At 39.7% G+C, this 72,089-nt stretch overlaps 2 protein-coding genes across 2 annotated transcripts; one reads left to right on the top strand and one right to left on the bottom strand.

Annotated features, from left to right (window-relative positions):
• The first annotated feature begins 3,155 nt into the window (after positions 1-3,155).
• Positions 3,156-5,302, top strand: LOC146610606 (uncharacterized). Its single transcript, XM_085345548.1, has 4 exons — positions 3,156-3,479; positions 4,365-4,517; positions 4,756-4,851; positions 4,985-5,302. Exons 1-4 carry the CDS (start codon positions 3,156-3,158, stop codon positions 5,300-5,302), a joined length of 891 nt encoding a protein of 296 aa, XP_085201674.1.
• A 46,319-nt stretch (positions 5,303-51,621) lies between these two features.
• Positions 51,622-53,616, bottom strand: LOC146610605 (zinc finger MYM-type protein 1-like). The gene has a single exon (XM_085344770.1). The coding sequence runs from the start codon at positions 53,538-53,540 to the stop codon at positions 51,693-51,695; it is 1,848 nt and encodes a 615-aa protein (XP_085200896.1). The 5' UTR covers positions 53,541-53,616; the 3' UTR covers positions 51,622-51,692.
• Between the last annotated feature and the right edge of the window lie 18,473 nt (positions 53,617-72,089).

Here is a 72,089-nt window from a genome sequence, read left to right as displayed (position 1 = left end):
CAGCTTGCAAATAGACCAGTCAGTCATTGAAGAACTTGCATCTGCACTGTGTACATCTAATCCTGTGTATAAATCAGTAGGTAAAGGTTGTCCCCTGGCAACATCCTTTAAGCGCAAAAATTTCTACAAGGAAAATTTTAAAGTTGTAGAGCCTGTAGAGTATGTGTTGGATGAAAAAAATAAAAGAACATTTCAGTATGTTCCAGTTTTAAAGGTTTTACAGCAGCTTTTCAGTGATTGCCACCTTCTTGCTAAGGTTTTGGATGGTAGTCGCATAACAGAACAAAGTGGGGAAGAAGTGATTTACAGGTCTTATAGGGAGGGGTTGTTTTTCAAAGAAAACAGTTTTTTATCAGCAGGTGAATTGCGAGTTTTACTGAATTTGTATATTGACGATTTTGAGATTTGCAATCCACTTGGCACTTCCCGTAAAAAGCACAAAATCTGTGCCATATATTGGACTCTTAGCAATTTACCACCTGCTTGCCATTCATCACTGACTTCCATTTATCTGGCTTTACTCTGCAAGTCTGAAGATGTAAAGACATATGGATATGAAAAGATTCTAGAGCCGTTGTTGAGTGATCTTGTTACTTTGGAAAGTCAAGGGATTTTTATTGCACATCTTGGAGAATTTGTCAGGGGCACAATACAGTGTGTCATAGCAGATAATTTAGGAGCACACAGTATTTCTGGATTTATTGAGAGTTTTTCAGGTGAATACTTTTGCAGATGTTGTGAGGCCAAAAGATCTGATATTCAAGAAACAGAGGTTAGTTCAGGTGTGTTTACTCTGAGAAGCAAAGAGACACATGAAATGCATGTAAGTTCTGCACAGAGTAATGCAAAACCATGTCACGGTGTTAAAAGACGGTGTGTTTTCTCTGCACATCTCTCCCATTTCAGTGTTTGCAGTGGATATCCTCCAGATATTGCACATGACATATTTGAGGGCATATTACCAGTTGAGTTGGCATACTGCCTGAATATCTTAATTTTGAAAAAATATTTTACACTTGACAGCCTCAATGAGTCCATTCTGACATTTCCCTACAAATGGGCAGACAAGAGTAATCGCCCTCATGCTATTCCCAGGACTTTCATGCAGAACAAAAGCATTGGAGGAAATGCTCATGAAAATTGGAGTCTCTTACGATTCCTTCCATTGTTGGTAGGACACTTGGTACCTCCAGATGAAACGGCTTGGCAGGTAATTTTGGACCTAAAGGACATTGTTGAACTAGTTGTTGCACCAGTACACACAGAACAATCAATTGCTTTCCTTGAGTCTAGAGTCTCTGACCACAGATGTAGGTTGAAAGAGCTGTTTCCAGGACTGAAGCTGTTACCAAAACATCATTTTGTGGAGCATTATCCACAGATGATTAAATTCTTTGGGCCACTTGTTGGCATGTGGACCATGAGGTTCGAGGCAAAGCACAGTTTTTTCAAACAGGTTGTTCGTCACACACGGTGCTTTAAAAATGTGCTACTGTCACTGGCAGTGAAACATCAGTTCATGATGGCATACCACTTGGAGTCTGTCACAACTGTAAGGCCGAGCCTAACTGTCTCAGCTGTTTCTACTGTCTCTGTTGACATTCTGCATCATGATGTACAGCGAGACTTGAGGATTAAATTCCCTGATATTACCCATATTCAGCTCACAAAGAATGCTTCTGTAAATGGAACAAACTACAGGCCTGGCATGATTGTAGTTTATGGCTGCTCTGCTGGATTGCCTGAATTTGCAGAAGTTGTCCAAATGGTTGTTGTGGAGGAAAACCTGAGCTTCATTGTCAAAGAGATGGGTGCCTGGTATAGGGAGCATTTTAGAGGTTTTGAACTTTTTCCCACATCACACATCTCCCTCGTTGATCTTGGTGCCTTGGTAGACCAGTACCCCTTGGCAGATTACAGGATTGGAGGCCGGCGAATGGTCATACTTAAAAGATTCATTCATATAGAAGGTAGTAAATGTTGTCTTCAATTGCATGTGTTCAGTTGCATGTGTTAGTTGCAGTTATCTTCATGGCAACAGGAGGGGTACCACAAATGTTTAGCTTATTTTTAATAAAGATTGGATACTTCCCACAAGGGTAATATTTTTTTTTTCCATTACATTTGAGTTCTTTTGGCCAAACATGCCTCATGTTGTCATGTGTCTTAAAAAAAACATCATTGATGATGCTCAAAACATTTTGATAAAGGATGAATTGCAACACATACCACTAAAAGCAAAGTGACACTTTTTGAGGATTCTGGCTGACGTATGCAAAAAAAACCCCAGTATGAAGCTATAGAATAAAATTAAATAAACTGCTTTTTACCCGTAAAACCTGTGTTGCAGTTCTGCACTCTTGTGCTCCCTAATAAAATTATTCAATGCAAAGTATTTTAACTTTTTTTTTTTCTTCTAATGTCTTTAAAAATCAGATTGAAGAATGGCAGAGCAGCTGAAGCTGAGAGTCATCGTGGCAGATGATGATTTTAGGAGACTTGACGTTCCATCTGGGATGCCAAGAACTTTGACTGATCTTCAGAGCACAATTTGCCAAGCATTTGGAATTGAAAGAGACTTTCGTATTCAATTCATGGATCCTGACTTCAATAATGAGTTTATGAACATAACATCAATGCAAGACATTCAAGACCGAAGTACAATCAAACTTGTGTACATGGCAAATCTGGATACAAGTGCAACTTTGTCAAAGCAGTATCCCACATGCAGTCTTGACTCCTCTGCAAGTCCAGAAAGCATTCAAAGAAACTCCAGTCTCTCATCGTCTTCATCCAACTCAGACAGCACCATAATTCTACCACAGTCAGACAGTGAGCTGAGATCATGTGCATGGCCTCGCGAGTTTACTATTCCTCGATTTTCATTCAATGTAGAGGTGCAACTTCAGCGTGGAAATGAGACCTTCAGAGAAACTGGAACTCGGCTCAAGATTACTCCAGGTGTTAAATCTGACATCTTAGAGAAGCTAGCTGAGGCGATTTTTCAGTTTACTGCTTATCCTCAAAATTACCAAATAGATGAAGTTGCAGGGGCACTGATCAAAAAATTCCCTTGTCTGCGAGAGCCATCTGCCACAGGTTACTATGGCTGGATGATTAGCCTGAAATATAAGATGGCTAATTACAGGACAAAGATGCGCAACATTGACTGTCCTGAAGTGACTATAAATGCTTTGAAAAACAAATCCAGTGATGATTGCCTCCCAGCCAAAAATGTTAAGAAACCTAAAAAGGCTGAGGTCAATTTTTGTCCATTACACCCAGCTGGCGAAACGGATGACAGTCTAGAAAACATCAGGGTTGAGCTTTTGACCGACGTCAGACGAAGAAACAGTGCCTCAGATGTAAGACAGAAGATGTCAAGAACATTTTCCTACCGTAGACAAGAGGTGGTGCAGGGAAGTCCAACCGCTGGGGAGTTTAAAGCTAGGTGGCCTGCACTTTTCCAGATTAATGAGGTAAAGGCATGCTTTTTTTTTTGCTGAGTTTGCTTTTCAGTAATTCCTTATGTTATACATTAATTAATCTGGGCCACTTGGATTAAGACGATCCCAAATATAGGTATAAAGAGGCTGGCATTTATAGTGATTGACCTGTGTACCGTACAGAGTATTTATTTGAGCAGCACTTAAAATACAAGTTGTGTATGAAAAACATAAGTGACTTAAAGTGTAGAAACATGAATAAAATAAATTTTTGATTTTTCTTATAAATAAAAAATATTTGATTGTTTAAGTAAGTTTGCACTACATATAACCAACTACATATACCCAAACTATTTTATCGTGAGTTTGATTATTGAAATGATTGATTAATCATCTCAATAATTAATAGAGTGAAATCAGATTATCAATTGTGAATTAACCTAAAACCTTTTATTTAGCTATTAGTTTTTAGTTAGCCTCAGATTGTTAAAAGCATGTGCTAAACAAATCTAAATTAAAAATGTGATGAACAAACTTTGTTGCTCATAAGATTAAAAAAAATAAATGGGTCAAGTTAAAACCCCTAAGACCTCTCACCACCAAGAGGTGCTGACCTCACAGGCGAGACACTCCCACCAGCGGACAAAGAGCACAGGAAAATGTGTTGCCAACCACCTGAAACAGACAAATATCTGCTTTTTAAAACCCTTTAAACCCGCTAAATGGACTGATGCCATTCATTTCTTCTTTGATTAACAGTAGTAACATCCTTCATGCACTGTATACTAACCCATATGCTAATTATGCTTTATGAAGTGATGGCAATTGCATTGTAGCATTTAATGAAGAAATAACAAAATAATCATACCAATGATTAAGCACCAGTCTTCTTTTTTTCTCTCTGTGTGTGTGATACAGGTAAATGCTGAATTCCAGCGTATTACAACACTTCAACTGGAGACGACCTTTGCGGCACAGTTAGACAGAATTACACCTCAGCTGATGACAGTTTTCCAGAAGGGCGGTGTTTCTGGGCAGAAACTTGCCCACCACTTGCAGATCATGCAAGAGGTAAATCTGAATATTGCAAATTCTATTTGGATTTAATTTGTCTTAAGTGGCAGGTCACTGGTGAGTCAAATAAGCCATTTTAGGTGACCAGCCAAGCAATCTAAATTTTGAAATTTCATATATAAATTTTATTTACTATGTTTGAACTGACTTATGATAAAATTTACTTATTGCGAATGTCAGACATTGTTGTTGTTTTTTTTCCAAATTGGTTTAATCAGCAACTCTCTTTAAACAGGCTGAAAGTGATGTTAAAGTGAAAAGGCAAGCAGTTCTCAGGGCACTTTGCCTCTACCTTGGTGAAGAGGACGGAAGCCTTATTCGGGAGTACTTGGTAAGTCATTGTTAGCAAGTCATCTATACACACACTTCTTAGATAGATATTTACACACACACACAAACGACTAGATTGGAATTTAATTGTAGAGTTAATTGTTTTTCTTTTACCTTTTTTATTAAATGTTTAGGACATTGAAGGAGATGACATCCAGAGAGGCCTAAAGAAGCACACCATGGGCATTTATGTCATCAACAAGGAGGATGGACAAAATGGACATTATGATGACATTGGAATATTTGTTGAAGGGGAGATAGTCATGGACAACATTGGATCTCCGGCCCAAGCTTGTGCATTGATGCTTGGAGTAATCTATGCACTAAACCTAGCCTACCCCAAGGAATTGAGGCACTATTATGAATTCATTCAGAAAGTGTTGATGGGATTGGATGGGGAAAAGCTCTCCCCCAAAGTCCTTGGGCTGAAGAACAAAATTGCTACTGGATAGGAAGATTTCTAAAACCACACATCCATTTACATTTTGTTATGTAAATTACCAATGACTGGTGCTCTTGTGAATAGGAGTGAAACATTTGTATAACCATCATTCGTTCTCACGTTCTGTGTTATGTTTTGATTGAACATTTTAACTTTCAATAATGACTGTTTCGCGTTTGGTACATTTGAGTAGCTTGAAGAGCAACTTTGTAATTATTCAGTTTACTGAAGCAATTTTTCTTTATTCCGGTCCTTGATAGCTGCTGACCTATAATCAGTGTTAACTCACCAGAACAGCAAGTCTGAAACTTTGGTTATTTTGTGGATGCATCAGTTTCTAATTGTGATACTTTATACCGCTGGCAGTGTTTTATTCTTTGTTAGAGGAAGAGAAACATTGGTTAACATTTCTCTTGTCTGTTGTTCCTGTTTTATTTGAATAGAGCTTTTTAAAGCTATTAGTTCATAGACAAAAGTTTTGTAATTTGCATTATACAAATTACAGCAATTTCCCTTACATGTGGATTCTTATTCTGTTTGCAACAAATTTTGCATTAATAAATGATGTGAAAGAATTTTGTTGTTTTCATTATTGGCGTTATTAAAAACTACAAATCAGGGTAAGCAATATTTTTTTTTAAGTAAAATTTACTTAATTGAAATAGAGAGAAATTAACAATTTTATTGATTTGAATATAACTTTGGGACATAAGTTTAAAGGAAACAAATTATTCTGGTACACTTAACACAACCTTAGTTGGAATTACTAATATTATTTGACTAAGTCGTATCCACAACAGTTAAGTTAAAGTAGCTTAAAAATATATGTTGGCTTTACTCGCTTAAATTAAATTCTGTGTACTTAAAAAATATTTCTGGATTCAAACAAATTTATTTCGTGCAACCACTTGTCATAAAAAAATTTAGTAAATTGAACAAAACATTTTTTTCAGTGTAGGTTAACTGTTTTCCTCTCAAACCTCTCTCTTTGCTGATGGCATTGTCTTTTATTGTAACGCCTTTTGAGATCCAAAAATAACTTTGACTCATTAATGAATCAGCACGATATTATTGCAATGATCATCAGCTTCACATGTGAATACAGAGTGAAGATGCATGTTTATACATATGCAGTCCTGTGAAAAACTAAGTACACCCCTATTGCCCGTAAGCTCACAGGTGCTGCTAGTCAGCTGCACTTGATCAAAGGATCATCGGCGAGTGTGAGCACTTCTATAAAAGCTGACGTTTTGGAAGTTTGCTGGACTAGAGCATTCAGGTGTACACAATATCACAATTTTCCCACTAACCCCAAGGTCAGACCGAGCAATGCTCACAGAAACTGCAAAAAAGCCAACAGCTACATCTCAGTCTCGACAGGCCTCAGTTGGCATGTTAAATGTTAAAGTTCAAGACTGAACAAAACGTATTCGGAAGTGTTGCCAGCTGAAAGTTTCTTCTTGCTAAAATCAACGTGGCAGGATGGCTTAAGTTTGCAAAGTTTTGTCTGAATAAAGCACAAGACTTCTTGAGCAGTGTCTTGTTGAAAAAATGAGACCATTATTTTTCTCCCATCTTATCCTTCTGAGTCAACCCTTTTCTTTTTGTCTCTAGTGTCTCATGTTTAGTTTATTTCCCTTCCTCTCTCATTGTCTTTGATTATTGTCACCTATGTCTCGTTACCTCTCTGTGTCCACTTCCGCTAACAACCTTGTGTGTATTTAAGTCCTGATTTTCCTTTTCCCCAGTGTCTGTTGCACTCACCTCTCAGTGTTTCGAGACAGTGGTGGCTTCCATTTGCTTTTCTGATGGACTTTTCACCCGCCAAAATCCAAAGCTTGCTTTTTGTTTAGATTGCCTGTCTCCTTGTGTCTGGATGTGGGTCCTAAACTCTAATTTATGATGATAAACATTTTTAAGCTAATAAAGGTATTATATGTATAGAGCAGCAGAAAAGCCAAAAGGAATAGTAGCATGCATACTGATACCATGTCATAACTATTGTTATTATAAATGTCCCTTTTTGCTTTCCCCATTGCCTAAACTAAAAAAATATTCTAAAAAAATCAATTCTGTATTATTGACAGAGAAAAGTAAAGTTAGTGAATCACTACATTATTTCAATCTTCCAAAATCTCAACCTATCTTTTCAAGGTTGAAATTTAAACTATATAGCTATAACCATGTTACCACAGGTCATTCAAATACAGCTAATCCACAGCAGTCAACATCAATAGCTTTTTTCTTTAAGAGCAACAAAAAAAAAAAGAAGTTACTTTTAATTTAACTTTTTCTTGGTGCTTATATACACAGACACATATGCTAGCATAGAAAATGAAGGCTTTTAATAGAATAACAATAGAATTTATTTTATCATAATCTGTTCCCAGTATAAACCAATTAATTAGCTTAAACCTGTTTATTTTGAAAAACCGCTAATGCTCTGCCCAGTGTTGGGACTAACTCGTTATTAAGTAACACGTTACAGTAACTACGTTATTATTGTGGTAACGAGCATGGTAACTAGTTATTATGCCAAAACCAGGAACTCGTTATTCGTTACTTCGTGTGGTGGCTATCGCTTCTACAGATTCAATAACATTAGCAAGTGGTGGAGGCCAGCAGGTGGATGAGGGAAAGGGGAGGCAAGAGGAGAGACCCGAAGCGGCCGCCCGTCCGAGTATCAGGTGAACTGAACTTCAGGTAAGAAGACCTGTAGTCTATCTGGGTCAGATACCAAGTTTAGGTGTAGTTTATTTTCGTTATGCTGACTTTTTCCGTACTGCGTGCTAGCTAGCATAACAGAGTTTCTATACAGCTGGGTGGGTGCTATGATGTTACTGATGTTGAACTTTATTTTGTTCATAAGGTTAATTATTAGAGTTGCCAACCATCCCGTAAAAAACGGAATCGTCTCGTATTCAGAGAAAATATTGCGCGTTTTCGTATTGAGGTGAAAAGAAACACAGTTTCATTCTCCCCCCTCCCTCTCCTGTTTCTACTTCAATCATGAAACTGATCAATGATCAGCTGATCGGCTTTTCTCTCTTGTTTGTTTATCGCCCACTTTGCGCCAGAAAGAGGAAACCAGCGGAGGTCGCGCTAAACAACAGCAGCACCTTTAAGCTTGATCAGCTGTTGTTAGAATTTACTTTCTAGTATCAGCTGGTGTTTGCTGGAGCCACAGCTGTGAAAGCTGCTGGTCATGATGTCGGTTTGGTTATCTGATGAGAGGGAAACATGAAGATGAAACCAGGAGATGTCCTTACTGAATCATCAGAGCTGATGGAGAAACAGGTTTACCTTTTAGGTGACATGAATGAGTTGAAGGGAAGTTATGAACTGTTTCTGAGAGATAAATAACACCAGGATGTATGCTGTATGCAGCTCATCTGCAGTCTGGTGTTACCTACATCTTCCTATTCAGAAGGCGGAATTTCCGAGTCCTGAGTACAATCGAAACCACCACGACTGCAGTTTTTGTGTTGGATGTAAAAAGCAGGCTAGAATCATGGCGGCGGTCAACGATCCAGGCGTGGGATTTCTCTTGTGGAAATATGCACATTATCTTTTCCTTTCTATTGATAGGTGGCACAGTGCACTTGTGGCAAGTAAGCAAGCTAGAAGACTGGCAATCTTGCTGGGTATCCAGTTACGGAAGCAACACATTAACAAGAGAATTCTGAGTAAAACCAAAGTTACTTTCCCTAGTAACTAGTTACTTTGAAAGTAACGAGTAACTTGAAGTAACTGAGTTACTTTTGATAGAAGTAACTAGAAATGTATCTAAGTTACTAATTTAAAGTAACTTACCCAACACTAGCTCTGACAGAAAACGTTAGAAAATGTAGTTTTTTGGTCACTGTCTGTAATAACAGTGATTGAGTAATATTCCTCTCTATGTCACCATGACTGGTTGCATTGTTTTTTTACAATTTCATTTGGAAGATTATTATGATTACCCAATTGTGGCATCTTTAACAAGCAAGTTAAGACTAAGTTAAAAATCAGCAACTCGTTAGCTGAAAGTTTTAAGCTTGTTTTAAACACACCAGAAGAGGTCATTTAATAAATATGAGGTCTTTGAGATGGTTGAACTACAAACCAGTGCTTGGCCAGACTCATGAAATCTTCCTGCCAATCCTTTAGCACACTGAAACCAATCAATCAATCAATCAATCAATCAATCAATCAACACCTATTGTCATGGAAATGTTAACATCCACTGAGGTAATCTGGGAAATGATTTGAGCTGGTGTTATTACCCCCATCCTTTTCCTCACCATGAAGCTTTAAATTTGATTACTGCAAATGTAATTAACAACAAACTCTGTGTTGACCTCAGAGATTAACTTTTGTGTAATATTTCATTAACTCTGTCAAAAGGCTGCGAGGGTTCTGTCACCCATGGAGCAGTGTCAATGTACAGCGTGCCACTCACTGAGGATTATGATTTTGGTCATGCAGTATTTTTGTCTGTACTCCTTTTTTTGGTCATTATCTAAAGACCACTGGCCTGATAATGTCCACATAACATTGCAAATCAGAGTGAGAGTCTGGCTGTTACAGTACTCTAAATCTAATCCTTTTTTTTCTGCCATTTTCTTGTGTATGTAAGCCTCAAAGACCATAAAATCAGAGACTTCATTGCTAGGCAACTAGTCTCTGCACAGAGATGGGGAGGGTTTTCTGTGTTTACTGCCAGAGATCTGCTGCTAGTGGGAGTTTCAGCCTCTCCAAAAGAGAATACATAAAGCAGATACCGGTGATTTATGAAGACTTTAAATAGTTCCAAGTAATTGCAGCATCCCACAGGAACATGTATAACTTGACCATATTAGAGGTGTGTCGTAGCCCATATTGTTTGACTCGGGCTCAAAAATGGCAAATGCAAGTCTTGTGGTTAGAGACGGCCTTTTGTATTACCATGCTGTAAATACTGGGCAGAGTATAGAGGGAGTGGAAGCTCTCTGGAGAATGGGAATGATGAGGTAATCATTCACCCTGATCTGAATTAATAAGGCCTCATTAGGCAGTCGGAGACACACTGCGGCGCTGAAAAGAACCACAGTGTGGATTTACCCTATCATCTCCTCCTGTTGGATTTGGCTTCTGCAGCCCGTCGGCGCACAGCGTGTTCGTTGGAGAGCGCCGCGTCTCATTCGCACTTGTGCATTAGCCTAATCTAAGATACATGGGAGTTGTATGTCTGCTGCACGGACAGCCATGTGTTACATACTTGTGCTTTGTCACAAGATAAAGCACTTGCACACCGGTCTTTCAAGTGAAATAAAGATGAGAGATCATTAGACTCAATTTTGCTACCGGTGCTGATTACATTACATATTCCATTCTGTTGTCCCGGTATTAGAATAGCCGGTCAGTAAGTCTTTGCTTTGAGTTTGCCAATGCAAGTGGCGGGTCAGTGTGAGAAGGCCCGGAATCTCCAAATTCCCAAAAGGCAACTTCAGCTGTCAGCAGTCTTTCAGGATATGAACCCCTTTGAAGTGAGCCTAAATGTGCAGACAAGCCCACAGACAATCACGCGGGGAGGGGGATAGATTAAATGGCCAAAGACCCCGTCGCAATCTAGATTTCATTACCCGGAATAAACACGTTGCATCAGGGCCTCAGCTTTTGTCTCTCTGCCAGTCTGTTTTGAAATTCAATAGATTGTAGTGGAAGATCTCTGAGGAGTGGCAGCGAGAATTGTTTCATGGAGTGGAAGCCTGTGGTTTTGGTTTTATTCCCAGGGAGTACTTGGTTGAGCAGACTGAAGGGCACTTTGGTTCAGAAAGCACCCCACCTCACCTCTGTCTAAGTGGATGTGACAGGTAGTCATGAAAAGAAAAAAAACAAAAAGATCGCAACAAAGACACAACAATGAAATTACTGACATAAAAACCCCTGACTGTCCTGGCGTTTTAAAGCTGAGCTTTTCTCTCTCCCTCTCTCTGCATTACACGTACATGCCAGGCATTTATAGCACAAGCAACCAGGAGAACCACGTGAGAGTGAAAATATGCAGTCGATTCATATAAAACGTGGCCAATCCATAAAACAAAATATTGGAAAAATGTATATTTCCTAAGAGTATCACAGACACTGCTTTTTTTCAAAGAAGCAGAAAGAAACTTGGGGGTAAATTATTGACGATTTAGTCATTAGCCTACTTCTGCTGTTTAGACAAAATTAGCCACAACTAAGAATAAAGCAAGAAATTAGGGCCAGACACTTGGAGACATGACTGAAATAAGCACATTGTGTTCAAATTTTATCCGTTACTTATGACAGGTGGCTAACAATAGCATTACAGACAATATGAACTGTGTCACTGATATGACGCCACATCACATAATACTGTTTACAACATAACACAATAATGTGGCCGTACCTGGCAGGTTCTTACTTGTACAACTGCGAAAAGACGACGAAATTCTCAGTAGAGGGGTGATTTATAGGACAGAGCCACACTGTCTTTCAGGGCAAGATTTACATCGCTGAGCACACTGAGAAGATGAATGCAGAGTCACAGAGAGGCCAAAAATGAATCTCTTTAAGATCGAACATTGAGTCAGCTGACACAAAGATGCCAGAATGGAGGCTAAAGCGAAGGAGGACAGAATGAAGGCACAACGGTGTGTTTTGATAGAATCTGGAATCAATATAAACTACTATAATCATGTTAGGCTTCCTGTACTGAAGTCTTTTAATGACAGTAATCACACATTGATCCAGAATATAGCATGTCACAAAGTGCCTAGAGACTCCTTTCACCCGGTTTCCTGGTGCAGTATCTATTGATTGCTTTCATATTGTGTCATCCTTCAGGCCATGTTTAAAAATATCGGAAATGGGAATGTATCACACTTGACTGAACTCACAAGATAAAAATGATTAGTGTTTCTTACACTCATGCTGACCCCATTTTTCACTTCTTTAAATGAAAACATTGTCGGCACTGTCATATTTATCTCTCTTAAAGCGAGCAGCCAATTAGCTTAGCTTAGCACAAACCTGGGGAAAAAACGGGGCACATCTATCATACCTGAGTTAAAATTTGACATATTAGGGTATTATGTGCCTAATTTCTGCTCAAGGACCTGTGACTTCCTGGAGTCTTGCCAGAATGGCTGGCCTTTAATGCATCAAAACCTGCACTTCAGTTCTTTAAATTGTGCTAGTAAAATGTGGAATAGCAAGCAACTGAAACATTTTCAAGTGCACATGGAAATACACAGAGTTTGTACAATTTTAACAAGCTTGAAAGTCGATATTAGCTACAAACACCTTTATTCTTTGATACAGCCTGAACTCTCTTCTTCTAACTTCTTTCAGTAGTCTTCAGGAATAGTTCTCCAAGCTTCTTGAAAGACATTCAAAGCTCTTCTTTGGATGTTGGCTGCCTTTTGTTCTGTTCTCTGTCGAGATGACCCCACACTGCTTCATTAATGTTGAGGTCTGGGCTCTGGGCAGGCCAATCCATGACTGATAGTGTCCCATTCAGTATGTTCTTCTATCCAGGTATGCTTTTACTGCACTGGCAGTGTCTGTGAAATCATTGTGATGCTGAAAAGTGAAACTGCTGAAATGCTTTCCAGATGGCAGATCAAAATCTGATGATGGTTATCTGCGCTCATGCTTCCATCAGTTTTGACAATATTCCCAACACCACTGGCTCAAATGCACTCTCAAATCATGGCCTCCACTGTGTTTTACAGATGGCTGTATCTCTTACTGTATTTCTGTCTTAAGGCCATTTCCAATTCTTCTTTCTGAATCTGTTTGGTTAGGCATTCATTTTTGACACTCACCAATTGATGGCAAATCTAATGAGTTAAGAAACATTTTTATATCTTCTGTATTGGCTTGTGCAGGTTTTGTGTATAGCATTTTGTAATAGGTTTGGAATGCCAAGTCAATTCCCTCCAGGTCACTTTGTAATTCCCAGTTTGGGGATCAAGGACTGAGCATAAAGAATGCGTCATTTGCTTTTTACGAAGTTTTCTAGCAAGTAATTTTGTTGCCCTTGGCCCCGTTTCATAATATGATTGTCTCAAAAATTTGTATTTTTTTCTCTTCTTCTTCCTGATATATATCAAGAATTTGTTTTTTAATTTTCTGAATTTGTTTCAAGGTCTGGTCAGATTGAGTCTTTTTGTGTCTGTTTTCTAAATCTTTTAGTGTATTTTCAAGTCCATTTAGCTGATTCTCTTTAGCTTTCTTCAGAGCTGCACTTAGTGATATAAATTCAAATCATAATTTGGTTGTAGGTAGACTGAAAGAAGAGTTACCATTTTGCCCTCTATTTTACCTTGAATTAACACATATCTGTCTTCATTATCCTTTACTTGTCTGGTAAGTTCCAAATGTAGGGAGTTGTGTAACAATACCGCAACTCCTCTTTTGTTACCTGTTTTAAAAGAGCTGTAAAATGTATTTGTGAATCCAAACTTCTTTAACTTCTCATGCTCTGTTTGAGATAAATGATAAATGAATACACAATCTGTATTTTTTCCCGCTTTATCTTAGACATGACTTCACTCCTCTTAACAGGGTTGTTAAGTCCGTTTACATTCCATGAAGCTGCTCTACAGTCACAGTTACTCATACCGGTATTTCCAACCAATTACGTCGACGCTCCGAACATAGAACTATAAGAACAAAATAACCACAAAAACTGAACATATGTTACCTTGACTTCCACTCCTGGGGCTTTATAGTGCCCTGTCATTCTATAGTGTCCATTCGTACAATATTGGAGAAAAAATCCTACCATATGTAGGAGCTCCATCGCTGCATCCAGCAGCTTTCTCTTGTCTCTGAACATTTTAAGTATCTCTCTCGGTCCTGATCAACATAGTCTGTTTTACATGACACAGGTCTAACACAAAAAATGGTATAAAGTAAAATCGTTACGGGAGCAATGCGTACAATGCCAGCATATGGTAGAGGCATTTCTTTATAAATCTTAAATAAGACGCAATAGAAGGGCTAAACACCTCTTCCTCTATTATAATAAACTGAGATTAGGAAACAGTACTTACAGAGCAAAAACATGTATTTTAGCCGCTTAGTCCAGTGAGGCTTAACACAAGATAGTTTATACTTGTTGTCTGAGAAATCCACGAAGCCTTCCAAGGACACGTTCGGAGTGTGAGCTATCCGTTTTCTCCCAGTGTGCGCTTCGGGTGAGAACCTGTTCCCAGTTGACGTCCCCGCAGTGTGGCAGCTCCACAGCGTAACCCTGCTTCTTCATATCCTCTGCCACTTCTGATGCACTCTTGTACAGGCGTGGACTGCTCTCCCAATAAATTCTCATTTTAGCTGGGTATGGTGTCTGGAAACGTATTTTTTGTTCTTTGAGGATCTTATATTCTTTGAGGTAAGTCGTGTGTAAATGTGATAGTTTTGCCCTCATAAGAAATTTTCTTAGCCCAAGCTGCTCTCAGGATTTTGTCTTTTATGTCACACACTTAGCATGTAGCTAAGTGTGAATGCTTACATGAAGTGAATTACAACTTCATATAACTACTAGCATGGCTGAAATCTCTGAGACATGAGCTGTAAAATGACCCCTCATAAGCTGTGCACGCTATAGATATCATTTAAGCTAACTGTTTACCAAAGGGACAACCACATAGTTTCACCTTTTTCTCAAAGATTAATCTTGATTAAGTCTGAAAGATTTATTACCAGGTGAAGTCTACTCTCAAAGGGCTAGTACAAGTTTAATAAAATGATTTATCAGTTGATTAAATTAAGAATGTGAGAAACAGTCACTTATTTAAATGAGAATATTTTTCTTTCTAGCTTTCTGTGAGAATTAGTATACCCTGAGGGGATTACTGTGGCTAAAACTGACTTTGATGAACTTCTTAAAGGAAGTACTATTTTATGGATTAATATATAAAAATTACCCCCAAGAAGTGTCATTTCTGATCATGAAGAAAACAGTGAAATTGCTTTTTTTTTCATTTAGTTTCAAAAGTCATCAATAGGGAAATAAAACTTTAATTGATGTCATTTCTTGCCTGGTGTGAAAATTAGAATTCATCCCAGGGGAGATGCATTTTGGGGCAAAACAAATTTTGTCAAAGCACTGTGAAAGAGCTATTAGGCGCCAAGTGTTCAGCACATGAAGTGTTGAAAGTTTTATTAACTATGTGTGTTGTTTGGGAGGTTGGACTTTTCTTAGTATGTGCCTGAATGGTCTCAGGAGAGGAATAAGAAAACAAAGCAGCTGAGCATTAAAGCTGCAGGCGGTGAGAATGAACAGTGCGCAGAGTAGGACGGCATCACGGCAGCCCTTTCAGGCCCACACAGTCTACACAGGAGGGATAGCACTTAAGCAAAAAGCCATTTATCTGTTAAACACACCCTCTGGATTATTTATCGCTGTCGTACAAGGCACCCATCCGCTGAAATCTCAATGTCCTCCCAGCTGCCGGCTCTGCTCAGGTAAATCAAAGTGACTTTTTCACTGAATGAGGTATGTAAAACCATTAGGACAAATTGCAGGAACCCATAGGACCTGCCGTTTTCCCCACATTCTGCTGAGAAGCGGTGGGCGTTGTGTATCACAAGAGACACATCAGCTTTGAAGGGGGAGTTCATGCTGTTGCGGTCGCTTGTCACATAGGCTGCTTTATATTTAAGTGAGAATTCTCAAGAGAGGCCTGACTAATGGCTCTATATCAATGCGCATCCACGTGCTTTGTCTCTCTGTGACCTTTCAGCATTATTGCTATATGCGTTGGCTGCTGGAGCATTATGCATACTTAACTGTTTTTTTTAAGAAGTGCCGGGGTCGTGGGTTTGACAGAAATGTTCATCATTGCCAGTGACTAAAGCTTTACCTGCCAACACGCTACTCAAGTTGATGTCCTTGTTTTGAAGTGATTTTTTTTTCTGTACAGGCAAAAAGATGCTGGGCAGATGCAAATCAGTAGGCTCCCTTAATTGACACAACATTACTCTAGGCTGGTACTGAGCGTGGGTCAGATGAATTAGAAAGAAGGAAGAGAGGTGTAAGAAGTCTGCACGTGTAGGAGCATATATGAATAGCAAATTGATGTTTTCTGCTGTTTCTGTAAGAAAGTGAAACAAGAGTTTAATAAGAATATCCAAAAACAGTTGTTCAGCTGGTTTACTTACTATTGAATGTAAAAGGTAGATGTCAGTTTGTGGACTGCTGTCTTGAAGACTCTAGTTGTGATATTAGCTACCAACTAATGCTAGCACTGGCTAGCTTGTTTGGTTAGCAAGGGTCATCTGTGATTTACAATGATATTAGCTGTGTCCAAATTCAGGGGCCGTATCGTTCGGAAGACCTGGCATTCACGGTCTACGTGGGAGATTAATAAACTCAGCCATCTGCTCCTTGCTATCTAAAATATAACACGACATTGGCATAAGTTCTTGACCATCTCACACTTCTGTTTAATCCGTTTTCTGTTTGACGTGTATTTAGCTGTGTGAAAACTATAACTTTAATCTCAGCCAAACAGAAAAAAGTCAAAGAATAACATTTTTAAGTTATGTAAGTGACTTATATATCATGTTTAACTTGAGTAGCAAAAGACCACGGTAGGGTTGAAAACACCAGCTCTAGAGAGCCTTGACCTCCCAGTCAGCTATTGAGCTGTTGGGTAACACGTCTCCAAAAACATCGGAGCACTATTGCAAATATGTGATTTCATGATAAATCGAGCAGATATTTGAAGTTTACAGAGCTACATTCTCGCCTGAAAATATGTTAAAACTTTATTTTGTGACCCAGAAAGAGTAATATTAAAACTACGTAGCTGCCGCCATTTTTGGAAACTGGAATTGGTTGGCCTGCGCTATAAATTCTGGGATAGGTTGGGCCACGAAGGATGCACCTGACCCATCCTTCAAATCTAGGGAAAAGGAGGACGCATTTGTCAGCCGCATTTGAAGGAGTCTACAAATTTGGACAGCCTTCGGCGCGTCGCTGTGACATAATCGGCATATAAATGCAGCCTCCAAAGGATGCGGCCCGTGGATTTGGACACAGCTACTAACTGCGACACTGACTGACCAATTACTTTATAGTAGTGTAAAACCTAATGCTGGAAAAGACCACTAGCACCTAGCTGTCACTCAAAAGGCCCACGTCCCTGAGTATAATGTTAGGCCTTGGGTTAAATAAAAATTCACTGTACTGAGCATCTTGGCCTTGGAAATTTGATGTTTCGGACGTGACAAGCGAGGAGCAGATCTGACTGAGGAATCAAGGTAACAAGGAAGGTCTGCCCCAAAGCATCCTCTTCTTTATCATCCTTTTTTGTTTTTATGTGGACCATCGTTTAGAAAATGAACATCATGTTTTATTCTAGCTGGTTCTCATCCCAGGGTGTCAAATCTGCTTGGCTCATTATGCGAAAGGTGTCCTTCAGCTGCTTATCTTGACTCACAGAGTTATGTTATTGGTGAGGCAACCCCCTAACAATTCCAACCTTGTTGTTTTTTCAATGAGTAGGGTTACTGTTGTGAAAGGATTTTTTTTATTTTATTTTTTTACACCACAACCATTTTCAAGAGCGAGTGAAAATGCAGTGAACCAACACCAAACAACATATTGTATGTAGCCAAACACACTTGCTTGCCATTAGAAATAAAGACATTGTCATGCATTTCTGCATTTACTTGCATTTACTTTTATTTTCAAACTCAAAAGCCATGTCCATCTTTTATATACAGTCTACTTACAGAGCTAGCCTTCTCTGGCCATTCCAGGAACTTATGTTTTTTGCATTTTTGCATATTATTGTGCTTTTCCAATGCCTTTTTTTCTTTGTTTCTTTTCTTTTCTTTATTGCTCTTCTATTTGGGAAAAAAAAGGAGCTGTCCCAGTAGATACATACACTACATGCCCTGCTGGTTCAGCCAAGCTACAATGCAAAATTATGCACCTTATTAAAATTAAATTTATGAAAGAAAGAATTCATGGCTTTATTCTGGAGCTGCATGTCTTTAATAGTGCCCTATTCACCTCCATGGTTTTCAAGTCCTCAGAGCATAGAGTGTAGCTATTCCAAGGTCTGCTTGCTGAAAAACTACAGATGGATGGCAAATTAGAATAAAACATGAATTAATTAGTGGAGAAACACAGGCCCAATAAGTGCTACCATAGAGGAAACAAGGGTTCCCTGTAGAGTTTGATGAGTATGCAAGTGACGTGAATCATATCTGATGGCCTTCACAGTCACCAGATCTCAGCTAAACAGTCATGAACAAGTGGTTTAGAAGCATTTGTTAAAATAACCAAAGGATCTAATGTCAGTCTGGCTGTGCCGCTTCTTTTTACCCCATATTTTTATTTCACCCTCCCCTTGATTTCTCTTTGTTTTCTTTGTACGTCTTGCTGCCTTTGTGTGTTCGTGGTCGATGTGGCACTTCTTCTTCTCCTGCTCTATCAACGCTATTCCAACAAATGTGAGCATCTGTGGCTCATCAGCTCATCATCCTGCAGTGCATGTGGACTGGCCCTCCAGTTATCTCCACCAGGTCATTCTGCTATCTATTGTCGTAGTTGAGCCAAGGCCTTGTGCTCGGCTTAGTTTTAATTTGCTCCTCGTGTCTATTGCTCTGAACTAATTTTTCTCTTTTCTGTTTAAACCGGCCAACTCATCACCTGCTGCAGCCAAGCTTCTACTCTCCAGCACCTCTTCAGTAACATTTACCTGCCTGCCCCGCCACACTCTCTCTCTGCCTCCACCATCAGCTGCATGCCAGCTCTGATCATCCTGCTCTGGTTTTCCCTGCCTTCTTATCCTGCATGCTCCATCTCGAAAGACTCGTCACATCCAAACCCGACTACTTGAGTGTTCACAATAACGGCCTTTCTGAATCATTGCCAGCCTGATTGTGCGTGCTCTGGCTTTGCCAGAAATTTTATTTATTTTCAACAGCCAACCCCAAATTGAGTGATTTTGTTTGTATCTTCTCAGTGAAATTACAGTTTGTTTTTTCTGGGAGCTGCTGTTATGTATTAATAACTTTCACTGGAAAGCCAATCAAAAACCACCATGCTGTCAGCGTCACAATGTTAGCAAGAAGCCAGAGCCAATCATTCACCTCACGGTTCATTAACAGACTGATGAGACTGGGAGCTATGACCTAGCGGGAAGTAAAGACTGAAAGTACAAAACAATGAGTGTAGCTGGGGCTGAGAGCAAGAAAGTGGGATCAGCCAATGGCCCAGTTGGAGCCTGCATGCTGTGACGTCATGGTGAGCAAACTGCTGGCAGTTAGTATTAAAGTGACATAAAAAAAAGAAAAGAATGTTTAAACTGAACCGAAATGCAGCGCTCCCTCTGTCAAGTGAACGATTACTACAAACAGAAAACCTGTATGAGATTTGTATACAAGTACTAGACTCTAAAAGCACCAGGGGGTTAGATTTTTTAGAAAATCATTTTTCCATGTAGTATAAAAAAGTACAGATGACTAATGGCCAAGCCCTTACTACATGTTAACATTTTCCCCCAAAATGATATCTACAAAACAGCAACAACAGGAAATTGAGAAGGGAAAGATAAAGGAAGAAATGGCAGGCCTTAAAGAAGAAGAAATATCTACAATAGATCAACAGTATGTGAAGAGATTTCCTTAAGAAATGGAAAAACAACTAGCGCAGATGTGACACAGGACCCGATTTGTACATGTGACCCATCTACTGTTCAAAGAAATCTCATCAGAAAAAGTCTCAGCATAAGGATGGCTGTCAAGAAGCCATTCTTAATAAAGGAATACAGGGAGGAAGGCTGAGATATTTACACAAGAACTGCACTTACATCAGTGGCAACGGGTCTCATGGAGCGATTAATCCAAATTTTACATTTTTGTATCAAATCATCTTCAGTATATACAGAGGGCATTAAAGAAACTAAAAAATAACAAAACTCCAGGTACAGATGGCCTGCCGGCTGAGTGGTATAAGGCATTTGAGGTGGAGGTGCTTTCAGTTTTGCTAAGGTCATTTAACTGGACATTAGAGAATATGTCCACCCCCCCATCATGGTCTGAGACAATCATAACAATTATACCTAAAGACGGTAAGAACAAAATGCTGTGCAGCTCATATAGGCCGATATCAGTCCTAAACCAAGATTATAAGCTTTACGCCTCAATTATATCTAATAGGCTAAACTCGTTCATCCCAGATTTGATTGATGAAGATCAAACTGGATTTGTTGGGGGCCGGCAAACCCAAGACAACATAAGACCCTCTCTCCACATAATAATATAAGAGAAAATAATCATAAAGCGGTACTAATCAGTCTGGATGCCGAAAAGGGCTTTGATTGCGTCAGCTGGACGTATTTGTTTTTGGTCCTAGAAAGATTTGGTTTTGCTGAAAACTCCATTAACAGTATTAAGACATTATATTCAATGCCTACCGCGAGAGTCTAGATAAATGGATGAGTCACGGACCGTATAAAGTTGGAAAGATCGTCCCTTGTCTCCAACTCTTTTCGCTCTTTACATTGAACCTTTAGCACAGGCAATAAGAGAAAATATTAGTATTCATAAAATGATGCTGATGATGTCCTTTTGTACTTGTCGAATCCAGACCAGTCCATCCGGACCCTTTTAGATTTGCTGGGAAGGTTTGGGATGTATTCTGGTTACAAACTCAACATGGGAAAAACACAAATTTTAAGTTTTAACTATAGCCCGTTGAGTGAGGTTAAAAAAATAATTCTGTTGATTGGTCTCTGAAAGCAATTAGATATTTATGAGTATGGCTGACTAAATCGTTAGATGACTTGTATAAAAAAACCTTTGAGCCCGTGAACCAAAAGATTAAAGAGGACCTCACTCAATGGTCAACACTTGTTTTTGATTTTAGTGCGAGAATGGAGGTCATTAAAATGTCAGTCCTACCCAGACTACTGTATCTGTTTATGTCTCTGCCTATCAAAATCCCCAAATCTCAGTTTCATGACTGGGACAAACAAATATCTCGATTTATTTGGAGGGGGCCGAAATCTAGAATTAATAGCACATTATTAATCCATAAAGATAAAGGCGGCTTCTCCCTCCCAAGTCTCTGAGATTACTACCTTGCTGCTCAACTCAAAATAATTATACAATGGTGTGATGACACTTATGGGGCCCGATGGAAAGACATTGAGAATATGTGTGGGGTCATTCCAATTCAGGCCTTGATAGGAGATCAGAAGCTGGCCTACCAGAAAGAACTGAACCCTTTCGCATCTTTTACATTGCTTATCTGGTTTGAGTTAGTGAAAGAACTAAATCTAAGGAACCACATTCAAGTACTTAAATGGGTGGCTTATGACTCTGAGTTTAAACCAAACCAATTGGATTTACAATTTAAGAACTGGTCACATAAAGGCATTAATGTGTACTGTAAAATACTGGATAAGAATGGCCTGCAAAGTTTTCAAACATTACAAGAAAAATATGAGCTAGGAAAAAGTGATTTTTTCAGATACCTACAATTACGGCAATATTCGTCCTCAAAAGTGACTAAAGAAATTAATACACAACCCAATGAAATAATTAATCTGATTTCACAAACATACTTTAAGGGATGTAAGTCAGTTATCTCTAAACTCTACCAGGGCATATTGAAAAGTAGGGGAACCTCAACAGCTTATATAAAGGAAAGATGGGGGAGAGAGTTGTCCTCAGTTATAACTTCTGAGCAATGGGACAATATGTGTGAGACTGCTATTTCAACCTCATCCTCTGCATACTGGCGAGAATTTCGTTGGAAAAACTTGGTACGATTTTTCATAACACCAAAACAACAAACACTGGGAAATTCTGTGAGCTGTGGGCAAACTGTTGCAAACCATATCCACATATTCTGGTCTTGTCGAAAACTTTCTAAATTTTGGGAAGATGTTATATCCAAGATAGAACAGACTATAGGCTTTAAATCAAAACAACGGCCTGTCATAACATTTTGTTTAGGAGACTTACCCGAAGAATTAACAAGCAATGACAAATATCTCCTGAAGATTCTTACTGCTGCAGCAAAAAAAGCAATTACTCATAAGTGGCTCTGTACTGACCCCCCTGTTCTGGACGACTGGTTGAGCGTTGTTGAGGAGATTCATAAAATGGAAAAACTTACCTTTTTGTTAAGGCCGCAAGCTAATATTTATACCACAAGATGGGACAAGTGGTTGAAATATATTCGAAATTAGAATGTTTTTATTTATTTATTTTTCCTTTCTCTTGTTTGTGCCTACCCACATCTATATAAACTTCTGCATGCCTCTCCTAGGCTGCTCTTAATCTGCTGTCAATTAATGAATATAAAGTCATGTTCTCACTGCCAGAATTGCTTTGTGGGAAAAAGCTGTGCTTTTCAGTCGACTGCTCGTTTTGTTATTGTTGTTTTTGGTTGTTTGTTGTTTTCCTTTTCTGTTGTAAAAAATATGTAAAACCTTTATTAAAAACTAAGCAATAATAAAATAAAAAATGTAGTAACATGCTGCATCAAAAACTTAAAATAACACAATGAAAAGCTTAGAGACGTGTTTTGATACAATATTAGAGAGAATTTTAAATTTTGTAACATGACATTAACTAATAAACTACTGCTTTGGAAATATGAAAACAAATTTAATTTTAATTCAGTTTCTCCAGCTGTCCTTTTTTGTGATAGTAACTGTATAGTATACTCTTTGCAAAAGACTAGATTCGTCATCTGAAAACGTCTGCTTAGCTTCTGCGTCCAAGCTGTAGAGACAGTTGTCATTTCTACTAATGATCCTCATCATCAGACAGGTCAGTTTGACACTGAGGTTGGTGTTTACTGTGTGTCCATGGAGAAATCACAGAGTCACATTTTGATGATTTGAATCCAAAGTAACAACTGTACTAGAAATGGTCCAGAGGTGCAGAATAAGATGATCTTGAAGCAGAAATTGGTCATATATAAGTCACATATATTACAGGCCCAGAACTAAATATCCCATTGAGGACACTTATGGCACATGTTTTTTAAACAAACTTTCTAATACAATTTTAACAGCTTCAGATAACTATAGCGGCGTCTGACTTGACCTGCTTTCACCAGTATGACATATGACTTTAGTTGACTCCCATACCTCTGCTTTCCTTTATACTGTACAGTATGCACACTGTTATTTTAAGTATAGGCTAAGATCCAAAATTTAGCTTTCCAAACAAGTAGAGAAAGAAGGCCAAATTGTGTTGCTGCTCTCCTCTGTTTTGGGATGCAATATGTGGTTTGTTGGACAGCTCCTGGAGCACAGATTAGGCTTGTGCTCCAAAATCCTGTCAGTAATATGGTCTGCCTTCACAGCACAGTGCTGAGGTACAGACTGCAGATAGGATTTGTGGGGTTATGAGGAATCACATCAATAGTCTTTTTTCACTCTGAATATGAATCAGACTTTTTTTAAAAAAACTCTGAAGGTGTTTGGCAGCATGTGCATTTTGCTGTGGCTGGACAAATACTGTACCACAGGAACAGTAATTGTAATGTGACTAATAAAGTAGTTGACCTACAGCATTTTATTTTAAGCTTCATTTGTGCCTTCATTCTTTACTTTATGAAACTTCAACAACTGCTATAATGGCTGCAAGGAAGAAACAGGGGGAGAAAGCACAAACAGGAACTAATCAGTGCACTGTGTCATAGTAAAGGATAGTAAAGCTACAGCTTTCGTTTTTAAAAAAAAAAAAACTACAGTATTTCCCAGCAAACATCAATGTGTGCATTTACTTTTGAATTGCAAAGTCTGTTCCATAAGGAGCTCTTTTAACCCGATTAATGTGTTTTATGAGTTTCATTGACAGAAATATCATGCAAAAAAGTGAAAGGATCCATGTGTTGCTAGCATAATGGTACCTAGCCAAAACCATCCAATCAACAAATATTAACAAAAGACAAGAAATGAACACCAAGTGATGATATAGTGAACAACACAGTATTTTAATTTATTCCTGTAGAACTGGAACATTCATAAATTTCCTTTGAAGGTCAGTGAATAGGAGACGTTATCATTAATCACTCTTACTTCCTAGTTTTAAATGATTCTGCTAAAGAACATTGGGCCCATTTTTTCTTTTTTCTTTCTTCTTTTTTTTTTTTGAACAAAAATGTAAAATTGGGCACATAAAGACACTTAAATATTTGGAGTTGTTCAAAGGTCAAAGCTGCTCTGGCTGCATGCTATCTTTGGACGACAACATGCCCCGAGCCTCGAACGAAACTGATCTTATGCGACTCATACAAAACACGCAATGGTTCCAATATGTTGGGCTGTGAAATTATTAATGGAGTTGATCTTCTTGATCAAAAAATTCACGGTCAAATATAATCAGTGGGCCTTCTAAGCTATTAGCTTATCCTGCCTGCCATCCACTTTCTCATTCAAGTTTCTATTAATGGTGAAATGATGTTCAGCGAACCTGCATATTAAAAGTCTCCTTGTGGTTAATTACTATGCAGGGGGAGATCAATCCAAACTACAGTCAGTTTAATGAGGGATTGCTGTTTGGACTGTAGTAAAACAAATCTATTTTGGAATAGCTTCAACAGCCACTTATTGATGAGGGCTTGTTGTTTTCATAGAGGAGTGACTGCCTTGTTAAGCGCTATGGGAGATGTCGGGCTGGAGAAGCAGATTGTGTTTCAGTCACTCAAATCAAGGCTTAATTTGTACAATGATCATGTGGCCATCAGCTTGTTAAAGCGGACCTCTCTCAGACCCCTGAACAAAAGGGGTGTCGCCGATAACAGTGAAAGGCGCAGGGTCTCTGAATCATCGGATTACTTTGACATCACGGCTGCTGTCTTTTCGTTTCTTCCAACAGATGCGACTAATGCATTTTCTCACCTATGCTTGATACATTTTCTAATGGCCTCAGACTGCCCCATTTCTTTTGGTGTGCTTTTACTTTCTTCCTGTTCAGGCAGTAATGAGAAAAAATAGCTCTTGCAGCACTGCCCCAATGACTGTGAATAGGAAAAGATGGAAAGGTGACTGTAAGAGAGCACCGCAAGAAAATTCAGTTGGGGATAATGGGTCCATTTTTCTCCGTGGGATTATCCGTCTTTATAAAATAAAGTTTATTTCTCGTGAAAATAACAGCCAAGAATCACGCAAACAAAAGGTTCAATAGATTAGCGCAGCCCTGTCAGTGTTGGTGATACAGCTCCAGGTTGCACATTGTATACTTTGCAAGATTAAGTCTTTGTGTGATGCCTAGCTGTGGGCAAGTTTTAACTGCAGTCCCAATTCATTCTCACAGCACTGAACAGCTCATAGTATGAACACAGTTCCTCAAACTTCCGCCCTAAATTTTCAGAGCAATAACTAAGTTGGAACTAGCGCACGTCCGACGCAATGGAAGGAAAACAATCACTTGACGGAGGCCAAGCGCATCGATGGGTTTCTCTATAGAGCAGCTTTTTTAATATGTAAAGCTCATGTAAATGTAGGATTTGTCACTTGTCATTTGAGGGCGAGCAAGAGTATTGACAGAGTGGCTTTCTGGATCTGCTGGAGCTCCTCTCATTCTGTTAGAGCTTTAGTTTGGTGGAAGTCAGACAGACAGACTTTTTTTCTGTTATCAGCTGGCACTGATATTATTTATTCCCCTCATTTAATTCCCACCCACCCACACACTGTGAATAGGATAAAGCCCACACGCATCAAGCACAAATGGATACATGGAAACCTTCAACCAAAATCCAACAATTTGCAGTGAAACTGCGAGGATTCATAATTAATTTTACACCAAATTGTTTTCTAATGTGCACTAAGGTATTTTCCTTCTGGTAATGCAACAGATGAATGCTCTCAATCTTCCATCCAAAGCCTCCAGCTGCAGATTAGGATTTAGCAAAGCACTGCCGGTGAAACCCAAGTGCCTTCTGGTGGGGGGAGGGGGACAGGGACACTCATAACATCAATTTTCATTTCCACCTTTTTTATCCAAACAACACCTGTCATTGCATAATGCTCAGCTGGAGAGATATTACACAAACACTGGTGTTATAGAGTTTCTTTTTCCAATTATGAGAGGAGGACTTGGTTTAACTGTCCTCTATTTCTATCTGAGGTGGAGAAACATCATTTAGAGAACGGATCCAAATAATTATCCTACAGCTAAACAACTCCAGAGAGTGCGTGCTGGATGAGCAGAAGCATGAAATAATTTTTAAAGACTTAAAATATCGGCACAGGATGGATCCACAAAATTCAATTTATTACTAAAAAGTGAACACCATAGTAATTACCCATAACAAGTAGGCTCATTTTTACAATTACTCAAGCAAACATGCAAAAGCAGGCGACTGAAAAATTCATACAAGAACAACAAAGATAAAGTCTGCGTGCCTAAACCATTTAAAAATACAGTTCTCTATTCATGTACAATAACTTTAACAATATTATATATAATATAAGCTAGAAATGGCAAGTTCATGTCCCGCGGTGTTCTGTGGAGCATTGTAGTGCAGAACTATGACTGTCCAGCACATCGTGGAGTGGGTGTGAAGGATTGTTTAATATTACCCATAACTTGCACAGCATCTTTCTTTCTGCCACCGCTGTCTGATTGATATACTAAACAATAGTAGGTAATCAGGCAAACTGGTAAAAATATGTGCCAGTTTTAGTCTGATACTGGTTCTCTAACGTTCTCTAACTACTCTTTAAGTAGTTTAAATCAGCAAAAAACCACATTCCTGTCAAGCATTTGTCCATGACACTTTAGTCTCAAATAGGTTGTTTTAGGTTTTTTTTTAATCTTCTAAGCATGTTGAGGCTGAAGCTGTTGGTTGGTTTTGTGGATCATTGGTATTCCCATTAGCCATTAGGACAAAATGCTGGCACCTGGGCCATGTGGCAGCAGCGTTGTAGTAGGACTGTCCTCAGTAACTGCAATTATTTCTTGGAATTTAGGAGTTTATCATATAATAATTATAAATCAAAATGAATACATTAAAAAATAAGAACAGGTTTTTTGATTTTTAAGCCAAGTTTTCACTGCAACTTAACAAGCTACGTGTAGCTAGCTTGGCTATTAAGAACATGCAGTAATTTTGGGCTTATGAAAAAGAGAGTTTTGGAGTCACTGTGCGGGTCTACACAGTGTAAAAAAAAAAGCATATTGGAGTATTTTGTTAATTACATAATGACATAAGAATAAAATATCGAGGGTGTCATGGTGGCACTGTCGTCCTGGGTTCAAATCCACCATCTGACTGTGAGGAGTTTACTTGTTCTCCACATGTTTGTGTTGGTTCTCTCTGGTACTCTAGTTTCCTCCAACAGGAAATGCCTCCAATTCTAAACTGGCCATAGGTTTAATGAACCCCCCTCGATAAATGTGAATTTATGTATATTTATGTGACCTAATTTATATAAGAATTTACCCTTAGTTGTGAAACTAACAATGGGACTCTGGTGCATCTTAATTCTAGCCCCTACTCGTTTTGAAGCTTAACTGGAGTCCACCTGTGCATAATTAAATCCACATTATCAGATATTGGGACAAGCAGTTCTCGTTAGCGCCGGAACAATTTAAGATTCGAAATAACAGTAAAGTTCACAACATGATGTTTCCCAGTGTGACATGAACTACGCTTTCTTGGCACCAGTGCCAAATAACACCTTGTGTGGATCTTTGCATCATTAGTGGTAATGACAGAATTACAATGTTTGAAGATCTAGAATGAGGTGTTGATCACTCAGCCATTTGGGATGAAGGGCCTTAGCCCAAGAGATACCTATTAATCCAAAGGTCACTATGAATGAGTTTTTTTGTTACATGAATCCACCAATCTGGGCTATTTGATCGAGTGGATAAATGTCACTAAAAAGCACACTGTATTTGTCAAGAGGAATCTAAGTATATTTCAGATCATGAGATGTACAGTAAAGTCTCAGGTTGATGGAAGTAACTCTGAACAATTTGGCCACAGTTCCCAAAACAGTGTGTGTAGGAAACGAGGTGTGGATAATCGCCTCATTAATACCCAGACACAGTGGTGGAAGCATCATGCTGCGGGAATGTGTTTCTGCAGCAGAGCTGCAGAGACTAGTCCGGAGAGGGAAAGATTGATGCAGAAAATAAAGAGCAATGCTGAATCGCTTCCAAAGTGTTCGGTGTCCTCGGGAGAGGGGTGAAGATTTAAATCTAAACAAAAAGGTGACCAAAAGAACACAGCTAAAGAAGACGAGTGGCTTTAGGAAACATCTGTTGAGGACTTGTGGTGGGCCAGAGGTACAAAATACTTAATTTAGTTTAATTCAGTTCAATGTAATTTAATTAATTTTTTGCAAATTCTCATCAGACGCACTGGCAAATAGTTAAACTGAAAGGCTCATAGTGAAAGTTGTCGAATGCATCATTTTTATTATAGTTTCAAACGCTAATTATGTTCCCCTGGGTATTATTTGACGATAGACTTAAAAGTTGACTATGAATCACTTTAAGATTTGAAAGACTTTAAAGGTAAAATGAAAATTGGTCTCTGGAGAAGTCTTGATACCATTAGAGGTTGCACAGAATCATGGATGACTGGCTCTCCCTTTTTCTTAATGTCAAAGTTTCACTCTTGTGAAGGGGTTTGCAGAGTCATTCTCTGATCCTAATGCCATTATGGTCAAGATGAAAAATAGATTCTTAAATACAGATTACAGAGGCACTGTGATAAATCCCAGGCCAGAATTCAGCTGGGAAACTTTCACCTCTATGTAACCTGCACCTAAGTGGGGAACATTGATTTGCTATAAAAAGCTTCACATACTCTCTCCAACTCTTTTTCCCACTGAGCAGGCTGCAACATGTGCAAGAGATTGGTTTTTTTCAGGTTCACTAGACAAATCCATGGATGTTTGACAAGTCAGTATTCTTTGGCGGTCCTGCTGGAGACAAGGTGGCTTTTATCCTTTCTGCTATTGGCAGGTTGGTTGAATGGGGATGTCAGTATCTTCATTTCACCAGCACTTCTGTTCACAACTTGACATCTCATGCTCAGGCTCAAAGATGTTTTTGATATCTGAAGTGTGTGGCAGTCTTAAAGCTCTGTATTTGTGACCATCACAGAATAATCTTCGTAGTGTTAATGACCTTTGTAAGTTAATACTTTAATTCATGGAGACAGATAATAAAAGCTAGGAATATGTGATATGGATTTCATTTATTGGGGATAATCATCATCCTCAGATGATGTGTTAGCCCTGTTCTGGTCAAACGATGGACAGTCAGTCGGTCAGTTTTGAGGAATCATAGCATTTCTACAGTTACACTAAAAGAATAATTGATAAGAAATAATGTGAAAATAATCTAAAATAACTTTTAAATGAGTGATATTTTAATACTATTACCTACTATAAATTCTGCTTGGGACAGTGCCATGAAAAAGCATTTGCCCTCTAGTAGTTTTTACCCATTTTTTGGGGGGGTGGAATCAATTTCACTAGCCACACTCAAGCCTGATTACTGCAAGATCTGTTGAATCAAGAAATCACTTAAACAGAACCCGTGTGACAAAGTAAAGTAGATTAATAGATCTCAAAAAACAACAGCACACACCATGAAAAATGGCATCCGTGGAAGATTTCCAAGGAGAAAAGCACTGCTAACCAAAAAAACACAACGGCTTGTGTTGGACTTATATTTGTCAGAAACATCTTGAGGATCTTAAAGACTTTTGTGAAAATAATGTATGGACTGATGAGACAAAAAGTTAAACTTTCTGGAAGGTTTGACTCGGTTACATCTAGCATAAAACTAGTACAGAATTTCATAAAAAGAACAGCGTACCAACAGCCAAACAGTGTGATGGTTTGGGGCTGCTTTGCTGCTTCAGGATGATTTGGTGGAACCATGAATTTTCCTCTCTATCAGAAAATCCTGAAGGAGACTGTCTGGCCATCACCTTGAGCCCTGAAGCTCAAACAAACTCAGGTTATGCAGGATGAGAATGTTCTGAAAAACAGCAGCAAGTTCATGTTTGAATGCCTAAAAAAATTAAACAATAAATGAAGGTTCCGGAGTGGTTTTGTCAAATCAAGTCAGATCCTATTGAAGCTTGCCGTGACCTAAACAGACTCTCCAAAGTGGATGAATTAAAACTATTCAGTAAACAAAAATGGACCAAAATTCCTCCCTAGTGATAAGAAAAAGAAAGAAAAAGGTCTTGTTCTCATAGCTGGCAAAACCTGTTAAATCATCATTTATTTCTATTAAGAATTAAAAAACATTTTATTTTCCTATATATTTTTGCCTAACCCTTAAACAACTGTACTGACAACAAGTTTCTATAATAATTTTACATTAAATTTTGGTTTAGTGAGGGACACAAACCCCAGTCTTTGGGTGAGTATTTGACCCTTTCATTCTCTACTCTATGTGGGCTTTACGCTTCTTTAACTCTAAGTTGCAAGGCTGTGACATCTCAATATTTTGATATCATAATTTCACACCAAAATTCATCATAAATAAATAACTTGATGTCACGACTGCTAGCCCTAGCTGTACATCATTTTGAATGAAGTCTGCTTCTGTGGGCTGTTTTATGGAAGAGGTAATAATCTAAATTCTCGATTTGGAAAACTTCTGAAGTCTCGTTTTAGTTTTTTAGGTTTAGTTTCAATTTGTGGAATCCTGAGAGCCAAGAAAAATCCTCTCTAGTTACCATATGATACCAACATAATCATAATGAGAAAACATCTAAATTGCCAGATTGGGATTCTCTCACTTTCACTTTACTTCTGCTTCAGCCTTGGGGTCTTCTGCGATATTAGTTGGAAGAAAAGAATTTCCAACAAAAACGGTTTTGTTACAATATGCTGAATGAAAATATAAAAAGTTTAACAATCCCCCCCAAAAGAGCATTTTGAATATTTAATGGCTCAAAAACAATTTGAGATGCACAGTGGAAGTATTAGCTGAAAGTTGTAGAGGATGCATTTGTGCAGATATTAGGGTCATAAAAATACCAGACTCCGGGACATAAAGGGCAGCATCTAAAACAGCTCACTATTGTGCACAATCAAATTTAAGCATTTAATTGTGTCTTAAATAATGCAGTTAAGCTGCATAACCCTCCACTGTGGATAAAATGATTTGTTCAATTCTTTATGAGCAATGGGAGAGTGAAAGTAGACTGCTGGAGACTATAGGCGTATGATAAATGAAATAAGCTGACTGCATTTCCATTTAGAGCAGACAGAGATTCAAAAAGACAATTCAATAAAACTGACCCTTAGAGACTGGCTTCAGTGAAAAGGAGTCACCATTAATAGGAGAGGTTAACGTTCTCCAAGCAATTATAAGGAAACACAATTGCGGTGGTCGTACCTAAACATCGCAAAGCGATAAGGAGATGTGGGATATGCTGATGGAAAGTACATTTTCAAGGTTACAAGAGAACGTCAGGCAAAAGCCTGAAGGGAGGATATAGGGGAAAAAACATAACCAAATGGACTTCAAAGGAGTCAAAGATTATCAAGGTGAAATCCCCGTGCAGGGAGCGAAATATAATTGCTTATCATTAAAATACAAATTACCACCAAGAAAGAAGCAAGAATTTTGATAAGTGAACTTTATCTGTGTGGCCTTGTTTAATGGATCCTGTGGCACTGATAAAAATGTATGTTGCTCATGAAGAATTAATTTCCACCAAAAACTGAAAAGGCCATGTTGGAGGGAGTGTGGGAAGGGGGGGGGGGCAATTGTGCCTTTCCTTGGTTGGAGAGTGTTTACAGTGTTTAAAAAGAATCACACTTTTAACAGCAGCTTTCCTTATGTGGAGTTTGTCACTTCATTAGCCACTGCCCTGCACCACAAAAGAGAGACTCCTCAAGGGCACTGGTCTCCAGTGTGTAGCAATAAATTAAAGAATCCTGACAATTGGTATGAAGTACTATTTTTCTTATACGCCTTTTTAAAACCTCACACATGGTCTAAAATACATCCTTTTAGCAGAGGAAGGCAGCTACCGTCACAGAACAGAATCATGGCAGAAAAATATGTCAGCATGTCCAAACACACTGCCTGAATCTTAATAAGCCGCCACTGCTGATCTGGATGTTTTGGTCGGTGGCAGGTTGATGTGGCGCTTCACGCTGTTGCCTCATGGTAAGAAGGCCCTGGGTTCAAATCCAGTCTGGGGAGTTTGCATATTCTCTGCATAGTGTCTGTGTAGATTTTCTTTGGGTACCCCTGCTTTCTCCCAAATAAATGCATGGGGATTAATTGGTGATTCTAAACTGGCCATTGGTGTCAATGTGAATGGTTGTGTGTGTTTGTGAGTTGGTCTTGTGACAGATTGGTAATCACCAGTGCTGCACCAACATTGATCAAATCATTTATTTCCCCCCCCAACCCTGGATTGGATAAGTGGAAGAAAATGGATGGGTGGATGATAGCATCCCTATAATCAATGGAACAGACTCTCTTCTCTTGGAGGACTCTTGGTAACATATATTCCAACATATATAATAATGACGTTCAGGTACAAACCTTTACTTCCTGCTGGCGTTAACTCTGTTTATCTCCAACCACGTTTTTTTGCCTGCCGCACCACATACTTTGTTCTGTGTTAAGAATCATTTAAATCCAAACCATCTTAAGTTTAGACAATTAAACCCCAACCACTTGTCCAAATAATGCAAAAGGTGCATATTGGGCAGTAATGCATTACTAGTAAAATGATAGGATAACCGCAACTCCAAGCAGTCATTTTAAAAGTCTTGCTAACTTTAGCCACGGGTACTTGTGCATTCTGGAGTCATCTAGATTCATTTAGAGATAAATGGTGTTTAAACTCCACAGTTGGGGTCAAAACATTTGGAGGGTAACATCCTATCACTGAAGTAAAGCTGCTGCTAAATGGTCAGTAAATCCCTCCAAAGTGTGGTTGTGATTGCTTGTTGGACCACCGCGTTTTACTTTTTATTTCTTGACATTTCAAATTCAAGATAGTGGAGACGTTAATGTAATGTAATAAATGATTGATTACTGTGTTATTGATTCTAGTGATTTGTCCAACACTGGTAGGTCAGACCAGTTTACTTTTTCTCTACCAGACCTGTGTGGAGGGAAGGGAGCCAACTGCAGAATTTGAAATTGAAAATAAATAAATAATGATATAAAAATCATTGTTTGCTGTAATATTGCTGTAACAGTATCTGCAGTTAAATGGAAAGTAGGTCCAACCAAACTAATTCTGATAAGAGTTTCTAACTATACTGTTTAAATTGGGCCAGATAATACAGTCTCTAATCTCCTACATGCATACTGTGAGAGGAGAAGAAACCTTTTTCTTTTACTTATTAGAAATGAAATACCCCAAAAATACCTATACAGAATTTATTTAGAGTCAAACCAGCCATGCTGGATCATGATGTTGTGTCTAGGTTGGATGTCAGTTTATGCCAGTTTCATTAAACTTCTGAAGTCAGATGCACCGACATGTCCAAATCACATGACCGATTTAAGACGAGGTAAAAGTGCTTACTTCAAACTATATGCCAGTTTTTATTCCTAACAGTGCAGCTCATGTGGATTTTATTGACAGTTTGATGCACATAAGTCCTACATCACAAAAATAGATTGAAGCCAACAAAATAACCATGCTTACATTGTCTATGTTGTGGACACGATGTTGTTGTAAATAACATAATACAGTGCATATTAATAACACTGAAGGGTTTTTGTTTTTTTTTTACATATTTTATGATGTGATAGCAATGCTTTTAAACTATGTAAAATAAAACATACAAAGTCAGATTACAGTTAGTGTTACATTTTAGATCTCAGATATTTGAGATACAGGTATTTGTTTTACTTTGTTATTGCAATGCACCATTTGCCAGCAATGGTTGATGCAGTTCTCCCAAAGTGCAACGTAAGATTAGGCTTAGGGTTAGCAGATATGATGCTTAGACTAGCGGTCCCCAACCCCCAGTCCGTGAGCCGTTTGGTACCGGGCTGCGATAGTTGATGTGAAATTTATGGCTTTTAGGGTTTATATTGTTAACTCGGTTTCCCTGGGTCTTTTCCCGTGTTGTAGTTGTGTGTCTTATTTTGAAAGAAATAGTTACATGTTACAATAGCAACCAGAGAGCATTAAGGGGCAGATAGGAGGACGGTACTCTTAATGTTGTTAGCGCATTTCAAGAGGACGCTGCTAATAAAGTTACACAATTACACAATGAATTTGCATTTATTATTATATTTACAAAATACCACAGTTTTTATCTTGGTCGTATCATTTTATTTTGTTGTATTTACCCTCGACACTTTAAAGGCTGGTCCGTGAAAATACTGTCTGACGTTAAACTGGTCCGTGGCCCAAAAAAGGTTGGGGACCCCTGTCTTAGACTTCAGAAAGGGTTAATCAGAATATCATGACATGTAGATAGGTGGGTTAGGTGTTTGCATATTATTATCTTTACCTGTGAGGGTTCTCTCCAGATACTTCCTCCAACACTCCACCAACATGCACATTAGGTTAATTGGTAATTCTAAATAGACCATATTAATGAATATAAGTGTGGATGGTTGTTGGTTTCTATTTGTCAGCCCTGCGACAGTAACCAGGCAAAAATAAAACAGATGGAAGGATGAAGATATACTGATTTTGTCTGCATTTTTTATGGATGTCTTCATAGCTAACCATATTTAATTATTTAACAGTGTGGGGCATCAGTGCAGGACATGTAAAGGTTCTATGCATTTCATTGGTGTAACTTATGTAAGATATTTTAATGTGCTTTGAAGCATTGCAACTTTACTTTGCAGCATTACTGTATTTCATGCCATAATAAAGGTCAAATCCAAAGTCACAGTAGGTCAAAGATGTCACAAGATTTGAAATTTCCCAATTGCAGATTATATTTGATGCAATTCTAAGTCAGATAAGTCCAGTTTCATAACCTGGATGAATAGTTCACAAAGAGTTTCCATCTGAAATTTAGATGGACAATTTGGACCATTGTTGTCAAAATTCAGGGGTCAAAATGTATTTTAGTCATGTCTTGTTTCGGTTAAGAACCAAGTAGTATACCACGGAATGTAGAAGCAAGCAACAATGTTAAGAATCACTTTAAGTTTCAGTGACCAGAAGTTATTAAAAGTTTGCATCTGTTTCAGACGCATTTGGCTGTAGAGCAGTTAGATCCAGTCCATAGAAGAAAATGATGAACATGGACTCAGATTGAGTCCTTGGAACAATATTTGGGTTTTGGCTGAGCTTTCTAATTAAGCAGCAATCTCTGCAGAACATACTCCTGCAATTTTTTGAAACAAGGGGAGAGTGCAAGAGGGTCGTTGCAGCTCATTAAGAATGGTTAATGTGGTGGCCCTTTTGGTGCTGAAGACCAGTAGCCAGTGGAAAAAAACCCTGATGCATGAGAACAGTTCTCTCCCTGACCCTGGAAGAGAGTTGCTCCCACACCATTTATTGTTTAGGATTCGCTCTAAAATTTCCCCTTCACTGTGTTTGAAATCACTACTGGGAAGGTATACAGCCCAAGAGCAGGTGGCCATAAGAACTATAGATCTACCTTAAATAAATGGAAATACTCTGTAAAACAGAAAAAGGTGAAGAATATAGGATTCTCTAAATACACTGCAATATATGAATAAATAAATACATGGAAAAAACAGGAAAACATATTTTCATGTGGTTTGAGCTATTGCATCCTTCAGAAGTTAATTTCTCCAGTCCATCAGGTGAGTGCAAAGACTCCGTAGGCCACAGGTGTCGAACTCCAGGCCTCGAGGGCCGGTGTCCTGCAGGTTTTAGATGTGTCCTTAATCCAACACAGCTGATTTAAATGGCTAAATTACCTCCTCAACATGTCTTGGGGTTCTCCAGAAGCCTGTTAATGAACTAATCATTTGATTCAGGTGTGTTGACCCAGGGTGAGATCTAAAACCTGCAGGACACCGGCCCTCGAGGACTGGAGTTCAACACCCCTGCTGTAGAACTTAAAGCACAGGTGTCGAACTCCAGGCCTCGAGTGCCGGTGTCCTGCAGGTCTTAGATGTGTCCTTGATCCAACACAGCTGATTTAAAGGCTAAATGACTCCTCAGCATGTCTTGAAGTTCTCCAGAGGGCTGGTAATGAACTAATCATTTGATTCAGGTGTGTTGACCCAGGGTGAGATCTAAAACCTGCAGGACACCAGGCCCTCGAGGCCTGGAGTTCGACACCCCTGCCTTAAAGGTACAGCAAGTAATTTTTTTGAGATTATTTAATAGAGTATCTTGGACTTAATTCATTAAAAATACACAGGAGTGAGCTGGTTTGTGGAAGCTGCCATGTTTCCCCGCCATCATAAATTGGCCAAGATAGATAGCCATCTGCCTAATTGGGTTTTATGTATATAGCTAGAAAAGGATCACATACATAGCACCCCTTATAAGTTACTTTAATTTTAAAGATCACAAATACCTCTTTCAAACTACATATGACCTTTAACTTTTAATATATGTATATTTTCATCATCTGTTTCAGGGCTCCAACACACAAAAACGTGCACAAACATGCTTTTCTATTTCAGAAAAAGCAGATTGCAGAAAAAGCAGATTGGACACGCGACCCTCCCGCATGACAATAACCCTTTGACAAACAGTTTGATTACATTCTCACATCATGAGAGTTTATTCACTAAGAGCCAGACTTCAGTAAAGTTTGATCCACTTCAAAAGAAGTTTGGCCAACGAAAGCCAAACAGCAGCGCTTACCTACAGAAAACTTCAGGATAGCTTCAACAACTCACCTCAGTTTTTCTGTCATTAGAGAGATTTGAGCTTCACTGACTCATGCACTCATATTGGACTATGTCCACAAAGTTTTACAGCCTCCTCCAGAGTATATAGACATGAACACCTTGGATAATGACAGCCAAGGTAAACAGCAGACTGACAGCCTACGCTCACTACAGATGACCAGAGTTGTCTGTCCTTCAGTTTGCTCTACAGCGGCCACCATAGCTAGGATTATGCACTTGAATTGGGAGGGGAAAGAAAATCTACTGAACTCTACTAACGTATTTTACAATCTGTGCCTTTACAGTGTGGCCTCCTTCTGTGCTGCAAGCTGTAATCTATGATAAATTCTCTTAGGAAGCCTTTTCTATCTGGTAAATGCTGCAGTTCCAACATTTAACTTTTAAGTATTTGGTTAGAATTTATAAAGAAGAAATAGTTACACGTTTTCATGTTTAAGTGCCACAATTTAACATACTCAGTTAAAAGCAAACAGCCTAGATTCCATGTCTTACTTAAATAGAATTATTAGGCATTATCAGCAAAATCAATAAAAAAAAAAAAGCAAGGTTCCGTTATTTTTGTATGTATAGATGGATTACTATTATAGATTATTAACACATACAGTGCAGGTGCCCTTGAGCCAGGCCCTTTATCTCCCACTGGGCTGCTGACTTGTACTGGATAGCTTGCAGGTGCGTGTGTGACAGCACCTCTCTCTATATCTATAAAGACATTTGTGGCCAGCTGGCTCAGTAACTACAAATATGTTTAACAGCTTGCCTTAAATAAACACAAATTTAGGATTGTTTTTTTTAAACTATAGAATGCTGCATATTTTCTGCTCATTTCATAAGTAGATACAACCATGTAGTAATGATTGTATCTTCTTTTCTTTTAATGGTAGAGTACCGCTTGGACAGGCTGCATTACAAGAAAAAAAAATACTATATATAAAAACGTACATATTGTTCACCAGTTTCTGAAACATCAACTGTAAAATGCACACCTTGTTCCAGTTTGAGCTTTTTCAAAGGGCTCACCTGGTGCTAAAGGCCAGGAAAGGCTGTTGTTGAGGCTAAAATAAAGGGGAAATACTTAGCTGCGGTGTATTCGGTTAACTCTGTCTCATATCCAAGTGAATTTCTGTTAACCTTGTAGACCCTTAAATTTGTTTTGCTCACTTGAGGCTTGACCTGTGTTCTTTGTTATATTCCGGTTCTTTTGGATTCTTAGGCCCAAGAAAGACACGGCTCAAAAGTGGTCTTTTTACTTTAAAAAATGATCTTTATTTTACATATCCGGATATGGAGACCTTAGGACACAACACACAACCCAAGGTCTGAAGCACAAACGGAAGCCTAGTTATTTATATACTTGCTCTCTATGTCACACCACACTTTAAGTTTCGATCAAACAGCCTAGTTGGTTTCACTTTCACTTCATTCTAGCTGCAAAAGCACGCTTCTGCAAAAGCATGCAGTTTCCTGTCAGCACTTTTTGGCACAGAGTGTACTCAGAGTTAGGCCTTTCTTATATGAAGCAATCAGAGATGGGCAGTAACGCGTTACTGTAATCCGATTACTTTTTTCAAGTAACGAGTAAAGTAAGGGATTACTATTGCAAAAACGGTAATTAGATTACCGTTACTTTCCCGTAGGAACGCTGCGTTACTGCGTTACTAAAACCGTGATTTTTTTGCGAGAATGTCTCATGACAGTGACGTAAGCAAGTGCGACGTTTGTGACAACAGCTGTGTGCAGATCAACAATGGATAATATATCGAGAGAGTATGAGCGTGCAGCGTTTAAAGCGTGGAAGTACTGACCTTACTTTAAGTTTGATTCCATAAAAAGTGACAAAAACATTAGTGTCCGTTGTGCGTGGGAAGAAAACTTCTTTTTACAGCGAAAAAAACCCCTAAACTTCCAAGCAAGCACCGAGTGCGCAACGACGTAATGGGAAACTCACAGAGAAACTCGCGGATTCTTCCACTGACCGCCGCGGCACACCTGCACCAGGGTAAACCTCCGCCTACCCTGCTCCTGCTTTACAGGTGAAAATAGAGCAAAAGGACCACTAGTCTTTGATTTTATTTATTTTCTGCTGTGTTTTACTTGCATCTATTTGAAAGAGTGAGTGTAAACACACAAAAAAAAAATTATGTGCTGGAATGTGCAGAAAATAGGTTTAAATATTAAACAAATTTCTTCCAGTCAGAGAATGTTGCATATAATTAAATTTTTGCTTGATGCATAAAGTTAAAAGATTAAAACTAATAAAACAAGTTTTAAAAAGAGACTTTTCCATTTGATTACATTTTGTATGATGGATTATGCAGAAAAAGTAGAATTGGGCTGAAAGATCTATCACTTTATTACCTATTCAGGTTGTAAATCGTGTTTTTAAAAAGTAACTAAGTAACTAAGTAATTAATTACTTTTGAAAATAAGTAATCAGTAAAGTAACAGGATTGCTTTTTGGGGGAAGTAATCAGTAATTAGTTACTGATTACTTTTTTCAAGTAACTTGACCAACACTGGAAGCAATATAATCAGCATATAAACCTTTAAGATGATAAATTTAAACCTCAACAACTCAAGATAATAAGATGAAAAATAATGTGTAATAAAACAGCATTGAAAAAAACAAAAACCCCACGCACACACAAGTAATTATTCCCTTTATGATAGTGGCTGAATAACATTAAAGGAGAGGACATCAATCTCCTAATTGTTGGTGACCCTGCTTACCAGCTTCTACTCGCAGATAAAGTTTACACAAGCTCCCCTCGCTTGTTTACACAGCAGGAGTCATTTAATGTGAACGTCGGCTCACTGAGGTTGGGATAAGTGACCTTCGGGAAGCTGAAGTTGAGTTGGAGGGTATTTCTACAAAGACTTTAACTACACTTTGTGCCAGCCACTGTTACCGCATGCTGCACACTCCACAATTTCTGTCAGAAAGACGGAGATTATGTCAACAGGAGGCTGGCGACCATACTGCCATCTATTCTCAGCCTAGAAAGCCCGTCATTACCCCATAGCCTTTGGTCGCAGTGCTCACCACATATATATCGCCAACCACTTTGCCCTCCACACAGGCCATCAGCTTGAACAGAATAGTGAATAATCAGAGTGAGAGAAGAAAAAAAAACGACTGAGAGATAAAGGAATGACAATAGGGCCTTTACAGGGAATGGCATACACAGCAATGCTGCAGTCTTCTTGGGTTGGAACAAATGGCTGGGGCTATAATGGTTGTCACCCATAACCCCTAAAACTGACTGACTTTGAACCACTTTTGTCACTGTGAGTTTTAGCCTTCGAATAGGCGGCCTTTGAACTTTTCCAGCAGTTTTTGAGTTGGTTGATGCTTCCATGAGTTCTTGTTTCAGTTATGAAACAACTTTTAAACAACATTGTGGCTTTCTTTTAAGGTCTAGAAACATTTGCAAAAAGAACAGAGAAGTCTTGGTATTGAACTTGATTATCAGGTCCTTTTTTTGAAAATACAATTCTGATATACATAAAGAGGAGAATTTACCTTTTAAGCTTAAAGATAATCAAACAACACTACAGTGGAAAACATTTAATTGAGTATTAGAAGGATTAGTTGATATACTTAATTGTGAAATTCAGCAATATGCCCTAAATGCTTATGCATAATTAAACTCGTGTTAAAAAAAAGCTTAAGGGCATCTCATAAAAGTCTTTGTTTGCTACGGTTAAATGATGCTAAAGTGCTCCAACATACATGCATGCAGTAGAAATGGATCATGAGGTATAATAGATTATGTTCCATGCAATCAAGTCAAACAGAGAGAGACAGGCGCCAAAGCAGCTGAAAACAAGGACATCGCTGCACAGAGGGCGAATTCCTCCACAGTTGGCTGTTCCATGGCTCAGGGCACAGGCAAACATCTGTTGAACGTATTAAGATCTAAAACTGAGCCAATTACCAGAGAGAAACACAGCCCCTGGTCAGTCTGTCTCCGGCCCATTTCTGGTTAGCTGTTGATGAGTGCTGCTTCTACACCCCCCCTCCACCTCCTGCAGGCGTGATTGGCTGAGTCTAGTCCAAGGACGGGGATGTAGAGAGCTGCAGCGGCAATAAAAAGCCAACCTGACTGACTCATGTTGTTTATAAAGGAATCCATGCGGGAGTGGGTGTGAGGAGGTGGACCTCTTTTGTTTATGTGTGCATGCGTGTGTCTGTGTGCGCGCTTTTGTGTTTAATCTCTGGCAGCTATTTAACATCGATGTATTCATATTCAGAATGAGCTTCCAACCCCTGGGGAGTTTTAAGGATCTTTTTCTCCATATAGGTGGCTTGATCTGAAAGGAGGAGGCAATTATTCTTGATTGGACACAGATAAAAGGCTTTGCTAAATGGGTATGTGCCAGGTCTGTTCTGCGCTGTAGCTCGTTGGATTAAAATGACAGTAGGACTTTAGATAAGAGATCCATTGTTCATGTGACACGTAAATATATGTATATGCGAAAATGCATATATGTATTATTTAAATGAAGAGAGAGAAACCGTGGCTCAGAGGCAATTTCACAAAGGCGTTATATAAGCCTAATGGTAAATGGACACCTTCTGATATAGCACCTCATTCAGCCATTCATGCTCATTCATGCATTCTCTGGACGCATCAGAGAGGAACTTTGGCACGCAGACACGAGCAGCCAGGGATCGAACCACCAATCTTTCAATTAGAAGCTGTCCTATTCTACTTCCTGAGCTGCTGCCGCCCCACTATTCCATGTGACTAAAAGGTAAATCTTATAGTTGACGTAAATGTCATACCATCTTATACATAACTTCTTTAGAGAAAAGTCATGTCAAAAATGAAGAACTCGACATAGATGTATCTCATTCTTGATGGTTCTTCTTTGCTTTGAAAGTTGAATTTACTGTCATTTCTCCTCTTTTACGTTTGTGCCACACTGAGGCAGATCTTAACTTAATTTAAGAAATTCCAAACACATTTTACAGATTGTAAAGGAAATACTGATCACCGCTCCCAAGAGGATGGTAATGAGAACTTTTGGACATGGACTGTTCCATGATAGAGCCAAAAGGGGGGGAATGAGACTTATGTGAACCCTCCAACAAGGCAGTGATTACAAGCCTTAATTACCCTCGTTTGCAACTGACCAAAGCCCTTTGTTGCATGTCTTCCTCATTTCTATCCCATCATTCCCGCGCATATGCTCTCTGTTTTTAATTTCATACAGGACATTACTCTCTTAACAACAGAGGTGGAAGGGATTTCAGTCAGTTTCGAAAACCGTGGTTGTTAATGCACTCTTTGATGTGCATTCTGCTGGTAAATTTAGCTAAAAATGATCATTTAAAGCTCTTAAACTCACTGTGAAAGTAACGCGTATATCACCGCACCAAGTGCTTTAAAAAGGTGTCAAAGAATAGGTTGGATTGTAAATGTAACCCACATCTGGTCACCAGGACCAGATGTGGGTTACATTTACATAAAACGCCTCCATTAATATATAAGCGTAAACCCAGCCTCACAATCACGGGGATACACCAGCCTCATTCTTTGTTGCTGATATTACAATACAGTCTAAATGGTATGCTCTGAAAAATCTTAAAATCTAACAAAGAAAATCCAATATAAGCTTCACTCAGCCTCTAGCGTGAGCATGAAAGATGTGTTTGGGGCCAGATGAAGTATAACCTGGTACACGGTGCTTTCTTTGGCTCTTCTCTTTACACGAAGGCTTAACAAGGCCACCTTTTAAATTCCAAGAAAACTGACAAGGCCTTGAGCTCTGGGAGCTTTAAAAGCCAGGAAACATCTGGCAGCAAAATAATTTAACGTACACATTTTACCTCTGCTCAACAAAGGATTCAGTAAACCCCCCCATAAGCGGGGAATGTTACTCCATTATTAAACATTTGTGAATTTCCCTAGTAAACCTGAAATACCCAAGAGGAGGGATTTTGTATTCTCTCTGAAGACTGTCTGAGCAGACAGTGCCCTGTCAAGCAAATGTTCAGACTGATTTAGTACTCTAGGCCATAATCCAGTGCAAATAGGATGACATGTGCTAAAGCAGCAATTCAAGTGCAACTGGGTTTGTGTACAGGTCAGTGGATGTGTGGAAAAGGCCAACATGTAACCATTTTCTGTCATTGTCATTGCTGACAGAAGACAGACATTTCTGTGTATCTGATGTGATTATCTTGGCAGGATTCCTACACAGTTGCCACATGATGTATATAATAGATGGACACAGCCACTAAGATGCCACCCACCGGTTTCGCAATTACCATTTTTAAGAGTTACGTTGAAGACTTTGAAAATCACCAACTTTTTAAAAAAAACTGGACATGATAAATGCTGACAAACCATTGGACACTGCACGCTCATTAGGTAGATCCTTGTCAGTCACAAAGTAGCCATGCCATAAATTACACCCATACACCCTGCCTTACAATCTGCTCTGCTCCATTTTGCCAAATGAAAACCAAGCTGTATTAAATTTAGACCATAAACTCATCAACTGTGCGTTTATTGAGGTCATAAATAAGAGCTTATGGACTCGGTCACTCGTTTTGGGTCATGAATAAATAAACAAACATATAAATAAAAAATGTCTACTTTAAATTTAAGAATGGAAGATTATGAATCTGTACGTTGATTAGTTGTTAAGTTGTCAATCATAATACGTGAGCCAATGAACATGCAATGATGATGGACCAGTGGGTGATGTAACAGCAGAAGAAAACACAATATACGTTATATACTATTAATATACTTTTCTACTTTACTTGAAGGCTATGTCCATCTTTTCTATCTTTTGTAGCAACACCAACCAAATATCATCTTCTCAGCAAACATGCTATTATTATTATTGTTTCTGTTTTTGTTTCTATTATTATTAAAAGTGAACATAGTTTTAAGTATTATGACTTCACTCTGACTGAATACATGCGACTGGACAAATGAGGTTGAGGACGTGCCCGGGTGAGCAAGGCGTTGTTCGCCTCCCCGGCAATCCGCTGACATTTCTTTGTTTATGCTGGCCCAACACCGCTATCAAACTGCACATGCTGGTGTCTGTCAACCATATCAAACTCAGTTATACACTGCAAAGTCAGATACTTATGCTTCCACTGAAAAAGTAATTTCACACCAATTAAAAGCTGCAACAACAGAATTTACAATCCCGTATTGCAGGCCCCTTCCATCCTGCCTGGAGCGCTGACAATGTGATACAATGAGGTCAGTCGTAAGCTGAGCATGATGATCATAATAGCTATTTTTTTCTTCTTCTTAGAGGGTGGAGTAATGAAATGGGAAGGTACAATCTCAAGAAATCAGCTATACATGATAGCGGGGTGTCAGGAAAAAATGAGGGGAGGTGGGTTTCAGGAGATTAAAGAGCACTCCTTTAAGTGCAAAGTAAAATAAACACACAGCAGCTGTTGAAGGCTATCGTTGAGATAATTAAAACCTGCACAATACCTGTCTCTGCCCCATTGGGTTTTATAGCGGGTGTTAAACCGCCAGATTATATTTAATGGAAATTGGGTTGTCAGTGCAGCCTTGAAAGGTGAGGAAAAAATTAGCGCAGGTTTTCAAATCATCTTGTTGCTGTGTCATTGTTAAAGCCATTATTAAAAAAAAACAGATGCGCATGGAAAGAAGGGTTATCTCCCCTGCATCCATCATGGACTCGAGCATGTATGATGCTGGACCCGTTGGACTCCAAAAATCCGTTTATTACAATATGCCAGCGGGACGCGGCCTCTTATCAAATCTCTTATCCTATTGGACCTGTTATGGGGGATTTTCTCTGTGGGAATCATATTATTGATGGCTTTCTCATTTGAATAATTTTGCAATAACAAGAAAATGAATTTCCTGTAGCATTCGTGCAGCTAAAAAGTGTATCAGTGTTTTAATAGCTTGCCTGTGGTTGTTGTTGCAGCACTTTGAACACAGTGCAGGAAAACTATTTGAATGTTGTCTGCATGAAGATAATCTTCTGCTAATAAGGGTATTTGTCTGTCACAATGGTTTTATTTGCTCATTATTAAATGCATAGTTTTCAAACATTTACCCCATTCCACTAGTATAATTCCAGTGCCGTCTGCTTGAGGGGATTTAATGCAGAAAACACAGTCTCAGCTTTAATGCAAACACATAACATACATCTCGGCTGCTGGAAAAATAACACTATGAAGCAATTAGCATAAAGCAAACAAAACAGAAAAACACAGGAAGCTGGTGGTAGCGTGCAGATGTTCTCAATAAATATAGCAACACAAATGTAAAAGGATTCAAAAATCCAAACATCAGAAATAAAAAAAAAAAAGAAGTCATGTGATTATATATGCTATGATTATACATGCTAATGTTAAAGTGCATGAATATAGAAGCACCATTTTTCACATAGTCATTATGGAGTTAGGGGTCTTTAGCAATTCATGAATTTTCTAACATGAAAAACAGAAAATACTGTGATTCTGCATGTAGAATCTGTCGCTACTTTTGGATCCGTCTGTGGAAGTTGGGTTAGGAAGACTTGCACGTGCACATCTGCAACTTCACTAAAGATCACTAACTTGCCCAGAAAGCAAAAATCAACTTCTCTATCATGCTGATCTGACTTTCTTGTTGTGAGACATCATCACGGCAGAAAAGTCAGCAAGATGTGCCCTCTGAATTCACCCTTCAGAGTCCTTACACACTGCGTGCGTTGCAATAAAATGACACGAAATTCTGCTTCTTTTTTTTTCTTTTTTTGAAGAAACCTGTCGTGTAGGCTATATACGCACTAAAAATCTTTGGGTTTTTTTGCAAAAAAACCCCAAAATCGTAATCAAAAAATACACCGTGAAAAAAGTTGACATCAAGCAGCGATGAGCTGGTCTTAAAGATTCTTTTTTTTTTTTTTTTGGCCTGTCCCGTTTGGCTCTTTTGCCATCAGAATTGTTGTCTAAAGGCAAAGAAAGATGCCCAACGGATTTACTTTACCAAACTGACCATCCCAGCCTTGCCGTAATGGTCCATTTGATTCACCTTTTATTGTTTATTTTATTTTCACTTACTGAATACGGGACAGACTTGACTGGGGGAAAGAAGGGGAGAAAGAAAGAGGGAAAGAGAAACAGCTGAGAAGAGGGACGGGGGAGAAGGGCAAAAGACAAAAACCAACAGAACGGGCAGAGAAAAAAAAATGCATATATCAATCACCTGGATCACCTGCTGAGAAAGAAAAAAGAAAGCAAGCAGAAGAGAACAAGAGTAATAGAATAAACAACATCACAATGATATATGGGAATATGACAGTAAATACTAAATGTTAAACATTATTGTGCAGCACATAAGATCAACAGAACACAGTGTGCTTTGAGGTAGGAGCCAAAAAGGGTGTAGTTTGTGGGTGTGATCACCCGTGTGTACACCTGTGAGCTGAGGAGAGTCCCAGATGAGGGCTCACTCAGCAGCCGCGGAGCAGAAGCCAGGGGGAGTTGCAGTGACGCGCCCGTGAGCTCCGCCGGCAGCCAGCTGCGCCTGAGTGACCCCACCTCCGAAGTGGCCCGAGCGAGCCCCAGGCTCCAGGCCCCGATAAGCGGCCGCCAAGGAGTGAGCCGGTGTGTACCTGGACGCCCATCCCCGGACACAAAGAACCACCAACGCACCGATGTCTGAGGGGGTCCGCCACTGGCAGGGGAAGTGGTGGTAGGGGGAGATAGGCCTCCAAACCTTGGAGGGCCTGAGATGTCCCCAGAGAGGTGGCGCCTGACACCCAACCTGACATATAGACACAGACATACAGGCACACACATATACAAACATCCATTCCCACCCTCATGCTCTCATATGCACTTACTCCACACTCAACCAACGTGGAGACAGACATAAAGAGACGCTGTACACACGATCACACTCCCCAAGCGTACTCTACAAACCGGGTCTAGGTGCCCCCGCCCCTGGAGGGGGGAACTGCACCCAGACCCAGGTGGTGTTTCCCTTTTCCCTGCGGTGGGGGGAGGCAGACCGCCCCGACTCCGCAGCAGCAGGAAGGCTCCACACTCCAGACCGCAGTCGGACGGCCAACTCCTCCTCCTAGTCCTAGCCCCCCTGCTCCAGCAGGTCGCAGAGAATGGGGGTGAGAGAAGACTCCAAACCTCCTCTGCACCCTGGTGACATACCCCTACTCCAAGGCCCTGCATGTGTGGGTGGTTGTGGTGGAGCGGGAAGAGGGAGGCAGCTGGAGATGGGGAGGGAAGGAAGGGAGGGGCAAGTGACCCCTCCCTGGGGCCAGCTCCCCCGCTGACCCCAGTAGGCACCCCCATACTCCGCGACCCGCCAGGGAAAGGGGGCCCAGGCCCATCCAGACCGGGCCCAGTGCAGCAGCGCCGCCCGGCCCCACAGAGCCCGGGACAGTCCACCCAACCCCACCACAGAGAAAACTGCACCCACCCCACCATCCACTCATCTTCCAGACTACATAAGACAATAAACACCCAGGCTGAGATCTTCCTCCACCTCTCCTGTATCTCCCCCTCCTGCAGAGGGAGCTCCTGAGGAGAGGAAAGCTCCTGCAAGATGTGACAATCTCCCCCACCAGTTGAAGAGCCCCCCAGGTGGCTCGACGCACCGGCGGCACCCTGCTCCAGGGCTGGGCCCCCATGCACCCACCCGCCCACAACCCCGGCAACACACCAACCAGGACCCAAGCCCCCGAGGCCCGGTCCGGGTCCCAGCCCAGAGACGGAGCGCCCCCAGAACCTCACGCCCATCCCGGACCCACCCAGGCTACCAGGTCAGTAACCCACGTCCGTCAGCACAGACCCTCCCCTAGCCCCGCTGCACGCAGCCGCGAGGAAACAGTCACCTGAGAGCCAACAGAGCCCCTAACCGGACATGACCGCTACCCCGGGTTGAGCCCCCCAAGGAAGATGCCTCCGGGGAACCCCCCGACGCCCTAAGCCTGTCCCTACCCCCACACCAATCACAACAGTGAAGGCGGGACCAAACTATGACCCCCCACCCCCACTAGGTGATGGAGCTGATCAAAGGAGCCCAGAGCAATTGATCTGATGTGGTGGCAGAGGCTGTATCAAGACTAATGTAATCTAATAGATAATTTCTATATTGGTTAGAATTAAGATTATTTTTATTTTTCCAGTTCATGAGGACTGTTTTCTTGGCTATGCATAGGGCAGTGAAAACCATATGGGCGATATTCTTTTCTGAAGTGACATTATCTAAGCTGCCCAACAAACACACTAAGGGGGAAGTTGGAATGTTACATTTCAGACACTTCGATAAGTCTTCACATATCTCGCGCCAAAACTTCTGAACTGGTGGACAGAACCAAAGAGCGTGGATATAATTGTCCGGTGAATTGGTTTGGCAGTGTGAGCAGTTGTTGGTAGACGTAAAGCCCATCTTGAACATCCGATGACCTGTATAGTGCACTCTATGTAATATTTTGTATTGAATTAATTGAAGACTGGGATTTCTAATTAGATGAAAGGTTTTTAAGCAAATCTGAGACCAGAAGTTTAGGTCTAAGTTAACTGATAAATCCGCTTCCCATTTTGCAATAGGAAGTGATATTGATTCATCTGTTTTAGAAAGCATTCTGTATATTTTGGATAGTAATTTGGGGGGTTTAAGAGTAAGAAATTGAACCACACTTGGTGGTGTTTGTAGTTCAACTTGACCCGGTTTAAATTTCTTTTTTACTATGGATTTAATTTGTTGATATTCTAAAAATCTTTTCTTGTTGATCCCATATTGTGTAACTAGTCCGTCAAATGAAATAAATTCTGTTCCTTCTAGTATATGTTCTAAATATTTGATTCCTTTATCTTAAAGATTCTAAAGAAGAAAAGGAAGAAACAGTTCATTCCGTTGTCACAAGCAGGCAGCAGTAGGGAGAATTTCATGGTTTGATCCAGAAATTTAAGTTCTATCATGTCCACTACCGAACATATTTGAGGTGGTCAGGGGGGTAGTTTGAGCTCTTGTTGGTGGAGTTGGGACCACATCTAAGGAGGTAGAGCGCTAACTAACCCAGAGCAGCATCTAGCTGTCTGTATGAGATTTTACATTCAGTACCGAAGTCCGTTTTGAGCTATGCGCGCCCTTGCTGCCAATGCAGTGGTAAAATCTCTACAGTTGGTTATGAAAAATCCAAACAAATAAACTGCACAAATTCATCCTGCTAAATTACGTGGTTGCTGTCAGCGGCTGCATTAAAAACAGGTGAGTTTGAAAAATATTGTTAATGCACATTTGCGTTAATGTGTAAAGACCTTTAGGCTGTCAGCAATTTCTACCATAATGTGATAAGGCATCTGCAGAGGACCAACTCAAAGTATGGCATTTTAAGTTTATTAAAGGTGGTTTCACAGAACCTCATGATCGCACTTTATATGTTCTCAAATGGAAAGATATCATTAAAAAGTGTAATTTAATTCAATCTTGTGCTTGATTACCATAAAAAACAATTAAAAACTCATTCTTTTTTATTATGCCTGTCAATATTAATGGAAACATCATGTATAAAAGTAAAAGCACCAACGTTCAACGTCTTACTCCCTCAAACAGAGTTTTTAAAAATAAATTCTTCAACTTTTACAAACCACTGAAAAACATAAAAAACAACCCCAGATGCAATAAATGACTGTTATAACAAACCCACTGTCTGATGTCTTTCCCTCTTTGTATTACTATGTCAACTGATCTTGGTGTTTTTTGAACAGAAAACAAATTCCCTTAATCAACCACAGAAGAAATGTTGGTTTCCGAGTCCTGCGAGTGCCTTTGATCACTCGTTCCCTCGGTAACAGGTAGCTTTTGCGGATCTACATTAGCTAATTAGACCCCTCCACCCACCCACCCAACCAAAAAAAAAAGAAAATTGAATAAAATAAATAAATAAAAAAACACAGGGAGGTTGTTAGCACATGTACAGGGTGTTCTCACACGCAGTCTGTTACTGACTCCTGTTTGGTGGAGATAATAAAAGAGAAATCATCTAAACAAGCAAAGAGCATCAAGAAACTTGACGAAAAGTAATTTCAGGTCCTGTCAACACGCCGACTTGCCCGAGACATCACTGCAAACAACAATGGGAATCAAGTCAGCAGAAAATGAGGGATAAGACTTTAGGTGTATTATCACAACCTTCTGTTTGCTGTATTCTCTGTGCTCAGCTGGCAGGAGAAACAGAGGGTACACAGAGATTTGTTGTCCGAGTGCTCACGTGTGCTATCGACAAAGCCGTTGATGACGGAGGTGTCCATTAAAACACCTCAGGCTGTGCTTCTGCCATCGTGGAAAGAGTCAAATAATTTGTCTCTCTGATGTGAAAAGAAGACTAAATCAATGTGGGAACAATGGACAGCATCAATAAACTGGAGGAATTACTGTTGTGCAACCTATGATATGTGGCAAGGGTTGAATGGAAATGGCTTTTCAGCAAAGTGCGGAGTGACGTCTTGCATTAGGGGAAAGCACACCTGAAAGTAGTGGTCCGCCTCAGAATGACTTTTACATGCATTGAAGGAAACTTATGAAAACGCTGCAAAGGCGCATTCATATAGAAACTCAGAATTGAGATGATGGGGTGGCTGTAGCAAATCAGAAAATTGGTGGTTCAACCCATATGGAAAAGAAATAGTAAAAACTTATATGTGATTACTCATGAAAGTGGCCACTTTCATGAGTAAATCATATAAGGCTTACATGATTTACTCATGAAAGTGGCCACTTTCTCATTACTTTCATACATTGTTTTAGTAAGTATCCAAAACATACAAGTTTCATTATATAATTTTTCAAGGGATCTTATATCTGTTTTCACTCTTATATGCTTTTCATACAAGTTTCACACAAGACAGATGCAAACTTTATAAGATTTATATATATCTTTTCCATATGGGAATCCTTGGCTGCTCCAGTCTGCATGCCAAATTATCCTTGGCGATGATACGTTCATCGGCATGTGAATTTTAGAAAGTAGAAGAAAATGTTTGTATGAATTGGTGTGAGTGAATGAATGAGACATGTTGTATAAAGTGCTTTGAGTCCTCTAGTAGAAAAGCACTATGTAACAACCAGTCCCTTTACCAAATGTTTCGTACAGTGGTTTGTAGAGATGTCATCATAAATTAACTTTCATAGGACTTCCTGAGTTTTCATCAGACTTAAATAGCTGAATAACTCTTTTAGCACAGGGGTTTTGTTTAGCCTTCAATCCATTTCAGTCCATTAAACTCATGTTAATATTGATGCCTACATTGCAAAAGAAATTACCTCCACACCAGGGGTGTCACTAGGTTTTAAGGACAGGGGGGGCTTAGCCCCCAAGAGATGCACACGACATGAACGAACGTAGTGAATGAGCACAAAATTTCACAAACAGAAAACAAAGACTGAGAAATTGTTTTCCTACTTTTTTGGACAGATTAAACATCCTAGGCCACCAATAGATCTATTGTTTTATTTCAGTCTGCTTTATAATACAGTACAACAAAAAAACAGAGGAAATGTGTTTGCTGCATCAATAACAAGAAAAAAACTGAAAATAAAAAAGTACATTTTTCTGGCTGCAATCACCAGTTACTTGGTGGGTGGAAGCATCAAAGAATGACGTCTGTTTTTAAGAGTGGCAAATCGGTCAATCACTCTGTTGTGACTCAGATGCTGAAGCGTGTCTTTTTCAATAGACATGACTGCAAGACTGTGAAGTCTTTTCTGACCCATTGTTTGACGCAGCCAGGAGTGCAGCCGACGCAGTGCACTAAAGGACCGTTCGCACGAGCAGCTGCTGACAGGCACTGTTAGGGCAACTTGGATGGTTGCCTTCAGAGAGGGAAACATGTCTGAATCAAGGAGGTTGTACACAGACAACATATTTTTGGGTGGACATCCAGCCTCTGTTTTCCGGGTAAGAAAGTTTCTGGCCACCAGAACCTCCTCTTTTTTCAGGTCAAGTCTGTAGTGCTTTGCAAGTTCATTCAAGTGTGGTTCACTCAAGAAGTTCTCAGATTTAGGACTGCATGCCTGGACGCCTTTTAGCAGCCCTGCATCTACACTGCAAAATCTTTGATCAAGCTCGCCAACCATCCGATCCACACAAGGGAAAAGTAACTCTCTTTTCAATGTGTCTGAGTTGTTCAATTCAGTGCGTGAACCCACAGTTGCCTCCAGGACAAAATCCTCCATTTTCCTCTGTTTGTGCCTTGTCTTGGCACCTGGTTCAGGGATACTGTGGGTGTTACACAGGGCCTTGGTTTTCTCATACAGCTCTGTAGCAAATGCATCTGAGTGTTTGCCCTTAAGTGTGTCACACACAGCTTGTTTGCAGATAAAAGCTTCTGCCAGGTCTAAAGTCTCTTTCTGCAGGAATTTGTGGAGTCCTTCGGTTACAGACAGAATCGACTGAAACATCAGTAGTGCATAGACTGCTGAGAACTTGTAGAGCTTTGCTCTGAGACCAACAGCTATGGGGGATCCAATTGCAGATAGGCACTCCAAAATGGCAGGCAATGTCTCAAGAACTGCACTGATTGATCGCAACTGACATGCCCAGCGAGTGTTTGAAAGTTGCACAAGCTCAGTTTTTGTCAATCCAAGCTTTGCCTGAGTCTCCATGAACTTATGATGATTGACTAGGGAGGTGCTGAAGAAAGAATACACACACTCCAACAAGCTGAAAAGCTCCACAGCCTCTGGGACAGCCTTGCAAGTATTGCACAAAACCAGGTTGAGTTGATGAGCATAACAATGCACATAGATAGCCTCAGGATGGAGCCTTCTAAAATGTGCTTGTACACCTCCAGTGGAGCCACTCATAACGGCTGCACCATCATATGTTTGTGCTACACACTTAAGCTCTGCAAGACCATAGTTTTGGATCTGCTGCTGAATCTCATTTGCAATGGACTGGGCATCAAATGATTTTATCTCTGCAAGTGCAAGGAAACGCTCCTTCACTGCCCCCTCTGACACGTACCTGACACAAACAGCTAACTGCTCTGCCTTTTTATCCCTTGCCTCATCCACCATGATGGAATAGACTTTAGACTTTGTCATTTCAGATACAATGACACTAGTAACTTCCTGGGCACAACAGTCAATCATGTCATTCTGGGATGTTGGTGAGATATACTGTGCATTTGATGGGGGATTATGTTTTTGAAGAAAAGGATCAAACTCCTTCAAAAGCTCCATGCACGCAAGAAAATTCCCTCTGTTTGGGCTGTCTTCACCTTCATCATGACCACGAAAAGGGAGTCCCTGTCTCCCTAACATAGAGGTGACTGCAACAATTCGTCTGAGATACTCTCTTCTTTCGACTATCTCACTCACATTTGCAGTTGCTATCATCTGTGCAACGTTTCCCTGTTTGCTAGTTCCCTGGTAGCTTTTCCATGTAACAACACTGTCCTTATGTGTTTGTGCCATCTCATGCTTGCCAAAGATGACTAAAGCTTTCTTCCAGTTCTTGCAACCGTTACTGACCAAACTATCATGTTTGATGTTTTTGCCAAACACTCTACATGGGAAGCAGAAAGCTGCACTCTGGTTGACTGAATATTCTAACCAGTTGTGCTTTTCAAACCAGCTGTGGTTAAATGCTCGCTTCTGTGTACCAAAAGTATCATGTGGATAGCTCTTCAGCTTCACCTGTCTGGGCCCTGTGTCTTTGTCACCTAAATCAAACCCTGTAGTAGAATGAGTTGCTGCAGCTGCTTCATCATTTTCCCTCTCTTGGCCTATTTGCTCTCCTCTCTCTGTAATAACTTGATCTTCCTCTGCCTCTCGATCTATTTGCTGCAGCTCCTCTGTCTCTCCTTGCTCTCTCTGACTTGAACTTGCCTGTTGACCTTTTTCTCCCTCAGCCACTCCTTCTGCCTCACCCTTCAAGATACATTAAAACATACTGAATTGTAATGTAAATTGCTAATATCATGACTTCTGCTCCCGCTCCACAGTAATTTGTTGCTCCCAAATATTTTGAAGTTACAAACATTATATTTTGAGCACGCATGTGACTAAAATGGTTGCAATTTAAAGCCCTGAAAAATATTACTAAATTACTTGAATTGAAGTAATATTAAAATAGAACCCTCAAAAATATGTGAGTCAGGCTAATTTGACTTATATACATATCTCTCTCTTTGCTCTCTCCACTTTCTAACCTTGACTCTCCTAAATAAAAGCTCAAGTTAAACAGGTCTTATATGTTGTACCGTGACTGAAATGTTTCATATTTCATATCCATATTGAGTCCCATAAAATTCTAATCAGACTGTCTCCATCACAAATGACTCCATCCTTTGACTCACCTCTCCAGCAGACGTCTCTCCCCTCTGCCTCTCTGTGCTCCTCTGCCCTGACTCCTACAGGTTAATGGGGATGGAGTGATTATTATTATTTCCACTGATGATGACCATACCTGAATGAGCTCAGCTGGATTTTTCAGAGCTAAAACGAGTGACAGAAATTAACATTATGCTAACAATTTAACTTAGTGCGCTAGCCAGGTTTTTATTTACAAAATGGGGAGCACCTGGTTCATTATTTACATGGGACTCTCTGCTGTTAGCTGGAGCTAACTAATTGTTACTACCAGCCAGTGATGAAGACTTACTTTCTTGAAAAACTTGCGTATATCCATGATTTCTTGCCGTTTGCCACATGCACGCTAGTGTTTCTGCAGGTGTATACGAGCGGAGTGTAAAGTAGCAGTGAAAACGAGGACTGGATTTTCAGTCATGTGGATGTCCCCTGTGAACAACTGGAAGGGATTGGATAACGAAGCACTGACGCTACCTTAACAATGTAAAGCGAAAGGGACCAACCGAGTTATGATCATATTTGTGTGAATAGCGACAGGTTTATATTATTATTTCTTTAAACTCATATTCCTGCATCTTTATATTGAATTTGTCTGCAAGTTCTGTAAAAAAAAAATCGAATAAGTTAAAAAAAAAAAAAAAAAAAAAAAAAAACCCCACCAAATTATTTAGGGGGGCTTAAGAATATTTTAGGGAGGCTTCAGCACCCCTAAAATAGGCCTAACGACGCCACTGCTCCACACTCATGAATATTCTAACAGGGTTAGTTAGAGGTTTTAGAGCTATCTTCGTCCAGATCTGACCGTTCTCGTCAGCCACACTCTGCAAAGATTACACACAACATCAGTCACTTTGGAAAAGAGAAGAAAAAGATAAAAATATAACTTCAGAGAGAGAGAGAGAGAGAGAGATGCTGCAATTCTTCTGTCAGCTAAGGATATCAACAATGCATGACACATTTTTCAAAGCTTTTTGTACGCACTCTCCTAAATGCATAGATGCTTTTTCATTGTAGCAACACAAAACCAGCTGAAGACACTTCAAAGCCAGAGTGACGAAAATCTGATAAAACTGAAGTTTTCTGTTGATTCAGACACATGTATGCATCTCTGCAAAATTTGTGAAACTTGTGAGTCCACAAAACAGCACAAAGGGAGCTGGTCAGAATACCACAACTGCCATTACATGATTTTGTGTTGCAAGCTGTTAATAAATGATAGCAACGTATAGCTATGAAAGGAAGATGACACCTAGATTGATGTATTATTGTAGATAAGAAGAAACAAAAACAAAATGATGTGAACAGCATTTACAACAACAATTCATCAAATGACTTCACGCAGATCAACAAAGAGTCAGCCCTGTGGCAAATTCCTAGCATATTACACCTTATCCATTTAGTCCAGCTTAATTAATTGGTTTAGAGGCTTCAGGTGGCTGCTTTCATCTTTGAAACCTCTAAAAATACCCCACACAACTGTGAACACTGTGCAACATTTAACAAATAAGCAACAGACGCTTGCCTTGGGACATGATGGAAAAAATCGAACGGAAAACTCGCACAACTTGGATTTGTAATAACACTTTATCAGATGGGCAGAAATCTATACAGATGCTAATGTTGCTCTGAACATGTTGAGTGTAAACCAAATCTTCTGATATTGTGGTAACAGCATTTTTCCTGTTAACGCACACGTTTAAGTACACTGTAGTTGTAATTGGGATACTAGATAATAAATCTATTGTGAAAGTAAATCTTATCCAATTTAAAGCTGCGCACATTTACACCAAAGACCAAAAAGAGTCCCCAAAGCAAATAAAAAACAATTCAAAGTCATTTAATGTATGCTAGCTTACAAATCTATAACACTGATAAAGGTTGCTAGCAATGGTAAGAGTATCCATGCTATTAATGCTCTTAAAAATATGGATTGGTATCAAATGTTATCCTCTTAGAATAAATTATGACTTTGTCATAAATAAAGGGTCAAGCAAAGCTCTTTAACAAGGTTCCCATCAATTTTCAAGATATTTGTTCTTAGCACTACTAACCAAATGCTAACAAACTATCATGGTGAACTATGCAAAAAGGTATTGTAAATGCATTTTTAATGTTTCCTCACACTACTAGTGAGCCAAACTCACAGTATTGCAGAATACTGAATGGTTGTTAATAACAAAATAATTTCTTATGTAACTCAAAGATAGCTGCCCACCAAAACATACAGATAACACCACGTATCTTTGCTATTTCTATCTTATGTCAAAGATAAAGCCACAAAGGAAGCCTTATTTCTTGCGATTACAGCATGACTAAAGACCATCATGTATCTTCATCAGGACTGGTTCATAAATTGCTGTGCGGTAATTTATCAGTAATCACGAAGCAATAACTTGTAGTAGTAAAGGTCTAGTTACATGAGGTTCTTATTTCATAGATTTATAGGCAGGTACAGGCTTTACAGTTCACAGCTGCTCGATAGAACAGGCTGAAATTAAATGAGATGGAAACATCATAGTCCCATTCAAAGCTCTGGAAATAAATGTCATGCATAAACACGTAAAGTGGAAGCTAAATTATCTGTTAGTAATACATGAATCTCCATCCATAACTTGGGTTGGTTAAGTTGTTGACAATGAATATAGAAATCCATTCATATTGTTACCCAACTAGTCACTGAATTGAATCAAACAACAAAATAAAGTGTTGCTTCATATACTGCTGTGCTACAGAGCAGTTAGTCCAAGTTTGTGCCGGTCACTTTAGTCTTTTTATTTCTTTGTTTATTTAAAAAAAATATGTTTTTTTTTACATTGTTAAACAGTCTTTGCTCGAAGGTTTAAGAGAAGAAATTCAACACCCAATAAACCTTTATTAATACAAGGTGGCATTTAAGTTGGCAATCTGTGTACAAAAGCGTTAAAGCTGAAGTATTACTGCAAAACAGACTTTTATTGATTGAGAGAAGATGTTGGTAGTTCTTGTTTATGACTCCGTGGAGAGAAGCTGAAAGCAGCGTTGGCAGAATTTCTCAAGGTGTGGGAATATCCAGCTGCTCTAAACCAGAAATCTGCTATTTCAGTCAGGCTGAATGTTTTCTTGCAAGCTGCTGAGCTCTGTATCACACTGGCAGTATGCAAAGAGCAACTCAACCAATTCCACCCGAGACGAGACAACTCTTACTCTGATAACGCAGGAGACTGATTATTGAACTGAGCTCATGCTGCATATCTCGTGCTGCGGTAGGTCAGACATTCCCAGCCGATGGCTTTAACCTCAGTGTCGCTGGAGAAGTGAGAAAATGAGATACAGATAAATAGAGACGTGGACTGACGAGGGAATGAGGCGGGTGATTATTGCATATGGACGAGACCTGAGTTAAACACGCTGTGGCACTGACAATAAAGATGGGATTAACCTCTTATTGTTAAACAGCATTTGAGTCGTACAGCATTCGATAAATCCAAAGGCCTCTTGTCACAATAAAACATTTTGTGTTGACTCCATAATCAGTATAATAATGATTTGTGGGCCCCTTCATGAAGGTCACAGTGCTGATACATTTGCTAGTGAGCTGCAGAAGTGATATCTGTAGATATGCAGGTGCTTTTCAAAACCTGTGGATTAAAAACGCACGGGAATGTTTCCCACTGGAATTAAAAGTCTGAAGTAGACGTTGGTATTTCATATTTAGTGTGTGATCTGACAAGATTGGGCAAGTGTATTCCTAAAACAATTCTGTATGCCAGTGTTTGAAACAGCTAGCATAGCTATTTCAAAAATAAAAGATTTTTTATTACAACTCGGGGCTCATTCTGTTGTCGTTCCGGCCATTAATCTTATCGACAATGACTGCACCGAACAAGTTAAAGGGACTCTGTGGAGCACTCTGCCTCTCACAGAGCAGTGACTTTTACAGGTCGGTCCCCATTTTGCTTTCTATTACAAGAGGGGGGCATCCTACTGTCGTGTGGTGTGAACACAATTTTGGATGAACAGTGAACGATCATTTACCAACACTTGACTTGGCCATGAGTTTGTTGTAGCAAAGTGCACTTTGTCTCTGGTCAGTTTTTTAATGACTACATTATTCTAAAAACAAAACAAAACACTATGTTCTCAAATTCTAAAAAAGATGGGACACAAAGTAACATTTTATTGTTACTTTACTAGAGCTTGGTCATTCAGCTGCATTCACTGTATTTTGGCGATAACCATTGGCCAGTAAGATCACTGGTTCTAACCCCAATGGACTATTTCTTGTGGGGGTACCTTAAGAAGGCAGAGCCAGTTGTTGCTAACAATGCAACACAATTCTTGTTTTTGCACTTAAACACCGCCGCACACGTTCATAATTGGTACTCTGCGTACAGCTTATTTAGCCAGTCACACACATCTAAACTATACTGCATTTGCACATTTTGCATCTTGCACATATCTTTGTCATGTCTTATCTATAATATCCTGACAATAACTTGAACCTGGTATTCAATACCACTGCACAATCCACTTTGTATTTTCTCTGTCCTGTCCTCATTTATCGTACAGTTAGTATTGTATAGTATTGTATAGTAAGTAATTAGTACCCATCCATCCATCCATCCGCTTCCGCTTGTCCTTTTCAGGGTCGCGGGGGGCGCTGGAGCCTATCCCAGCTGTCATTGGGCGAGAGGCAGGGTACACCCTGGACAGGTCGCCAGTCTGTCGCAGGGCTAACACATAGGGACAGACAACCATTCACACTCACATTCACTCGCACATTCACACCTAGTGGCAATTTGGATTATCCAATTAACTTATCCCTTAATTTTACCAAAATTTAGCACGTTATTTATTTATTAATTTCTAGTTTTATATCACTTGGAGATATATCTTTTATGTACTTATAAATGCACCATGAGGGAGGGCTTGGGGTGAAACAGAATTTCGGTACACTGTATACTGCAGCGGTCCCCAACCCCCGGGTCTCGGACCGGTACCGGTCCGTGAGTTGTTTGGTACCGGGCCGCGAGAGTTGAGACTCAGGTGTGAAATGTATGGTTTTCAGGGTTTTTATCGGTTTTCGGCGTTATTTTGTTATCGTTTTTATCGTTTACTCTGTTTTCCTGGGTCTTTTCACGTGTGCTATGAATAAATTTTCTTATTTTGTTGTATTTATCCGCGACACCTTAAAGGCCGGTCCATGAAAATATTGTCAGGCATAAACCGGTCCGTGGCGCAAAAAAGGTTGGAGACCGCTGGTATACTGTTTATACTGTGTATTGACAATAAAGCTCTTGAATCTTAAATACACGACAGCAATCAGACAGTTTTAGAGTTTTACTAATGTTTATGTACACTGGCACCATCTTGGATTGTTCCTGAGTCGGAACGCTACACTCCATTTGCCTCAGAAGTCAAATGTTGGTTTTCGGAGATGGAATTGGTAGTCTGACTTCAGGGAAAGTTCTAATTCTTCCAGTTGAATATTCGACTTGAAATGGAGTGCACCATATGAATGTCTTCAGGAAGAATTTCCCATTTCCACAATGGTCGCCTTTTACCCCTTCTTTCATTACCAGTTGGAATAACCCTTTTAATTTGGTGACTGGGTTAATGGGGTAACCAATATGACACTACTTGTTTTACAGCGTAAGGCAGTCCTTGCTCTTGGCTGACACGGGGCGTAACTTGCAAATCATAAGCATCACATTTCTATCACATAGTCCAGGAAACACCCTAAAGACATGTTTTCTCACTTTATTAATTAAAGCATTTGCAGCTATATATGGCAATCGCTTTCTGTCTTTCTTCATTTAGAATTTCATTCACAGCCAGAGCTGACAGTGTGGAAAACTCACTTCTGTATTCTATGTCCGCCTCGTGGTGTAGGCAAAAAAGCATATCCAATTAAAGTGAAACACAGATGACAAGTGCATCACTGTGGCCCTGTGAAACTTAATCAACTAACGTCCATTAAAAGCAGCCGGTAAGTGTAACAGCAGTCCAGTCCACTATCGCCCTTGTTGGGCCTAGTGGCTCTTCTTCTTCTTCCTTAAGAATCTGCACCATTACTTAAAAGGCTGGCACAGGCTGAGTGTTCTTCTAATATGCTTTTGATCCTGTGCCCCTCAAGAAAGTCTTTACAATTCTGAAAGTGGGCAAATGGTGATGTCTTTCCTCCTCTTAATGAGCGCGCCACAGACATTATTCTCTTATGACTATTGCTCTCAGGCTGTCTGACCTGTGCAAAATATCGTTGTGGTACTAAGTCACACGGTGAGTGGTAATGAGCGAATTTAATCACAGCTTTCGGCCTCTCGCACAACACGATATGAATTTCAAAATGAGCCATTGCCACAGCCCCGGAGGAAGCACAAGGACTTTAAGTGGAATACCACAAAACTGAAATCATATTCTGATGGCTTCTGGGCGCCCAATCAGTATTTGTAAGCATAACTCAACAACTTCCCTGTAACTAGAAAATAAAAGAATAAACCTCTGACGTGCGTCATGCCAATGTACAACCTACTGCTGCTCAGCAGACAATAAACAGATTTTTATATCACACCTAAGGCCACACAGCTTACCTACCCTGTGGTTCGTGTTAGAGAGGTACACAAGGCTCTCTAACATGAACAATGTTTAGGCCTCTTATTTAAAACAATGTTTAACAGCAGGCAAAATTCTTCGTGTACAAGCTTTCTCTTGTTTTACTGCCCCTTTGAAAACATTTATTAGTGACTGTAGCAGAATGAATATCTTCTTTAGTGTTGTGCCACTTTTAATTGCTCAAGCAGTAATCAATCACCTTATACGGCACATTATTAAAGGAGGGTATCTGCTCTCTCTTGGTTTCCTGTGTCCTGCTCACCTCTGAGACATTGGTGCCGATTGGTGGTTTTGCGGAAGCCACCTGCGGATTTTCATTTCCCCAGAAGTCTCCACTTCAGTTTACAAGTTATTCATTCTCTTGCACACCAAGGTTAATAATTTCACATGTAGTAAACGGGTGTTTCATCGTAGACTGCCGCTGCATAAACCCCAAATAGACCACATCCTCTCGGAAACAGAAGATCTCATCTCATTGGTATGTAATGTTAGCTTTTTGTGGTGCTACAGGATGGAGTTGAAGGGACGTTAACCCATTTGGTGGCTAATATCCTTACACTGAAGCCACTGCTGCTACTCTGGCCTAGATTGTGTTTCTTTTGATGTTGCTGGCTTTGCCTGTCCTTGCGTTACTATTTGTGTTGCATATTGTGTTGCTTTTGCTCTGCCTTTGCTTTGTTCTTTTGTTTCAGCTTGCATTGTTTCTGTATTTGCATTTGGGTTGCGTTCTCTAAAACAATCTTTTTCATTTCTACTAATTGGCTGGGCTGGGCTAACATTATTGCCGGCTTTTTGCTTCACACGCAGCTGGCTCCTATTTAAGCGGTGAATTTGTAACAGTTTGTTAGATTTGTTGTAATTTGTTGGGTCTTCAAGGCCTTTAAAATGAAATGTGTGCTGTGTGTACTGTGTGTCTGTGAAAGGTGGAAGGAGGCCCCCTTTTATAGCTGTGGATTACTAGTGTGTTTTAACAGCAGCATTAAATACAGTACAGTTAAATCTGATTGTTTTCTTGCTCATGTTTTAGACATACTTCTTTATCTTTGCCTCATTCAGACGTTGAGGCCCTAAAGGGGCAGCAGCTGGGCACCTTGGTTTTGGTTGTGGTCGTCTATGCCAGCGGTCCCCAACCCCCGGGCCTCGGACCGGTACCGGTCCGTGAGTCGTTTGGTACCGGGCCGCGAGAGTTGAGGCTCAGGTGTGAAATGTATGGTTTTCAGGGTTTTTATCGGTTTTCAGCGTTATTTTGTTGTTGTTTTTATCGTTAACTCGGTTTTCCTGGGTCTTTTCACGTGTGTTATGAATAAATCTTCTTTTTTTCGGTACCGGTACTAGTTTTATTTTGTTGTATTTATCCGCGACACATTAAAGGCCGGTCCGTGAAAATATTGTCGGGCATAAACCGGTCCGTGGCGCAATAAAGGTTGGAGACCACTGGTCTATGCAATAAGTTGAACTAGACTTTAGTGTGTGGATATGAGACGCACGAAGTGATCCTTTTGGAACTCCTTTATCCCATCCACACACTGCGGAGCCACAGCTCTGAACTGACGTTTGAAAGCATCCATGTGAATGGACTGATGGCTTTAATAAGGAAACTTCTTAATGGGCTGAACCACTTTTCTGTTCATTAAGTATAATGGACCTGAATGGACCTGAATGAAGTTTTGGTGCTGCTACTTCTTTTGAGTAAATACTCCCTGTGACAAATTCCCAGGGTGGAGTTGTCAGTTTTTTACTTAAAAAATTAAAGCTGTCGAGTTCTCTGTCTGTTTCTTCTATCACCACACAAAAGTATATAGAAGTAAGCAAATGTTCCAGGTTACAATACTTTAACGAATTAATCATATCATTAAAAAAAACAAGCCTTTCTGTCACTGATCAAAACAAAGGCATTTATTGGCAAGAGTTGCCGTTAACCCCGCCTCTGTGTTTATCAGGTTTAATCAGCCACTTGTCCGACTACATGTTTATTGCTAAACCTTCTTTTTTTATATTCAGGTAAAATAACATTAAATTGGACAGTTTCTCGCTGTGAGCTTGGACCTTTCAATGAGTAGGCGTCTTTGTTTTCTCTTTACATTTTAATTGATGGGAAGAAGTTCTGAATAAACGATATGATGTGTGATTCAAATATTGTCTTTCAGGTTTCTCTCTTTGTAAGTCCATTTATTTTTTGCATATTTGATTTGTCTCTGGAAACTTGATTAGATGTTTCTCAGACATTTCGGTTCTGCTACAGCCAGACAACAGCCAAAATAGCTCAAATTAAATGAATACATAATAAAACAGAGCATTGCCTTCCTGTGGGAACACATTCAGTTGGCATTATTTTCTGCCCTCACCAACTATGAGAAATTCTTGCCCACTTGCTTACAGCCTATCTAAACATTCACGTTTCAACTTGTTAGGCACAGTTATAGTGATGTTGTTGTGCCATGTTTTTCAGATATGTTATCATAAATCTGTGTGTGAAGTGGAATTGTTTCAGTCATGAAAACGTGGAATTTGAAAATCGCATCATTTGGAAATCGTGTTTTTCTGACCTGAAAAAGTTTTGTAAGAATAAATCACAGAAATTTCCGAAAAGTTGAACTGATTTCCTTAACACTGTTTAGTCCTCTGCATACAATAACATCAGTTTCTGACCTGAGTTACTGCTCTCACTTGAGAAAGAGGAAGCACTAGCTGTCTGTGGCGGAGGTGTGCAGCCGAGGGGTGGTGCAGTGAGCTCAATGGGGCAGCACCGGGGAGACAAGTGAGGCCACAGGTTGTGATGATCTGACTAATGAAGAGTCTCCTTTTTTATAGTGAAACCTGAGACCGGAGCGATAGGAGTGTGTGTGCTGAGACCAGCTGCAAAGTTGGTGAATCGGGTGTTGAACCGAGCGACACTGTATGTGGGAAACCGCAATAAACACTCCTCAATGGTAACACAACAACAGTGTGTTGGGTCTGTCTTTACACTGTCCATGCTGGGCACTAACTATCAAGTTGCTGCTGTGTGCAAATTGTATATACAGGGAGTGCAGAATTATTAGGCAAATGAGTATTTTGTCCACTTCATCCTCTTCATGCATGTTGTCTTACTCCAAGCTGTATAGGCTCGAAAGCCTACTACCAATTAAGCATATTAGGTGATGTGCATCTCTGTAATGAGAAGGGGTGTGGTCTAATGACATCAACACCCTATATCAGGTGTGCATAATTATTAGGCAACTTCCTTTCCTTTGGCAAAATGGGTCAAAAGAAGGACTTGACAGGCTCAGAAAAGTCAAAAATAGTGAGATATCTTGCAGAGGGATGCAGCAGTCTCAAAATTGCAAAGCTTCTGAAGCGTGATCATCGAACAATCAAGCGTTTCATTCAAAATAGTCAACAGGGTCACAAGAAGCGTGTGGAAAAACAAAGGCACAAAATAACTGCCCATGAACTGAGAAAAGTCAAGCGTGCAGCTGCCAAGATGCCACTTGCCACCAGTTTGGCCATATTTCAGAGCTGCAACATCACTGGAGTGCCCAAAAGCACAAGGTGTGCAATACTCAGAGACATGGCCAAGGTAAGAAAGGCTGAAAGACGACCACCACTGAACAAGACACACAAGCTGAAACGTCAAGACTGGGCCAAGAAATATCTCAAGACTGATTTTTCTAAGGTTTTATGGACTGATGAAATGAGAGTGAGTCTTGATGGGCCAGATGGATGGGCCCGTGGCTGGATTGGTAAAGGGCAGAGAGCTCCAGTCCGACTCAGACGCCAGCAAGGTGGAGGTGGAGTACTGGTTTGGGCTGGTATCATCAAAGATGAGCTTGTGGGGCCTTTTCGGGTTGAGGATGGAGTCAAGCTCAACTCCCAGTCCTACTGCCAGTTTCTGGAAGACACCTTCTTCAAGCAGTGGTACAGGAAGAAGTCTGCATCCTTCAAGAAAAACATGATTTTCATGCAGGACAATGCTCCATCACACGCGTCCAAGTACTCCACAGCGTGGCTGGCAAGAAAGGGTATAAAAGAAGAAAAACTAATGACATGGCCACCTTGTTCACCTGATCTGAACCCCATTGAGAACCTGTGGTCCATCATCAAATGTGAGATTTACAAGGAGGGAAAACAGTACACCTCTGAACAGTGTCTGGGAGGCTGTGGTTGCTGCTGCACGCAATGTTGATGGTGAACAGATCAAAACACTGACAGAATCCATGGATGGCAGGCTTTTGAGTGTCCTTGCAAAGAAAGGTGGCTATATTGGTCGCTGATTTGTTTTTGTTTTGTTTTTGAATGTCAGAAATGTATATTTGTGAATGTGGAGATGTTATATTGGTTTCAATTGGTAAAAATAAATAATTGAAATGGGTATATATTTGTTTTTTGTTAAGTTGCCTAATAATTATGCACAGTAATAGTCACCTGCACACACAGATATCCCCCTAAAATAGCTAAAACTAAAAACAAACTACAAACTACTTCCAAAAACATTCAGCTTTGATATTAATGAGTTTTTTGGGTTCATTGAGAACATGGTTGTTGTTCAATAAAAAAATTATTCCTCAAAAATACAACTTGCCTAATAATTCTGCACTCCCTGTATGATGAGTGAATCAAGGATGAATCACCCATGCTCCTCCATACATTTTACAATTCCACTTTTATGCACAAATGTGAATGAAATGAATTCATTCTTATTATTTATGTTTATTAAGAACATTTTATATTTTAATAAATATGTACGACTATACATAGGACTGCATAGGTTCACTACACTCATTTGACTTATATAATGACTGAAGTTGCTGTAAAACTGTCTTAGACAATGTTAAGTGTAACACATTTAAAAGTGCTGTAATCACATTACATTTTTAAATAACACAGCACTAACTCTACTGATTCTAGTAAGAACATTAAAGTTACAATTATATCAGTACTTGTGTTTAAAAAACCTTCAGTTATCTGCACACAGGGTGGATACAATGGAAAGGAAAATTACTTCAACTTGCTTTTTTCTGAGTGCATGCCAGCCCAAACTCAGCAACTAGAGCTTAATCTTCAACAGGTAACCAAAGCAGTGATGAGCAGTCAGGCTGACAGCCTGTGTTTCTACCTGTTCATATTTCTAAAGTAGAATCACTGTGGCTTTTGAATCTTTTTGGGCTAATTTTCATCTTTGTCTTGTGTTGCCAGTTTTGTGTTCTTACGTAAAAACTAAAAGAAACATTGTATGTCCTCATTAAGATAGAGGTTTGTGTTGATGTGTCAAATTAATTCAATTTAACTGAATTCAGTTTTATTTACATAGCGCCAAATCACAATGGTCACCTCAGGGTGCTTTACTGTAAGGTAAAGACCCTCCAGTAATACAGAAAAACCCCAAGAATTCTTTCCTCCCCCTATGAGCAAGCACTTTGGCGACAGTGGCAAGGAAAAACTCAGTTTTAACAAGAAACCTCCAGCACAACCAGGCTCAGGGAGGGGCAGCCAACATGCGGGAGGGGTTGGGAGTTAAAACAAAAGACATGCTGTGAAAGAGAGCCAGAGATTTTTTTTAGCTGGTCAATTTACAGAGTAACATGAAAGTAATGTAACCAGTAGTGTAACAAATTACTTTCTCTGATGAGTGATTAAGCAATGTACTGCATTACTTTTAAGAAAAGTATAACGACCCTAGCACTTGTCTTAGCCACTGTGCATGTTAATAGTGCTATGTCACAATCACATACTGCGGTAAATATTTTTAAAAACTCTCAGTCCCACTCTTAACACAGATATCAGAATTATGGGGTGTAGAGGAGGAACTAATTATAAAATCAGTTGTATAGCTAATCAGTGTAATTAAAAGATAAAAGTCTTGTAATTGCATTTTTTTTGTCAGAGCCAGAAATGATTCTGCCCTTTTAAATTCATTTCATATTTGTAAGCTATGCACCACCATGCTTCTGCACCATATGTACTACAAGGACACCGCGGGAAAAAAAATCTCACAGAGCCCAAAGTCAATATATCATTGATGCACAGAGTTATAAAGAAGCAGCTGTGGTGCTCTTTTGTTAATTGGGCCTTAAATCAAAGGCCTAGTGAATAAAACTACATATCAAGAGGGTGGATAAGTAAAATGATTCAACAGAGCAACAATAAATACACACCATAAAAGTGGCAGAAAACCGCAAGGCTCCAGCCAATTTGAATGATGGGAGTAACATGAGAACAGGGACTATTGGAGCAAGCTGTGACAGTTCACACTTACTTTGCTTCACAGTGTTGTATTTCAAGATAATTTCCACCTCTCTCCCTTCAGCCCATCAGCACATTTGCATATCCTATTGCAAAACTTTGGCAGCCAGTGGCAGGCTTCTAATTCTGTTGTGAAACATCACTGTCTGAATCAAATGTGTGTTTTCTCCATGCTGAGCCCTGGCACATCACGCTGTAAGTGGGAGACTGGCTCTTATATCACCAAGTAACACTGACATTGACTCATATGCAGAATGATCAATACCAGTCATTCCGAAGATTAAAACAGAATGGCGATGTACTGAATACAGTGTCTTGTACTGAGCGATCGGTGTGCAAGTGTTCAATAGATGAGCTTGTCCTCATTAAGAGAGCAGATTAGAATAAAAGGGCTGGATTTTCAGCTCTGACACCTAAAGAGATCAGCCCAATAAATTCCGTACCAATGTTTAACTCGTATTTACTGACATTTTATTATATCTGTGCAAAACTGGAAATTTATCAGTGGCTCTTCCTGTAAGAGCTGCCAATGAAGTGTTTCTGAATGCGTTAATTGCTGCAAAGATTGAAAACTTTCTGAACAGCAGGCAGCTTTTTCCAAAAGCAGCTTGGAAACTGAAGTACACATTATTATAGTAAAGCAGATAGTTAGGGCCTGATCAGGTAACCATGAATGCATGAGCATTATAGGTCTAGGCGGCTGGGGGCTTCCCATGATGCATCTCTTTTCACTCTCTTTGTGTTTTTAAACCCCTCTGCATTTAATTATTACTTATTATTAATTGCTGGCTCTCTTCCACAGTGTGCATTAAATCCTGTCTTCACGGCAGATGGCCTCCCCTCTCCGAGCCTGGTTCTACCGAAGGTTTCTTCCTAAGAGAGAGTTTTTCCTTCCCACTGTCGCCAAGTGCCTCCTGGATATTCCTGGATACCCTGGTTTCCCGGTTGGGAATGCAATCTTTACTTTGCAAACAAATGATCTTAATCAACAATTTCATGATTAGTATATAATAATGAATTATTATTACACAGTTTATAAAGGAAATATAAAAATACGAATCTGTCTATGCTGTTATTTATTTGGCAGACTTTTGTCAGGCGTGCTAGTACCTTCTCACCAAAATCACATCTGCAAGTGCAAAAGATTTGGCATTTGTAAATTGTACATTAAGTGATTTTTTTTAAAGGCAACTAATACAAATGCTTAAGTGTGTTTAAAAATGAATCCTGGTCCTCAGGTCTGCAGGCGCTGGAAGAAATTCACATTTTGTTAGCTAGGGAGTTCACACCTGAGATTTGATTGATATGGTTAGGACCAAGGAAGACAACAGCCCATTGTTGCTTTATAAAAAATGATTGGATAGCTTTGGTGAGAGGCCAGTATATCCAGCTGTTTGACTTAGAGCTAGAAAATCGGTTTTATTTTGACAACCAATTAATCGTTTCACATACTTCACAAGTAATTGATGATTAATGCAAGACACAATAACGCCGGTGTTTTTAAAAGGCAAACCTTTTTTAAAAAATGTTTTTGCCTGAAGAATCCAAAAATTATGAAAACAGAAACAACACTCACGTGTGATATAAATCTTATATATCGGAATTTAATATCCATTTTAAAAAGCTGCTAAAGGAGTATAGGACTATACAACCAAAAGAGCCTGACCAAGTTCCAGTGTGGGGAGTGAGAACAGGTTGATTGCAGACATGTCTGCAGCAGCATCATGAAGTGCTCTCAGCACATTTTCCCCGATTTTTCAGGGTCAGTGTGGTGATGTGCTCTGCAACACTGGACTGTGCTGCCAGACAACAAAGTGACTGTGTGAAATACCCAGCGCAACCCTGACGATGTGAGTCATCCAAGGTAAAGAGCCTGAGTGAGGTTGAACAGTATAACATACCTGACTACTCTGAAATCACAGGAATCGCACTAAACAATGACATATCTATCAAGAGTAAATAACTACAAACATTTTGGGGATTTTTAATAGCTGGCCAGACTTCCAAATGTTATTATGTGGCATATAGTCTTTTTTTAAACAGAAAAATCTAAATATTATTTAAGAAAACAACAATCAGATGTATTTAAAATCGTTGTTTGGAGCTGTACGCTTGACCCAGGGTTCAATATGATCATTTCTCAAGAGGAAAAGAAACACAAGGCAGTTTAATAAAAAAAGAACTAAATCCATTCAGGTTATATTTTGAGCCTTTCCACAAGACCAGAACCACTAGCCTGAGATGAAAGATCCGACATAGTTTGTAATGTACTGCAGTCGAACAAATTTCTAAGCAGTGAACAAAGAATCAAGTTACATAGACACAAATTGCACAGAGGGAGCCTTGTCCTTGCCTCTGTCTGGGGTGATGCAGCACTTCATGGGGAAATCATATCCTGTGGCTCTTTTCTGGTTATGCTGCGCTTTCCTGCGCGCGGTTACATGTGTCGTCACAGGTAGCTCACATGATAATATCAGCAAAACAAGTCGAGCACATGTCCCCTAAGAGAGGAGGATGGCTACATTTTGGGAGGATAGTTGCTGTGTGGTTTTAGAGCGTTTTCTGATGAAACTATATGAAGAAGGACACAAGGTCGACAAACCTCTGATTGAGCTTCTTTTTTAACTTTCCTGTTTATCAGGGACAAAACCTGAATTCAGTTGTACAGATGTGTTACCATGGTTACATTTTAAAATATTTTTTTATATGCTATCCGTCCTTTCATCGGGACACTGCTCTTTGTAACAGTTCAAGATCGGCAGATGGGTTTAATAGTGGTTATAGCAACGCTCTTGCACAACGCTGCTGTTGGTCTCCTTTTCCATAACACCACAGAGGGTTAAACTGATGCTGCTTTTTTCAGGTCGTCCCGATCCGGTTGTTTGGGATACACCAACGTGTGATTGATGGCTTTCACACCAGTCTAAAAGAACAGCTCCAAATAAGAAAAATGCATCAGGGTTTTGTTGTGTCCAGCAGCTTAGGTGTGAAAGCATTCTAAAGGATCGCACATCTCACATTGTCATCGCTGAGAGAAAAATAAATTCAGATATAAAACAAAGCAAAACTGCACACACGTAGAAAGTGTCATATTTCTGGTGAGCAAAAATGAAAACGGATTTTCTGTATATCTTGTCAGATTCAAAGCTATCAGTTCTTGTCCCCGGAGGGCTATTAAAGCTTTGAAAATTGGATTGAATTGATCACTGGTCCCTACTGTGGCATCACTTAAATCAGAGGTGGGGGAACTCCAGGCCTCGAGGGCCGGTGTCCTGCAGGTTTTAGATGTGTCCTTGATCCAACACAGCAGATTCAAATGGCTAAATTACCTCCTCAACATGTCTTGAAGTTCTCCAGAGGCCTGGCAATGAACTAATCATTTGATTCAGGTGTGTTTACCCAGGGCGATATAATCTGCAGGACACCGGCCCTTGAGGCCTGGAGTTCCCCACCCCTGACTTAAATGTTAACATGTCCTACAACTAGTCTGTCATCAAAGTGTCTTATCTCAATGTGGAAAAAAGGGGAAAAAAATGTTTTTGTTGTGTCTGATGGTGTGTTTCTCAAGCTGATGGAGTGAACTGTGTGTGGATGTGCACAGGATGTGTCTGTCTGCTGCGTTGACTAATTATGTAGATTAAATGTTTAGTTCATCAGAAGTTCGACTTCAGTTGGCAGGGGAGGATGGGATAATTTGTGAAATCGTTCATTTTATCAGCTGTTTGCGGCTCATTTTAAGGTTTCTGACGTGACCCCATGGTTCCCCCGCCGCTGAATAAAATCATGATTCATTTACGATTCTGGGCTAAATTTACCTGCTGTTAAATCACTCTTGCGTTCGCTTTCATTTATTTATTTTTTCTGTCTGTGTATGTGCAATGTGCTATATTAAAGGCATTTTTGTACATGTTTAGCCAACATTAGATTCATGCATTCTTGCTTTGTTGATGCTAAAATGTTTGATCAAGGCTTTAAGGCATCTTTGCGACGGTCCAGAATCTCCAAATAGACAACAAGGCAAAGATACGTACACCAAACATATTAGTTGCATTTGCAGTATGTTATAAGGTTGAGAGTTATTGCTGTTTGGACATAATTATAAATGATTGAACCAAAGAGAAATGACATCAACCACAGCAGCTGACGTGTTTAATATTGCTTCAGTTTCAGGGCGACACCACGGATCGACAATTCATTCATAAAGTACATGTCCGTGTCATGTCAGTTGACTCTAAGTTCTGGCACAATGCAGCTGTGTAATTTAAACAAATGGTACAAGGTGCCATCAATTGAGCATCATGGGGGCTTGAAAAGTCATGTATTTACCCTAATATTTCACTTTTGCGCTGCACTCAATCAACCGTCTCCGAGCGTGGTGGGAAAAAGAGCGAGTGAGAAAATTGAAGGTAAAGGCTGTTATATGTAAGAATCCCCGCACCACACTTCCTGATTTATTTTATTTGCACTCCCCTGACTCTCTTCCCTCGCTTACCTCTCTCTTTCATGCTTACTCGTTCCACCTCTCTCAATGTCTTTCTCACTCTCCCTTCACAATTATCTGTTATAGCCTGTGAGGTGATTAATGGGTTTCATTTGACGGCCTCTCCTACCCTTCACAGAGCACCAACAAATAAAACCAGGGCCCAACACACAAATTGACCCTCAAAAGAGCAGTAAAACTGGGGAAAATACGGGGGCAGCAAAGACAATGAAGCAGAGAGATCTGGCCTTTGGAAAGAAAAACATTTGCAGAGGATCGGCCTGGAACGATTTCCTCTGTAGTCTCTCTCCCAAGAGAAATCCCCCTACCGCTAATCTACAGTTATTGCTATTGCCAAC

Source organism: Diplotaxodon limnothrissa, linkage group LG20, assembly GCF_057381915.1.
Source record: "Diplotaxodon limnothrissa isolate DT_005_m linkage group LG20, D_limnothrissa_male_GT1.1, whole genome shotgun sequence".
NCBI classification, from domain to species: Eukaryota; Metazoa; Chordata; class Actinopteri; order Cichliformes; family Cichlidae; genus Diplotaxodon; species Diplotaxodon limnothrissa.
This window is presented reverse-complemented; position numbering and strand designations above follow the sequence as displayed.

Excerpts from the sequence above, each read along its gene's own strand:
- LOC146610606 (XM_085345548.1), top strand. The coding sequence starts at position 3,156 with ATGCGCAACATTGACTGTCCTGAAGTGACTATAAATGCTTTGAAAAAC. Across the intron at positions 3,480-4,364 it reads CACTTTTCCAGATTAATGAG|GTAAATGCTGAATTCCAGCG; the intron begins GTAAAGGCATGC and ends TGTGTGATACAG. Across the intron at positions 4,518-4,755 it reads ACTTGCAGATCATGCAAGAG|GCTGAAAGTGATGTTAAAGT; the intron begins GTAAATCTGAAT and ends CTCTTTAAACAG.
- LOC146610605 (XM_085344770.1), bottom strand. The coding sequence starts at position 53,540 with ATGGCACAAACACATAAGGACAGTGTTGTTACATGGAAAAGCTACCAG.